General features: G+C 47.0%; 1 protein-coding gene across 1 annotated transcript; it reads left to right on the top strand.

Moving 5' to 3' along the window:
* The first annotated feature begins 37,051 nt into the window (after positions 1-37,051).
* Positions 37,052-54,909, top strand: LOC117854906 (ABC transporter C family member 4). Its single transcript, XM_034737168.2, has 13 exons — positions 37,052-38,712; positions 42,761-43,260; positions 43,373-43,640; positions 50,852-51,172; positions 51,321-51,407; positions 51,522-52,142; positions 52,256-52,420; positions 52,527-52,821; positions 52,936-53,150; positions 53,264-53,569; positions 53,651-53,714; positions 53,976-54,215; positions 54,368-54,909. The coding sequence occupies exons 1-13, from the start codon at positions 37,066-37,068 to the stop codon at positions 54,466-54,468; spliced, it is 4,830 nt and encodes a 1,609-aa protein (XP_034593059.1). The 5' UTR covers positions 37,052-37,065; the 3' UTR covers positions 54,469-54,909.
* Positions 54,910-72,089: the final 17,180 nt, after the last annotated feature.

Here is a 72,089-nt window from a genome sequence, read left to right as displayed (position 1 = left end):
AGGGAGGATGAAGTTTCTAACCTTTAGAACACTTGAATGAGTGAAATCCCCGAGAAATGGTCACAAATCTGGCAAAACCTCCCCCTATGGCGCCATGGACAGGGTGAAGCTCGAGCTGGAGGATCTGGCTCGAGCTGGAGGGTCTGGCTTAGGCTGGAGGAAGAAAGAGGGTATTTATAGAAAGAAAATTACTACCGGTTGACCGGTACTAAAGGGGTGCCCTCTAGTACCGGTTCGAGGTTAATGAAAGCAATCGGTACTGGAGGGTGTCCCCTTTAGTACCGGTTAATGCAAACAACTGGTACTAGAGGGTGTGTGGAGCATTAGTACCGGTTGCAACCACCAACCGGTAGTAATGCTCACCTTTTAGTACCGGTTGTTGCCCCCAACTGGTACTAAGGGGTCCTCGTGGCGCGCAGCAGGCAGTATCCTTTGGAATCGGTTGCTAACATTAGTACCGGTTTCAAACGTAACCGGTACTAAGGCTAGGAATGAGAGGTCAGTTTTCTAGTAGTGCATGTATCCTAATTTTTATTAGTTTTTAATACTTATGTCTCTCAAATTTACTAACCTTTGCGGAAGTACAGGTTGTATTTTTGTTATTAAAAGGGGAGCACGATGCCTGTAACATAGCTCGGTCCATGCACAAATTCATAATCAGTTATGTTCCATTATATTCCGTGGTCTTATCAGTCGCTACCGCAGCAATTACAGATCACGTACCCATTTCGCTATCCAAGCTACTGTACGTTCCCTAACCTTTTCTTTTAATTTTTGTCGTTGCTTCCTGCATGGTCACTCCACTCGCACGTGCGGCGACGACTTTCTGGGTGTGCGAAGCTGTAGTTTTGAGAGCTTCTGGTAACACAGCTTACTTAGCTCCTCCAGCATTGGCCAGCTCTGATGTCGTGCTCTGAATGTAATTCTCGGTCATCATGTGGAAGTCTAGTGCCTGAACTTTCTGTGAAACTTTGAGCCGATAATATGGTCTTGATGAATTTCATTCCCTAGAAGGGAGCTTTGTTTCGCAGTGATTGCCGCGAAGAAGCTCATCAACCTGCAGGAATGCAGAAAATTACACGCTTTAATTTCTGACACGATGTGAAGCTGATTACTACCGTTAGCAAGCACGGGGCTAATACCATTGCCTGCGGCTAAACTGCACCCATGAAAATAAGGATCTGGTTGTTATGGTAGGATAAGATTACACTAGTAGAGAATTAGCTTTCGATCCGCCCCCTTTTGTCCCGGTTTAAAGTTGGCCCGGGACAAAAGGGGGTGCGCCACGGTAGGCAAAATTGGAGGGGAGCTTTACTCCTGGTTGGTAATTGCAACCGGGACTAAAGGCCCCCCTTTAGTCCCGGTTGCAACGGCTAGTTGGGGGGTGTCGGTGGCGGGACCCTTTTATCCCGGTTGGAGGATCCAACCGGGACTAAACTTCCAACCGGGACAAAAGGTGTTCCTTTTTGTCTCGGTTGGAGTTTTTAACCGGGATAAAAACTCATCCCCATTATATACGGCCAAGACAGAGGACTTTCTTTCTTCTCCAGCCCGAGCCAGTCCAGCACATTGACAGAGAGAGCTGAGCTTCACCTACTCTCCAGTGGTGCCGAAGCAAGCAAGGAAGGTGCTGCCCGAAGTTTTTTCCCTCATTTTTGTGGGAATTTCACTCGGCCAACACAAGTGTTGCGAAGGTTTGCTACTTCATTCTCGTGTTATGCTTTGATTTATGCTTTGGAGATGGAAAGATTATTTGCTACAATGTGATGATGAAGTAGAAAAATGGAGAGGTATTTTGAGCTAGAATGTGAGGGAGATTGATGTGTCATATATAGTATGCATTATTGCAGTGGTTTAAAAATGATGCTACCTTGTCTAGACGGTTTATCTTATCAAATTCAATATGGTTTTTTAAATCCATATACTTGTTGAACTTGCATACCGTGTTCATTTCGGCGAGAATGTTCTCCGCCGAGCAGCAACGTATGTCAAGAAGGAGGTTCGATTCTACGAGAAAGAGTGGATACGGACATCGTGACCGTGTCTCCTTTTCCGTAGCATCTAACCTCTTTCATGACGAAGTGCGGTGCCGCCCAGCTGAGGACATCCTCGCGAAATGAACACGGTTTTCAAGTTCAACAACTTCTGTAGTGGTAAGGAAAGCATTTTTGTACATAGATGACTTCTGCTACTTGTTGAACTTGCATACCGTGTTCATTTCTGCTACGATGTTCTCCGCCGAGTAGCAACGTATGTCAACAAGGAGGTTCGATTCTACTAGAAAGAGTGGATACGGACATCGTGACCGTGTCCCCTTTTCCGTAGCATCTAACCTCTTTCATGACGAAGTGCGGTGCCGCCCAGCTGAGGACATCCTCGCGAAATGAACACGGTCTTCAAGTTCAACAACTTCTGTAGTGGTAAGGAAAGAATTTTTGTACATAGATGACTTCTGCTACTTGTTGAACTTGCATACCGTGTTCATCTCTCCGAGGATGTTTTCCGCCAAGCAGCAACGTATGTCAAGAAGGAGGTTCGATTCTACGAGAAAGAGTGGATACGGACATCGTGACCGTGTCCCCTTTTCCGTAGCATCTAACCTCTTTCATGACGAATACCGGTGCTGCCCAGTTGAGGACATCCTCGCGAGATGATCACGGTCTTCAAGTTGAACAACTTATGCAGTGTTAAGATAATAATTTTTGTACATAGATGGCTTCTGCTACTGGAGGAAGTGGCGATGGTGGGGGCGATCGTGGTTCCTATTATGGCAAGGTTCCAATCATAGTTGGCCCTCAACATAAGCCGAAGAAAAAGAGCGCGCTGGAAAACGCAATGCTTCGTTATTTGCAGCAACGTCATGAAGAAGCTGTTGCCGCGGGTCAGGAACCTCCTTTTGGTGGTCGTTATGCTCCACCCTCAGTCCCGGGTGTTTCACGTCCACTTAGTACTACCGTTTCAGGCGGCACAAATAAACCTAAGGATGAGGTTGGGTCAGCGGAACCTTCGTCTTCACCGTCCAAGGATGCTTAAAGTCCTCCTTGATAATAACTAGTGGATGGCTTGTTGTATTGTATCATGTTGTTTGGGACTTTAATTTAAATATGTGTATTTGGATCTTCATGTTGTTGTATTGTACCATGTTGTTTGTATCTTTAATCGATTTTCACGCGTAATCCATTGTCAAGTGTAATCCATTTTCATGCGTAATACGATGCAAATGGACCGGCAATGGATGTATAATGCAGACAGGCGGAGCAAGGCGTTTATTGATGGCTTGCATTATTTTCTCGAAGTGGCAAAAGCGAACAAGCCAGAGAATGGGTTCGTATGTTGTCCATGCTTCCAATGCAATAACAGGAAGGAGTATTCAAAGGATTCCTGGGGGACTATTCACAGCCACTTGTTTAAATACGGTTTCATGCCTAACTATTTGGTTTGGACCAAGCACGGTGAACTAGGGGTTGTAATGGAAGATGGCGAGGAGGAGGAAGATGACACCATTCCGGACTGGGTTGCAGGCCAAGCTTTTGCAGGTACTACAATGGGCGAGGCTGATGAAGATGAGTTTGCAGAAAATGACCCTACTGATGACCTTGGTCAGGTGATACGAGATGCATACAGAGATTGCAAAACTGAGAAGGAAGCAGCAATGTTGCAGCGCATGATAGATGATCACCAAAAATTGTTGTACCCAGGTTGCCAGCAGGGTCATAAAAAACTAGGTACGACACTAGAATTTGTGCAATGGAAGGCAAAAAATGGTGTGTCCGATAAGGCATTTCAGGGGATGTTGAACATTGTCAAGAAGATTCTCCTCGAGAATAATGAATTACCGTCCACAACATATGAAGCTAAACAGATTATTTGCCCTCTCGGATTGGATGTTCAGAAGATACACGCATGCCCTAATGACTGTATCCTCTATCGTGGTGATGAATACGAGAAATTGGATGCTTGTCCCGTCTGCGAAGCCCTGTGGTATAAGATCAGGTGAGATGATCCTGGTGATGTCGAGGGGCAGTCTCCCAAGAAGAGAGTTCCCGCGAAGGTGATGTGGTATTTCCCTATAATACCACGCTTGAAGCGCTTGTTCAGGAACAAGGCGAATGCTAAGTTGATGCGATGGCACAAAGAAGACCGTAAGGAAGATGAGATGCTGAGACACCCCGCAGATGGGGCACAGTGGAGATCAATTGATAGAACATTCCCAGACTTTGAAAGTGAAGCAAGGAACATAAGGTTTGGTTTAAGCACTGATGGATTCAATCCATTCGGTGAGTTGAGTAGTGGCCATAGTACTTGGCCTGTGACCCTTTGTATGTTCAACCTTTCTCCTTGGCTGTGCATGAAGCGGAAGTTCATTATGATGCCGGCGCTTATCCAAGGCCCAAAACAACCCGGCAACGACATTGACGTGTACCTAAGGCCGTTGGTTGATGACCTTTTACAGCTCTGGAAGGAAGAAGGTGTACGTGTGTGGGATGAGGATAGACAAGAGATCTTTAATCTACGAGCACTGTTGTTCGTAACCATCAACGATTGGCCTGCATTGAGTAACCTTTCAGGACAGACAAATAAGGGATATTGGGCATGCACCCACTGTTTAGACGACACAGACAGCATGTACTTGAAGCACTGTAAGAAGGTCGTCTATATGGGTCATCGTCGATTTCTCCCTGCTCACCACCAGCTGAGAAAGAGCGGGATGCATTTCAAAGGGGCGCCAGACCATCGTAAAAAACCTGCACACCGTAATGGAAAGCGTGTGTTCGAGATGATGAAGGATGTAAATGTAGTCTTCGGAAAGGGACTTGGTAGCCAACCTGTTCCGAACGACGATAACGGACATGCACCCATGTGGAAGAAAAAGTCAATATTTTGGGAGCTACCTTATTGGGAAATCCTAGAGGTTCGCAACGCAATAGACGTGATGCACCTGACGAAGAATCTTTGCGTGAACGTGCTAGGCTTCATGGGTGTTTATGGAACTTCAAAAGATACATTGGAAGCACGACAGGACTTGAAAGCCATGGGGCAACGAGATGACCTACATCCTGAAAAGAGAGATAATGGACAGCACTACTTACATCCTGTCAGTTACACTCTCAGCAAGGAAGAGAAGGATAGCATGTTTGAATGCTTGAACAGTATGAAGGTCCCGTCTGGGTACTCCTCGAATATAAAGGGAATAATAAATATGGAACAAAAGAAGTTTTCAAATCTCAAGGCTCATGACTGCCACATGTTGATGACCCAGTTGCTTCCGGTTGCACTAAGGGGTGTTCTACCAGAAAATGTCCGGTTGCCACTCGTAAAGCTATGCGCGTTTCTCAATGCGATTTCGCAGAAGGCAATCGATCCATCCAAGCTATCAAAGCTACAGAACGATGTGGTGCAATGTCTTGTCAGTTTTGAGTTGTTATTTCCACCATCCTTCTTCAATATTATGACGCACTTACTGGTTCACCTAGTAAAAGAGATTGGTATTCTCGGACCTGTATACCTGCACAATATGTGGCCTTTCGAGAGGTTCATGGCAGTCTTAAAAAACTATGTTCTTAATCGTGCCCGTCCAGAAGGAAGCATCGCCAAGGGATATGGAACAGAGGAGGTGATCGAGTTTTGTGTTGATTTTATTGATTCAATTGACTCGATTGGGGTTCCAATTTCACGCCACGAGGGGAGGCTCCGAGGAATGGGCACCCTTGGAAGGAAATCAAGTTTGAGCAATGATATTGATTTGTTCGACAAGGCACACTACATTGTTCTACAACAGTCATCCTTTGTGTCTCCGTATATCGAGCAGCACAGGCAGATGGTAACTTCCAAAAACCCGACCAAATCCGATGCTTGGCTTACCCGTCATCACATGGAAACTTTTCCCTCCTAGTTGCGCCAACAACTTATGGGTAACTCTGAGATTCACCCACAGCTTGTCTGGTTAGCCAAGAGACCTGCTACCACAATCGTCAAATTCCAAGGCTATGAGATAAATGGTTACACATTTTACACGAGAGCCCAGGACCAGAAAAGCACGAACCAGAATAGTGGTGTCCGCATAGATGCCATGGACAGAAATAATAGCAAGGAGTCGTATTATGGTTTCATACAGGAGATATGGGAACTCGAATACGGACCGCTGTACATCCCTCTATTTCTTTGCAATTGGGTGAAGCTAACTGCCGTCACCAAAGATCAGTACGGAATGACAATAGTAGATCTGAGCAAGACTGGATACAGTGATGACCCATTCGTACTTGCCAATGATGTGCATCAGGTGTTCTATGTGAAGGACATGTGCAGCAAACCCAAGAGGAATCCAGAAGAGACATGGGAGCCAAAGTGCCACATAGTTCTTCCAGGTAAAAGAAAAATCGTGGGAGTCGAGGATAAAACAGACCAATCAGATGATTATGATCAGTTTGATGGCATGCCTCCATTCGCCGTTGAAGTTGATCCAAGCATCCTGCTATCCAAAGAAGAGGCTCCGTACTTATGCCGCGATCATGATCAAGGAAATTTCGTGAAGAAGAAATTTTACAACGTTGTATTGTAATGCGTTAAATGTACATGACCTTTGTGTATTAATTGATACAATTTGTAATTTACCCTATGTATGATTTCATGTGTTATTAAATTTGTTCGGTGAAGATTTTTTAGATAAACATGAACATTGTTAACCACATACTAACATGGATTTTTCTGCGCATTGAAATAATTTAATTGAATAATTTCTTGATCACAGCAATGCAGTAAAATAAATATTTTACAGGCTAAATGAACTGGTATAGAATTAATGATTAATTCATACTTATTGTCAATTTACTCGTTAATTAAATATATTTTTGCATGTACAAAATCTGTGAAGGTTTTGTTTTTCATCCTGAAATGTAGTGAAAAGGTAAAATAAAATCCATTTCCAAAAAACACGCGGGAGAAGAAAAATAGGAAAAAGGACCTTTTGTCTCGGGAGTTAACAGAAACCGGGACAAAAGGCCCCCCTTTTATCCCGGTTGCAAACGGCAACCGGGATAAAAGGGTATGTTTCGTCTTCCGCCCGAACGTACCCTTTTATCCCGGTTGCCAACTGCAACCGGGATAAAAGGCCCACCCCTTTTATCCCGGTTGGTGACGGGACCCGGGATAAAAGGGTACGCTCCCAGCCCCACCTGGCGGGGGCACCCTTTTGTCCCGGGTCCCGTCACCAACCGGGATAAAAGCCCCCCCCCCCCTTTTATCCCGGTTGGTGACGGGACCCGGGATAAAATGGTGCGCTCCCAGCCCCACCTGGCGGAGCACCCTTTTGTCCCGGGTCCCGTCACCAACCGAGATAAAAGGGGGGGCCTTTTATCCCGGTTGGTGACGGGACCCGGGACAAAAAGCCCTTTTGTCCCGGGTGCCATTACGAACCGGGATAAAGGGGGGGGTTAAAAGGCACTGTACTCCCTTCTACCCCCCGCCAGTTACACACTTAGCCAAATTTTCGCCAAGTCCCGCGCGTTCTCCGCCGTCGCCGCCCGTCCACCTCCCTCGCCGGCCGCCGCCGTCGTCGTCCCCCTTTGCGCCGTCGACGTCCCCCATTGCGCCGTCGTCGTCCCCCGGCCGGCCCGCCTCGATCCCCTCCTCATCCGTCGACGCGCCCGGCCCCCGGCCACCTCGTCGCCTCCGGCCACCGGCTCCACATCCTCATCGCCGGCTCCATCCTCGTCGCCCCTCGTCGCCGTCTCGTCGCCGTCCCGCCTACGTCGCCGTCGTCATCATCGCCTCGGCCGCCGTCGTCCTCGTCGCCTCGGCAGCTGCCGTCCTCGCCGCCCCGGCCGCCGCCGTCCCGCCGCCCCGGCCGCCGCCGTCCCGCCGCCCCGGCCGCCGGCCCGCGCGCGAGAGGTCCACTGCCGCGCCGGCCGGCAGCGCCGGGAGGGTTTTTTTTTTAAGTTAGAAAATTAAGTTTTATTTTTAGATAGATTTCTAATTTTGTTAAGTTAGATTTTTAGATTTCTAGTTAGTTTGTTAAGTTAGATTTCTAGTTGGTTTGTTAAGTTAGATTTTTAAGTTAGAAAATGAAGTTAGAAATTCGTAGGATGCACCGCCGTTCCCTCCGTCGTCCCGCCGCCGTGATCGCCGCCGTCCCGCCGCCCGTCACAACGTAGTAGGCACCGCCCGTGGTTCCGGTGAACCGTCCCCGCCTCCGCCGTACCGCCGCCCTGACCGCCGTCGTCACAACCTAGTAGGCACCGCCCGTGGTTCCGGTGAACCGTCCCTGCCTCCGCCGTACCGCCGCCCTGACCGCCGCCGTCCCGCCTCCGCCGCCCCTATCGCCGCCGTCACAACCTAGGCACCGCACATACAAATTCGTAGAAATTCGTAGAAATTCGTAGAAATTCATAGAAATTCATAGAAATTTGTAGAAATTCGTCAAAATTCATAGAAATTTGTATAAATATTCCGGACTTTGTACGATTCATGTTATTTTATGATTTCATTATATACATGTATGATTTCGGACTTTGTAGGACTTTGTACAAATTTGTAGTAAGACAATTTCTATGACTGTCATGTATGATTCCATGTATGTTTCCATCAATAGTTGAAATGGCAGACGATGAGACCGCAAGGTATATCATGGAGCAGATAATCGCTGGTGATGGTAGTGGCGACAACGTTCCACTATCATACACGGATGAAGAGGGCACCCAGGCGGACATGTTCCTCAACATGTCCGCCGATGGGAATGAAGAGCAACAGCCGCAGCAACAACTTGCCGTGGCGGAAGGTTCCAGCGAGGTATATACAACCATTCTTGTATTGTTTCACGCCACCGTTACTACTACGTACTAATTAACGAATCTTGAACTATTAGCCCTCCAGATCGACACAAGGGCAGAAGACCCGAGGTCGTACAAAGGTGATGGAAGGGAGGCTTGTCATCACCGAAGTTACAGAAGAGGGCAGGCCGGTTGCTCCCGAGAAAGTAGCAAAGAAGTACGTGAGTCAAATCGGGGCAATCGTCCGGGACAACGTGCCTATCAGCATCAGAGAATGGAAGGGCAGAAGCACTAATCCGTACGCCCTTCCAGAGACAGAAAAGAATATGCTGTGGGAAGACGTGAAGAGACATTTCACATTCCCCGAAGGATATAGTGAGAAGGATGTCAAAGCGTAGACGCTTAAGAAGATGGCTACTGAATTCCAGACATTCAAGAAGATGCTGGATACCCACTACATCAAGAAGGGCAAAACTCCAGACTTCAACGCGTGGCCAAAGTTGAGGGACCACTGGGATGCATTTGTTGAATACAAGAGGAGTGAAGAAGGTGTGAAAAAGATCATGACCAACACAGCAAATGCTAGTCAGAAGGGCTACCACCATCATTTGGGGCGAGGTGGGTATGGCTCAGCAATTCCCAAGTGGAGGAAGATGGAACAAGATCTGATCGAACGGGGAATCGTACCTGCAACTATTGAATGGCCCGAACGATCAAAAAATTGGTACTACGCTCATGGAGGCTCCCTAAGCCAAGAGGATGGGACGTTGATTTTCAATGACACAATACGTGAGAAGGCCGAACATCTCATGAAGAACATTGAAGATTCCAAGGCTGGGAGGTTGAAGGTGGACCGAAAAAATGATGAGCTCACATTGGCCCTCGGTAATCCAGAGCACCCAGGACGTTGCCGAGGGTTCGGGGTGGTTCTGTGGAAGTTCGCTTTCCGAGGCGACAGCGCCTCTTACAGAAGCCGGAAGCGAAGAAAGGAACAGATCGAGGAGAGCTGGCGGCAGATGCTAGAACAACGAATGATGGATGAAATCAATCGGCGGGTGGCCCACGCAGTTGCGGAGTTGGCCCAATCTGGAGCAATGCCGAATCCTAACACCGCCAGCCCTTTTCAACGCCTCTTGAGCAGTTGTGCTTCTACAGGGGTCCCCGATGCGCAGACGCCCAGGTTACCCGTGGAGGAGCAACGGTTCCCCGTGGATGCCATCACGCAACGGACCTCATGTGAGCTGCATGCACCGGTCGGCAACCTCACTATTAAGGTATACTTATACATAATATTTATGCAATCTTGTCAATTGATCCAGGCCTCGAGATCGGAGTTCAACTTGTTTACTTCTGCTATATTTACAGGTAGCGTACGGGAGTGCGTTAGCAACCCTGGCAGGGCAGAGCAGTCATGGCATGGACATTCCAACAGGCTATGCCAGCGTCTGCGTAGAGCAAATAGTTGATCCCCAGTATGAAGGTCTAGAGCTCGACTTCCCGGGAGGCGACGGGGAAAAGACATTGGCAGATGCGCTTCATGGGATCATTCTATGGAAGAAACGCTACATCATTATTCCCGGCACGGAGCCATCTCCTCAGACCTCAAGACCGCTCCCCGTAGATCCCCAGCAGCGACCTTCTCCTCATACCTGGAGACCGGCATCTCCTGCTCCAGGACCGTCCCTTCCATCTATATCAAGGTCTCCATCTCCACCACATCCTGGTGCTGGGAGCGACGACGACAATAACAACACCCCTCCCCGATCACCGTCGCCGGCACCAAGAGCGGCCCCCTTGAAGGAACCTGCAGCACCACTAAAGAAGTCACGAGCACCGCCTCCCAAGCAAAGACAGAGAAAGAAGAAAACAAAGGAGCCTGAAGTGACTCGTAAGGAACGCTGGGAGGCAATGTCTCATGAAGAACAGTGGGCAGAAATCCAACGAGAGGCCAGTGAGTGGTTCAAGAAACAAGCTGAAGAAAAAAAGGCAAGAGAGATGGAGCCACCGCCAGTAAGTCGGCGAGATTTAAACTTTTTTATCAGGATGGAAGAAGGAGCCAAGAAAAGGATACCACTCTTGTCAAACTATGAACGGGCTCTAGTAAAGGCTGATGAAAAGGATAAAAGGAAAGGAAAGTCATCTTCCAGCGGTCCAGTCCCCTACCTCAGCCATTTATCAAAAAAAGATGCTCAACGGGTAAAATCAATGCCCTTGGATCAACAAGCAAATGTATTGAAGTTCATGGAAGAAACAGGTCTGGGACTTGATGAATGCATAGGGCAAGTTGAGACGCCAACTGCACCGCCCCCTGAGCCGAAGTGGCCTTATGAGCTAGGCAAACCTCTAGTAAAGCCTTCATTGGTACGGAAGCTATCAACAAAGATGTACGAATTCCATCAATGGTACATGATGGCATCCGCCGACTCGAGGGAGATGATTGGCATGAAGGTAAAACCGATAGATTTTCACGGTGAAGGGGAGAAAGTGCTGTGGCTAGACTTCAGGGACATATACGAAGTGTACCATCATGATGCCCTGGACGTCTCTCTGATCAGCGCTTGGATCCTGTAAGTGTCCGTTTATCTCTACATGTAAATTTTGGCGTGCGTCACCGTACTAACTTCATCTTCCATTTCATGTAGGATGCTAATTCAGACATGCCGCCGAGATGCGTACCTACATATAGGCTTCATGGATCCATCTGTAGTTAACCAACAACAGATACAATTAGCGCCGGAAAAAACCTTTGCGGAAATATACAATTTCCTACACAAACAAACATTCAAGGATTTCATACTACTTCCATACAACTTCAAGTAAGTGTGTGTATACCGTCTACTTTCGATGTCTTTTTCCTTATCTCTACATGTTAGTTAGCTCTAATATGCATGAACATTTTACGCACGCAGCTTCCACTGGATCCTTATTATAATTGAGCCTGAAAGAAGCCACGTCACTGTCTTTGATTCGTTAAGGAAAGATCCGGTGGACTACCAAGAATTGCAAGACATGCTAGGCTTGTAATAATTCTGGACCTTTATCTCTATGCAAAAATTTATTTCCTAAATTTTATCCCTGTTACACTATGTCATTCATTATTCTAATCCGCAGCGCATGGAAACAATTTATAAGGACACACAAAGGTCCATTCAAAGAAAAACTTACATGGAACACAGACTTCCCGGTACGTATGCAGTCTGCACTTTTATTACATTGTATAACACGAATATTTCATAACTTATTTTTTTCCGCACTGAAGTGCTTAAGACAGGAACCCGGGAATAATCTATGTGGCTACTACATCTTGTGAGCACATGCACAGTTTTTTGGGACCCAAGGGACCGAAGATGACGCCGCACAACTTTAAAGTACGTAAAATAAATATATTACTAGTTAATTATTTTCTAGCTCCTTATATGTATTTGTTCATGTAACATTCACAAATTTCCAAATTATAGATGTTAAATATTCAACAAGGACTCTTGAAGGAAGAAAGAGTAGCGGCAATATGTGAAGGTCTCATTGGATTCATAATGGACGAGGTGGTAAATCCAAAAGGAGAATTTTATTACGATGGACGACAATTAGACACTCAGATCAGCAACACCACGACGGGAAGATTGTAGGAAGATACTTTGATTTATTTGTATATATAATACGCGCTAATTATGATCGATTTGTACTAAGCTAGTTGAATTGTGTATATGAATTGTGTATAAGGATTGTGTATATATATAGTAATTGTATAATTACAAATCCCATTCGTTTAAATACTAGTTGATTTCGTTCTAAAAAAATCTCAACTACAAGGTTACAAATTGAAAGGGCCGCGGTACTATGTATACGTGATGCATGCATGAAAAATTCAGGCGTCACGGCAGTGCCATGCAAGCGCCATTTAGTCCCGGTTGGAATCGAGCCGGGACTAAAGGGGACCCCTTTAGTCCCGGTTGGGAAATCCAACCGGGACTAAAGGGCCTGTCCCGCGCCTGGCGTGGCAGGCCCTTTAGTCCCGGTTGGTAACACCAACCGGGACTAAAGGGGGACCTTTACTCCCGGTTAAAAGACCCGGGACTAAAGACCCCCCCCTTTTGTCCCGGTTGGTTTATTCCGGATGGATTTTCGAGAGATATGTACCCTACCAACCGGGACTAAAGGCCAATTCTCTACCGGTGTTAGTTTCTATCCCTAACTCTAAACCTGCTTTAATAAGATCCAAACCACAATGTACCCACGCGGCTGAATACAAATAAACCATTCACACTATGTTTATATTTTCAATAGCTCTATCTCTTTCTCACCAACTGTTCAGCAAGGACAGCTATTGAATTCGTTTCTGCAGCTAGCATACCGACGGACCACTTTAACGGGATCAATCATGCAAAAGGGTTAAATAGGAGATTTGTGCATTATGTCGTATCATGCATGCATCTGCAAACGTGCGAGTTCCATGTCAAGATGCCAGGGTTGACATTACAATATTTATTGGGAGATCTTCAGTTCATCAGCTTCTTGCTAGTACACGCTCTACTTTGCATATCTAGCTGTGCTCCCTCCGTATCAAATTATTATTCATTTAGCTTTTCTAAGTATATAACTTTTGATATACACATAGATATATAGTAGATATATAGTAGTTTGGGGACGAAGGGAGTACTAAACTTTTTTATCAAATCATATACCTGAAGTCATATGTGCTAGTATTATTGAATAATATAGGTGCGAGTCATGCAAATGCACTTGAATAATATAGCTTTTGAATAAGGAATGCGCTGTACTCCAGCTGATCGGTGAACTCTCACATCATAGACATCGAAGCACTAGTTGACTAGGAGGTAGCAACGACCAAATTTAAAACTGCGGCGTGGTACTCGTGGTGTGTCAACCTCTGAAAGATACAAAGACACGAGTGAAAAGTTGTACTCCCTTCATTCCAAATTATATGTCGTTTTAGCTTTTCTAGGTTCATAGCATTTGCTATGCATCTAGACATATTGTATATGTAGGTGCATAGTAAAATTATCGATTTAGAAAAGTCAAACGATCTATAATTTAGGACGGAGGGAGTAATATAGATACTATATTATATAAGATTATTGTTGGAACTGATCTTCTTTCCCTAAAGATATACTGTACTTCGAGCCGAACTAGATAGTATTTGGATCGATGCCCATTTTGGATTTACTTGTGCATGTACACAGCCATCACCGAACTGCTACACAATAGATTTATTTCTGAAGTCAGAGGCCGGATTTCTCCAAACATTCCGTAAATGTGACACGACCAGTTTGTTAAAGAACAATATCATACCTCCCCCAACAGCTAATATTATACATATCGTTTTTAAGGCAATTTAATAGTGTGCATGGCTCCTGTGGCGCAGATCTTGATCGTCATCTCTTGATCAAATTATTTCTGTTTCTAAGTGTTAAATGTAATTTTCAGTATTCTGATTGGAGAACCACCACGATGCCTTGTGTTACTCTATCGTTTCATATATATATCGTTTGCTACATGTATAGTTTATGATGTTAATATGTGATAGTTCACCAATCAGAGCTTAATTCACTACGTACCTACAACACGGGGGCGATTACTATAGTATCCAGCTCGCTCCTAAAGAACCATTTGCAGGGAGCGGGCCACAGGGTGACCCGCCCCCGGAAATGCTCTTTTCAGCCTGAAAATGGGCGACAAAAACAGCCAGCTAGGACTTATTCCTCCTAACGACAGCACAGTCACTGGTCGGGGAAGGTGCTGCTCGAAAATTGAAAGGGCAAAAAAGGTGGAGGGGAGGTTTTCAACTTGGTTTTCTTGGAGTTGGAGATTATAGGAGCTAAGATGATGCTAATTTCTTATCTTTTTGAAGCTTATTGCATAGGTTTTTGGCTCAAATGGAGTTCCATATACCTCTGGATAGATCTAGATCTCCAAGGTGTGAATTAGCCATTTGTTGCTCCATTTACCTCAAACTTTTGGATGAAGTTAGGTTATTTAGGTAGGAGAACAATATTATCTAATAATTTGGACTCAACTTTGATGTTGTAGCCTCATTCATATAATGAATTTCTAAGATCCATGGAGTAGAGAGAAGAAGATTTGGTTTTTTCTATATTGACACATGCATGATATAATTTTCATTTTTTTCAAGATTTGTGGGACAAAACAACTTGACATGGATGATGAATAATTTTTTTCATTTTTTTCCAAGATTTCTATATTTTCATTTATTTATTAGGAAATACTACATGTGTAATTATATATTTAGTACTTGTTCGTTTAACATTTATGATAGTTTTAATCAAGTTGACATGGATGATATTTTCATTAGGAAATAATACATGTGTGTAATTATATATATATATATATAGTGTTTTTGTTAGGATAAAACAAAGTTGACATGGATGATATTTTCATTTTGTGTAATTTTCTTTGTTGTTCAGAGAGATGGATAGGATATGGATGTACCAAGCACAAAGAACGGACACCTATTTCCATGGAGAACTTAACAATTTCATTAAAACTGCGGAGAATAATGCAATGGTCGAGAAGACAAAGATGGTGGCTTGTCCATGCAAAACCTGCAAGAACATGAGAGTATTCAGGGAGACAACTACAACAAAATTGCATGTGATGGTTCGAGGTTTCATTAAAGACTACATGATCTGGACATATCATGGTGAGAAAGCACCCCCTCAGAATCCACTCGATGAAATCATGGAAGATGTCGAGTTTGATAGAATGTTTGATGAGGGTGGCGGCGATGATGATGGTGGTGGCTCCAATGGTGATGATGGTGTTGACGAGGGTGGCGATGGTGGTGGTGATGACAATGGCAGTTATGATAGTAGTGGCAACGACGAATTTGATGACAGTGATTTCTTGAGCCAGTTGTTGCGTCACACCAAAGCGGAACTATTGGTTGGTAGTGCAAAGGGGTTAGCAAACTTCGAGATGGTGAAGAAATCAGTGGAGGAGAATGTGTACGAGCGTTCAAAGGGATGTCCAAAACACTAGACCGTGCTTCATTTGATACTTGAGCTGTTGATTCTAAAGGCTAAGCATGGCTGGTCTGATGGTAGCTTCAATGATCTATTGCGTATCTTGGCTTGGTTGCTTCCAAAGCCAAATAGAGTGCCCGCCAACACATCCAGCAAAGAAGCTTGTCAGTCCGTTCGCGATGGGTGTGGAAAGAATTCATGCATATTCAAACCATTTTATCTTGTACTGCGGGGATACTTTCAAAGGCTTGAACTAATGTCTTGTATGTTCTGCAAGTCGATACAAAAACAAATCCAGTTATTGTGATGATGACATGCAAGGTCCAACCGATGGGAATAAAAAGAAGAGGAAGGGTGCAAGGAATAGTGTTGCCACTGTTGACCAGAAGACACTACTTTAGGCATTTCTGAGAAGCAGAGTAGAATTACTACCATGGTCATGTGGTACCTCCCTGTTGCCTATCGCCTTAGGCATTTCTTCTCAAACCCAAAGGACGTTGAACTGATGCGATGGTGGGATTCAGATCAGCACATGAAAGGTGATGGAAAGTTTTGACATCCATCCGATGCTCGCTAGTGGAAGAAGTTCGATTAGTGGTATCCACAATTTGGAAACGATCCAAGAAATGTTTGATTTGCACTAAGTACGGATGGAGAATTCGTTCGTTGAATGGACCAGCACTCACAGCACATGGCCAGTGATCTTGATGATGTACAACCTGCCAACATAGTTGTGCCAAAAGAGAAAGTACATTTTGCTATCCATCCTTATACAAGGACTAAAGCATCATGGTATCGATATAGATGTTTTTCTTAAGCCTTTGATGCAAGAGATGGAAATTTTATGGAAGGATGGTATAGACATCAATGACGGTTTTACATGGTGGGAATTTAATCTAAGAGTCATTATCTTCGTCACAATCAATGATTACCAAGCATTGTTTGTCTTGTTAGGAAAGGTGAAAGGTAAGACAGGATGCACGGTGTGCATTGGTGACACCGTATGGTCTTTCCTTGAAGGTTCTAGAAAAGGTAGTTTACCTTGGGGACAGGTGCTTCTTGGTGGAAGGACACAGGTACCGAAGTAAGAAGTTCTATAATTTTTTTTTGGCAAGCCCAAACTAGAATCTGCTCCAGAAGAACAAGATGGGCACTATATTTTCAACATGGTCAGGACCATCCAGATTCCTTATGGGAAGATGGCAAGAGATGGGAAGAAGAGAAATAGAGATAAGCCACCTATCGATGGCGTGCCATTCAAGAAGCTGTCAATCTTTTACAAGTACTTTCCTATTAGCCGGACCTTGAGGTCCGCAATGCCATCGATAGTATGCACCTAAAGAAGAATGTATTTGGTAACACAATTGGTCTCTTCCTAGAGATAAAAGATATCTTGAAGTCACGACAAGACTTGGTAGCCATGAAGATAAGACAAGATCTTCACCCTATCGATAAGGGGAATGGAAAATATGAACTACCCCCGGCTAACTACAACTTGACACTAGATGAGAAGAAGGCAGTGTGTCAATCGTTACGAGGGATTAGAGTACCAAGTCGATTCTTATCCAACATCAGGAAACTAGTCTCAATTAAAGATCTCTCGCCATCCTACTAGAACTGTCCTGATTGTCATGTGATGCTAATGTTGTTCCTTCCAATTGCAGCTGTATATGTGAAGATGGTTATCACTCAGTTGTGTTACTTCTTCAACAAAATTTCTCAAAATGTTATCGATAAAGATGAATTGAAACACCTCCAATAATTTATTAGGGTGCAGCTGGAGATGTGCTTCCCTCCGAAATTTTTTGATAAAATGGAACATCTCATGATTCACATGGTCAAACAGATACGGGCACTGGGTCCACTTTACCTACACGAAATGTGGACGTATGAGCATTTCATGTCAGTTCTCAACCGGTACATTCTGAATCGTGCTTATCCCAAGGGATTCATGATAGAGGGATACAATACAGAGGAAATCATCAAGTCTTGCCTAGGTTACCTAGAGGATAAAGTACGCATTGGTTTACCTGTTCCACGATTTATGGGGAAGTTGGAAGGGATCGGCACAGTAGGGAGGAAAACCTTCATTGACAAGGACTTCCAATATGTGCAACAAGCCCATTATAGCATCATGCAACACCTCACAATAATGTCACCTTTAGTCGGTCAACACTTGAGTGTGATTTGTGCTCAAAGTAACGGCCGCTCGAAAGATTGGGTCATGAGGGAACACAAGCGTCGTTTAGCTGCATGGTTGAAGGACCTAAATCTATCAAATGGGAAACCATGGAAGATCAAAAGATTGGCAGTTGGCCCGTCTAGCCAGGGCACATCATGGCAAGGGTATGATATTAATGGATATCTATTGTATACTATCACGAAGGATAAGAAGGCTATGTCTCAGAACAATGGTGTTCGTCTTGAGACCTTAGATGAGAGAACAGGCTAAACTACCACATATTATGGCGTCATACATGATATGTGGGAAGTCCACTATGATTCCAATATACAAATCCCGATCTTTCAGTGCCATTGGGTCAAACACCCAAAGTGGACGGCTATGGGCTCACAATTGTTGACCTCCACAATATTGGTTACAAAGATGACCCTTGGGTACTTGCTTCATAGGTCGCACAGGTTATGTATATGTATGTTGTTGATCCTGCAAAAAAGAGCACATTGTAGTCCCTCGAAAACAAGAAATCTTAGGAGTTGATGGTGTCGAAGACGTTAAAGAATATAATCAGTACAATGAAATGAATCTCTTCACATACCTACCACAGAAGATGATGATTTTAGAAGCAAGCATAAAGAAAGATGAAATGCCCTTGGCATGCAAAGATGGAGAATCAAGAATTGTTACCGCATAATATATAACTAGTAATATCTCATGTAGTGTCAATTATCTCATGTAATATGTAGTTTGAATAAATTATCTCATGTAGTTTGAATCAATTATGTCATGTAACTGAAGCCATACTTTAAGGTTTCTACATTCTTAACCCTTGTATGTACTGAATACTCTTGGCTTATTTTTTCCATGATCTATAGCTCATTAAAACCTTAGCGTGGGACGGTTAATGGCGTCACCCGCCCCTAGAAATCATTACCAAGGGTGGGTGATGCTGTCACCTACCCCTGTTAATGCCCTCCTATATAGGCATTTGGCACCGGGGACTTAGCCAATTTTTTGGAGAAGCGCACGGGACGCTGTCTGGCTGCCGAAATTCCGCCTTCCTTCCCCGCTCCGGCATCGCTCCCCTCCCCCGCGGGCTTCGCCGCTGCAGCTCCTCCCCTTTCCCATCGGGCTGTCGCGCCGCGCCTCCTCCCCTCCCTAGCGTCGCCTTTCCCGTCGAGGCACCTCCCCATGCCGCCTCTCCACTGCCAGGCTGTAGCGCCGGTCGCGCCTCCTCCCGCGGCTCCTGTCGCGGCACCTGATAATTGCAATATGATAATAAATATATTATGATTAGTTATAACAATGTACATGAGATCTAAACCAATAATAGTAAATTTATTCCATTATTTTGCATAATCTTTTATTCTGAGCATTTCATGAATTATGATGTTTTATGACCTAATTATCATTAAAGTTGATGTTTGTGGAATAATCTATCTTATTACAATTGAATTTGGATATTTTTGGCTAACTATGGCAAGTGAAAGTTTTTTTACCCATGGTGGTGGCGGTCGTGATGGTAGCGGCCATGGAGGTGGCAGGGGACACTACATGTTTGAGGAGCCACCGTTGTCTCGTCCTCCAGGAATTCACTTCCCTAATGGCATTATTGACTTGCCAGAAGGTGATCAAAGCAAAGAATCAATTCTTAATATAGTAATATTCTTTCCTTCTTGTAATTGATTTTTTACTACACATGAATAATTTCTAAATTTACTTACATACAATGTAGCTTATTGACCCTATTAGATGGCTCAAAGATGCTGTCGAAACTATAGGTGGTACTTCTCCTTTAGTGCAAACCAAGGTTGTTGGTGAACCTCACTTTAAAAGAGTACATATCTCTTTTCAAGTATAAGTTCGAGAAACACAGTTCACCTCGATGTCACCAGGAGAGGCCATCCCAATGGTTTCAATTGCCACATGGGGTCAAGTAGCACCAAATAGGATAACTTTTAATAGGACCGCTGTGGAGGCCTGCCTACAACAGCTTAATGATCATGGTACTTTGTGCCAGACTTGTCATATTTTCGAACAAAGCATCTTGAGGAGAGAGAAAGCAATGTGATTGTGACTACTAAGAGGCTTTGTCAGCTGAATCAACATGACATGTTATGGAACATTCTTTTAATTCTTTTATCTTTAGTTATGTTACATATTTTAACTTTCATCACATTATTATCATCTTTTAGGATCTCTTTCAAAATACCAATGCAGTAACGATCTTTCGTGCGATTCTGGCTCAAGTCTTAGATGTGTTGGATTTGAGTTACATGGGTGGAAACTCAATACTTACCAAAGATTTTAAGCTCCAGACACATCTCACTTTCTATAGGCCACATCAGTTTACCTTTTCATTGTTTGAGATTTATGGTAGTGTATGTGACCATCCATGTGAAGTGAAGGAGAGTGCACTCATTCGTGCTCTAACTTTTTTGATGAAGTTCTAGGCTTTACGATTGGAGACCTTAACTATGTTCCATATCTAAGGAAGCGAAGCGGAGTAGTATGAAATATGTAACATGCATGGATGTACCCCTACCCTTTTCTTATGGATTTGAACTTGTTCTCTCTAAAACCTTAAGTATTCATGTACGAACTTGCATTATTGTCAGAACTAGTTATATTGTATTGTGGCATGGATGTACTCCTACCCTTTTCTTATTCATGTACGAACCGGTTATATATATTTTATTGCATATACAATGTTCTTTAAGTGTTGGATTGTTGGTATAACTAACGAATGTGAATGAATCCTCAAGTGCACGAATACCATTGTAGTTTTCACCTTAGAGTATTCCAAGGGTATTAAATCCAGGGGAATGTGTGTGTGTATCCATGACTCTAGTAACCAAGGACAACCAACCAATAGTAGACGAAGGGTAGAGAGGATTCCTATGGATAGCACTAGATAGGTTAAAGGTCGATCTCTTGGGTCAAGGAACTCTCTTCGGGCACCGGCTTACCCTGAATTAGTCAAGCACCTCCAGTCAACAGCTCTACGCTATATCCGAACATGGAGGATTACAAAGGACGGATAGGGTCATCCTGTTGCCTATCTCTTGCAACCCGTGGGATATAATGCAAATGAAAGATAACCCTTAGCCTAGACACCACGTCTGTCGACCCATAGAAGACATACAGCACTCCATATGAATACGGAGCGACGAACCCGTGAGGAAGAGAACTTATCTTACTTGTAAATAAGTACTAAACCAGATAAGGAATCACGAACACTCACTTAACTCAGAAGGAAGCCAGCATCCGTAGAGTTACATGATCTCAATACAGTGCTGAGGAACTCAACACTCCTCTGAGCTACTCTCCCTCACTCTCTCCCTATCCTAAGCACTAGCCTAAGCAAGGTTTCGCCATGGAGCTCTTCTCTTGACAGGAATGGTGGCACTTCTCTAAGTGGAGGTGGAGTTGTGTTGGAAGTTGTTGTGTCTTGAAATGAAATGCCTTCCCTTGTATTTATAGGCTCCAAGGGTCGGTTCTGAGCAAGAATATTCAAGGAATCTTCCACAACCATCATAGGGAAACCGTCAACCGCTGCCATGCATCGACTGGACACGAGAGGAGGCAAGAAGGGTTCGGTCGACCCCCCACAATAGCCTTTCGCACCTCCTTTGCTCTGGGTCGCTACCCTGTGGGTCTTCATGTGGGTACAGGGTGCTTGGCAGTGAATGTACTCGATTTCCTTCCAGTTGTGGGTCCATGTATCTGCGTGCTTGCTCACGATTGGTTGAGAGTGTGTTTCCTTGCTCTTGTGGTGTGTTTTGTCTCATAATGGACCTGCATATAAATATTCACCAACACTTGTGGAATTCATTAGTAATAACTCCTACCACTACTGTTGATGTTCATCTTTTCTATGTTTATGCAAGAGTTGACAGCTTAGATTTAGTACTTAATAGCCGTCAATAACACCCGTACACTTAGACTTTGCTCGTCTCGGGTGAAGGAGGAAGGACTAAGGTGAAACATAACTTTCAAGGTGTGAAGTGAGCATAAGAGATATTCCAAGCATTACCATGTACTTGTGAACTTTGAAGTGTCTATCATGCCACCTTGGGTAGTTAAGGAATGGAACGGTTTGAATCAAGTCACCTCAACTCCTTATGTGACCTCAACTCCTTATGTCAATTAGCTTGGGATTTTTCAATAAGTTTTCAAAAACAAGCCTTGCTTAGCTCCTCATCTGATTCTCTTATATCACTCAATGTGTATATGTCCTTCCCAAGGTATTAGGCTTGCTTTTCTTCATCCTACTTCTAATGATGGCTATATGTGGAGCTCAAGGTAGGGTATGAAGGATAAGGCATACTTGTATCACATATATTGCAAAGTCAAAAACCGGATCCAAAGAAAAAAAATAAGTCATACAATCAGATCAAGATGTGCACATGTATGGATATGGTGGATGGTACTTGAGATGGAAACTCTTTTTTGTATGATCTCTCTCCCTTTTTAAATCTTTTTAAGAACATGGATGTCTTTCTTTTTCTTTTTCTTGGACCTTCATGTGTCCAACTCTTTTTTTTTAATTTTTGGACCTTCATGTGTCCATTTCTCTTTGATAGCCCATGTCTCTTTTGTAGCAACAACTAGAGAGAGAGAGACCAACACATATGGTGGAGCATTTATTTTATGGAATGAATGGATGGTACAATGCTAACTTCTCATGGAAGCATAGCAAGGGGGTATATGGTGTGCACATGAATCTTGATCATGAAAGTATGAAAAGAATTCTTCCAAAGGTCACAACAATTTGGCAAAGCTAAATGTAAAGACAAGCAGCATATGCATAATGTTTTCAAGGTAACTCATCATATGGCTTTGGTAGCACTTTGGCATATCAAAGAGGAGCTTGCAAAAGGATTTTTAAATTTTCAAATAAATTTTCCCAAGCACTTAAGCATTAAGAGCAAAGATTGTATCATCAAACCATATCTCAAACATCAACTGCTTAGGTGAGCATGCTTTCCTAAAGATATTTCTTCACAAGCTTCAAAATGTCAAGCATGGAATAAAACATATGCAACCAACCATAGAAAGCATGTAGAGCAGGTGGAACATATTGCTTCATTTGATTTGAGTTTGATTTAGTTGACCAGATTTAAAATTCATTCAAACTCATTATTCAGAGAGATCAGGGATAAAGAGACACACACCGATGTAGTGGACAAAGATGGACCTGAGTGGGCCACCCACTGGGTTGGCCGAACCACGGGTTCGGCCGAACTCCTGTGGGTCCAGCTCTAGCTCCCCTTTCGCGTATGTACTGGTGCAGTGTGGTGTGCTCTATTTGTGGGTGTTTGTGCATTGTTTTAGCCCTGGAGAGTCCGTGGCTCTCCCCCACACTTATTTTGTACCTAGGTGCTTCTTCCAAAAGACAAGTAAGTGACACAAGGACTCTACCGGGTTGGATGATCGGTGAGTACAATTTTATTGAAATCAAATTGGACGTGCTTACAATTCTAAAGGGAAATAAAGTGAAAGGGAAAAATAAACCTATTCTAAAAGCGCCTAATGGGAAAGGATACAAAGAGGCACGTCTACTGAGCTACATCATAGAGATCGTTGTGCCTCGTGGCCTTGTACAAGCGCTTTATCTTAGCGCAAAGACCACAACGGAGGGTACGGAAGTCATCCTTAAGCTCTTCCATTTCTAACTTCTGCTCTGCTAATGCATCACTAAGCCTCTTATTTTCTAAACATAGGTCTACTATCATGGAGGTTAGCTACTTAACCGTGAGGGCCTTTGCAGATTTCTCATCGCTGTCCTGGTATTGGCCCCCAGGCCTTTTGATTGGCAGCGTTGAGAGGTGCCGCCTGACCTTGCCGCCTCCCGAAGGCGAACCAAAGAATCTGGCCAACCCCTTCTCCATAGGAGTGACAGCAGGCTTGACCCCCTTTCCGCTTCCACCGTTCGGGGTTTGCACCCCAAACACCTCAAAGTGACATGCTGGCGGTGGCGTCTCCACCGAGTAGGACGCTGAATCAAAGCTGTTGCATCCTCCAGTCTTCGATGGCCCTGGGATGTCAATCCCGTGGGGCAGCTGGACTCTCGCCGCCTCCCTTGGGCGAACGTCGCCCATCGTTGGCCTTCTGTAGGGGCTCGTCTCGCGCGCACGAAATTTTGGTGTCTTTCTTGGCAAAGGCGAGCACACAGTCGAGCGGGAGGCCGAGGCGGCACCAACTTGGTTCGGCTAAACCCCCAGCGGCACCTCTCGTGCCATCACTTCTCCCCTCAGGGAGGTATGACAACCAGGGGCTCGACCTCCAGTGCCTGGACCTCCTCCATCGATAGATCGCCGACAGGGACAATGACATTCGCCAAAGCGATTTCCCCGTCGAGATCAGAGGTCGACCCTGGCTTGACAAAGGGAACGAGGCCTTTGCCATCCATGGTGGTGAGAGCAGGGATTTTTTGCATGAATCTTGGTGGGTTTGATGAGGATGAAAGTCAAGTGAATGAGCAGAGGAGGTGGATGAGATTTTAAAGAAGGGGCTCCTCTCCTGCAACGTCAAACCCAATGGGATGCCAAGGGACAGGTCAAGGAACTTTGGAGGAGCGTCTACACGAAGGCTGAGAGTCAGTGGCGCTCAGACTGCTTCTAGGCTTTGTTGGGCCTCCCGTTGCTCATGTGCGTGCATGTAGCAGAGAGGGAAGCTGAGAGAGTGGGCCCAACCACTATATGTGCTAGGACTTTGGTAAAAGCTAGGTAGAGATAGAGTCAATGACATTGACCTTGGCTTAATCTCACTTTTATCTAAGATGACGTATATTTCTATAGTGATCGTGGTGGTGGACTTACCTTGACGACATACCTTGGCCATCGCAGGGTATGATTGCCCCATGTGACAATGGTATGTTGATGATGTGCATTGTTCTTGTGGTGGTGATGTCATCCCCTCGATGCATTTCCTCCCTTGCTTCTCTCCATACTTAATGTGTCTTCTCATAACCTACAAGGTTAGTGTCCCGAGAATACCCGAAGGATAAGCTTTCCTGATAAAGTCAAATCATTTAAATCAAGGAAGCTTGTGCTCTTAGGCATCTCATGGTGATCCCTTGCTCAACCACATGTACGTCCACCTTGCTCCACCATTTGGAATGGATCGGTAAAGTCTTGGCTACAAGGTTAGTGCACAAATACAACTACGAGCTTTGCATAGATATTATAATAAAGCAGAACCAAAGACGACCAACCTAAATGGTGTCTATGATGGGAAACCCTAAGGTGATCATACGACTCGTAGTGCCTTAGCACAACGGACGATAGATCTTGGAGATATCTAGGATGAGCATGATCCTTGTGATGAATCGGGACGAAACTTCATGCTCATGGAGTGAATGGCCTGATCTCTGGATAGAACGACTCAAGAGCATCCATGGCCCCGTAATGAAAGAGAATGTGTAACTCTGTGGGCCAAAGGAACGATCTGAGTTCGGGTCATGAGGGAAATGAGTTTCTTTCAACTCATCCCCTCCTTAGGTAGAGAGTTTCGCGTTTCTCAAAGATGAGTGTGGTGGCAAAGCAATCTAGCCTAAGCTTCTAATAGAAGTTCATTTGATAAGATGGGTGAACATAACTTCTATTAGGCATCAATTAAAATCAAGGAACAAGATATGAGTTTTGAATCACTTGACTTGATTGGCATCGATCGGTAATCGAGGATAGAATACGAGTTTGATTCAGTCGATTCGATCGGGATGGTCCCTACAATCCCTTGACCTGAAAGGATGAGTCCCAAGGACTATGATACAATGGTCAATGTCACAGCATATTCCTTGGTGTATACAAAACACCTTGGATGTTACTTTGACATGGAAACGAACTGGGCTTTCTTATGGTACCTCTTCCGGGAAGTTGTGGTAGAAACAGATGAGTCATTAAGAATGATCTTGGTCTTTCAACCACTCCTTCCTCAACCTCCCTCGAGACATGGTCTTGAGGAAAATTCAGAAGAAAACACTGTAAGGGAATCCGGGGGTACGATTCGCGTGTAGCGCTCTTTCCCCAAGATTCCTGCGGTTCAGGAGAGGTATCTTCAGTAGAAGTTTAGATATAGTCGAGATGAAAGCTCAAACTCTAATAATGATAGTCCTCAGTTGCTCAATGTGCTGTCCTCTTGACAAGGCATCATCATGCAGATCGACCGGGGCAGTAGTTTCTCAGATATGCTCCAAGATTTCCTTCCTTTGTGTTGGATCCTTAAGCAAAAATGAGCCTTTGGAGAGGGCATCAAGTTGCAGGCCAGTGTCCTCCAATAATCTTAACCAAAAGTGTTGAAGCAACATGTGGTCAGGTATGGATAAGATTGGGCAAACCTCCATAAGAGTAGAGAAATGAGCCCATGCTGCGCCTAGCGATTCCTCCTCTCGCTGCTTGAAGCAGAGGACCTTAACTTGCAAATAAGCGATGTAGGATAGAGGAAAGATGGAGAAGCAAAATCTAGCCCTCAGCTTTTCCCAATTATCGATCACACTCTCCTCTAAGCGAAGGTACAACTTTCTCGCTCTCCCTGAGAGGGAGAACGGGAAAACCTTCCCCTTAAAAGCGTCTTGTGTCAAGCTGGATATTCTCTAGCAAGAACACAAGTGCTCAAACTCTCGCAGGTGATGGTAGGGGTTCTCATAGCTTAACCCCGAGAAGGAATTTTCCTAAACTAGCTCTATGAGTGAGGGATGAATCTCGTAGCTGGATGAGGAATTGAGTTTCTAAAAGGATGGAACTAAAGACTCACCCCAAAGGGTTGAAAGGTGTATAAGGATAACCTTCCATGGATAGTGAGGGTAGAGGTAGAAACAAAGAAAAGCAAAAGGTTTATAGATAAACAACAACCATTCCTCGGCAACGACGCTAGAAAGCTTGTTGGTATAATTAACGAATGCGAATGAATCCGCAACCGCACAGATTCCGTTGTAGCTTTCACCTCAGAGTATTCCAAGGGTATCGAATCCAGGGAAATGTGTGTGTATATCTATGACTCTAGTATCCAAGGACAACCAACCAATGGTAGGCGAAGGGTAGAGAGGATTCCTATGGATAACACTCAATAAGTTAAAGGTCAATCTCTTGGGTCAAGGAACTCGCTTCCAGCTAACGGCTCTACCCTATATCCGAACGTGGAGGATTACAAAGGACGGACATGGCTATCACCACCTGCCACCTACCTCTAGCAACTCGTGGGATATAAGGTAAATGAAGGATAACCCTTAGCCTAGATATACACCATGTCTACGTTACTGATTACTACTGTAGCTAACTACATCTGTCAACTTGTAGTAGACATACAACACTCCATATGAATATGGAGCGGCGAACCTGCGAGTAAGAGAACTGATCTCACTTATAAATAAGTACTAAACCAGATAAGGAATCACAAACAGTCACTTACTTAACTTAGAAGGAAGCCAGCATCCGTAGAGGTACATGATCGGAGTAGAGTGCTGAAGAAAGCAGGGCTTCGCCATGGAGCTCTTCTTTTGATAGGAGTGGTGGCACTTCTCCAAATGGAGGTGGAGTTGTGTTGGAAGTTGTTGTTTCTTGAAATGGGACCCTTCCCCTTGTATTTATAGGCTCCAATGGTCGGTTTCGAGCAAGAATATTTGGGGAATCTTCCACAACCACCATAGGGAAACCGTCAACCGCTGCAACGCATCGGCTGGAGACGAGAGGAGGCAAGAAGGATTCGGCCAAACTAGGGGTTCGGCTAACCTCCCACAACCGCCTTTCACACCACCTTTCTCTTGGTCGCTGCCTTGTGGGTCCTCATGTGGGTACAGAGTGCTTGGTAGTGAATGTAGTCGATTTCCTTCCAGCTGTGGTCCCATGGATCCATGTGCTTGCTCCCGATTGGTTGAGAGTGTCTTTCCTTACCTTTGAGGTGTGTTTTCTGTCCTAATGGACCTGCATACAAATATTCACCAACACTTGTGGAATTCATTAGTAATAACTCCTACCACTACATCTTTTCTATGTTTAAGTAGGAGTTGACGGACTAGATTTGGTACTTAAGAGCCGTCAACATGGATCTAAATGGGTTGATTGAGAACCACATTTTAAAAATTTGACAGAAAATGTTACTAAATTTTGGCAGGAACGACATTTTCAGGGGCGGGTGACGCATCACCCGCCCTGGAAAACTGTTTGCAGGGGCGGGTCATGGCGTCACCCACCCCTGATCATGGCGTCACCCGCCTCTAAAGATAACATTTCTAGGGGTGGGCCTATTACCCGCTCCTGCAAACAGCTATTTGTAGCTGTGAAAACCACGAGCAGGTAGCGCACCCACCCCTGAAGAATGTTGTTTCAACCGCCTGTGGTGGAACTGCCCTAATTAACTTAGCTAAAGCACAATTAAGTCACCTGACACGCGATCATATGTTTTAATCAAGTTAACTCGGCAGTCCATCGGATTTTGTCTGATAAACCACTACACAGGACCAAGAAAAGCAAAGCTCACACGAAGGTGAATGGTTCCAGAGAATACAACAGATCATCCAAAATTAAACAAGTACATTAATTTCTTACAATCTCAGGTTTGAAATTCAACATAATTTGCAGAGTTCTTAAGCAGCGGAAAAAGACAAACGGAAGCTAGCACCGAAGTCGGACGTCACGACGAGGCTGATCATTACATCAATGAGTCCCGTCCTCGCTGTCTGAGGAGGGATCCCACTCGACCGTCCACCCAGGAGGAAGCTGGGGAGGCCAAGTGCCACAAACAGCAAACTCAGGGGCCTCAACATCACTTGAAAGATGTGCCACAAGCAAGGCTGAGCAACTATGCTCAACAAGACTTAACCGATGGGTGGTAACTACTCCACCAACTTCTAGACATGCAAGGCTTTCTGGCTGAGGGGTTTGTTTTTCCAAAAGCGACTACAGTAGGTCCTTACTTTCAATATTTTAGCCACAAGTTCTATGTTCATTTACCAATCTAAGTTAGTAGTTATACTAAACAAGCAAAAGTTTCCAAGCAATTTATGACAAGCATTCATATTAACATCACCATCAAGTTCCATTCTTACTCAGTGTAGCATAGCGATCAAGCAGTCCCAAACTGTGGAGGCAAATGAATCGATTCGAATTTCTTAACCATGCATGGCGAACCTAATCTCACGACATCCACGCACCACAAAGGGTTGCTTCATTTGTCGGTCATCCCCATCAATCCCCAGACCCGTGTCGGGCCCACTTCCCTTGGTACAAGGCTCCACAGACCCAGCCTCTGCCGTTCTATGACCGCACTCGTCACCACATGCGGCTGCAAGGGAATTTCATTCCAGAGATAGTGGATCAAACCGCTCACATCCTGGTTCAATCAGGTACTAGGCTTCCCCATACCATACTAGGTATGAGATTAGTACTTTCAAACACTTGATCACGAACACCATCACCTTATAGTTGTAACAAAAAGGAGAACAAGCAACTCCTATAACTCGCGAGTGATAGGAAATCACTCGACTTTTACCGAGTCCTGTTTAAGCATTGCAACTACTCGGCCTATCATACTAGTGTTCAGATCAAAGGAAACTAAGTCATGCATCTACGGTTGCAAACAACTCCGGGAACGTAACTACACACACATAATAACAGAAGGCATACACAAGTTTAGAAAGACTGGGTGATGCTCCGGGACTTGCCTTCAAGCGGGGCGGTAGCGAACTGGTCCTCAGCGTGCTCGGGCTCAGCTCCTGCAGGCTGCGGCTCAGCTATGACTTCATCTTTGGGCACCGGGTGCAGCTCGTACATGTCGTTTGTGAGGTTCAGCTCTATACGAAATGCAATGCAAGGGTGAGACACTTAGACGGTGATTTCAACAACATTTGCAAAGATTTAACCCAAAAACTATAGCAAAACTACAGCAAAAGGTGCGAAACCCACTTTGTTGGATTCTACTCAGAACGAGGATTCCAACCCAAGTGATTTCACATTTTTCTGATTTTTCCTCGATTTAAGATGTAATTTCCAAGCTTCTGTCGATTTAGAACAAGCTAAAAGAGTCGGATTGGGGAAAACTTACGATCTGACCCTTAGACCTAAGGAATAACTGTACCGGGGTCCTCAGATTTAACACAGAGAAGTCCTCGGAATTTTACACAGATACCCTCGGTCAAAAAAAAAGACACAACCGAGCCCTCGGGCAAGGCGGACAACACTCGGGCGAGGCGGGCGAGGCGGATAGCACTCGGGCAAGTCGGGCGAGGCGGACAGTACTAAAGGCGGACAGGGTCGGGCGAGACGGACAGCACTCGGGCAAGGCGGACAGGGTCGGGCAAGGCGGACAGCACTCGGGCGAAGCGGACAGGGTCGGGCAAGATGGACAGGGGTCGGCAGCTTACCTCCGGTCCTACGGGCAAGGTCTTGGGGTCGGGAAGAAACAAGCCGAAGCGGAACGGCGTAAGGTGGTAAGTTTCGGGCGGCGGCGAGGTCCGGCGGTGCTCCAGCGGCGGTGGTGCTTCTTGTGGACAACAAGCAAGCTCTAGAGCTGCATGAAAGGAAGGCGAAGCGGCTGGTGAGGTCGGCAAGGCGTGGTGTTGGGCGGAAGGGGGGAGCTCCACGACGAGCCCAGGCGGCAGCGCTTGAGCGTGAAGCAGAGGAGTGTGCGGCGGTGAGTGCGATGGAAAAGAACAAGCAAGCAGTGCGGCAAAGGTGGTGGTGGCGAAGGGAACTCCGGTAAGAGGCTTCAGTACCCCTTTTATAGATGTGCGGAAATGTTCGGAGGAAGGAAACGAGCTCGAGCGGCGAGAGGATAAGATCGAGGGAGAAAAGGAGTGCTCTGCCGCGGCGGCGATTGGTCGACGTCTCCATTGGCGAGCTCGGACGCAATCTTGCCCTGGTTGGGCAGCAAGGATTTGGGGCTGGGGCAAAGCGGGTTTGTTGGGCACGCGGATCTGCTAGGTCTGAGCACGTGTGTGGTCGCGGCCATCCATGGTGGCGGTGCCATTGGCGGACAGGAGGAAGGGAAGGGCACTGCAGGCAAGGGCACTGCAGGCGAGGTGACAGGGCAAGCGGTGTGACGCGAGCATGCGCGGGACTAGCGGCTCTACCGGGGCACGCCACTGGTGAGGCGGGGGAGGGAGTCATCACTGCCTACGCGGTGGTTGGCGAAGACGGCAGCGTCGCGGGGCGCGTGCGCGGGCAGCGCGACTGAGGTGTGACGGGAGGGCCGAAAGGCGTTGGGGCGCGCGGCCGGGGATCCGGGTGAGACATATGCGCGCGGGAGGCGAGGCGGTACCGACGCGGCAGCGGCCGGTCTTCGGTCGTAGAATGGCCGGGGCAACGGCGGAGCTACGGGCAGTGCGCCTGGCGCGGCCAGTGAGGCCTCGGGCGAGACGAGACGGGGCGGAGGGGTCCGCAGGGCGCTTCTGCGCGTGACTGGGAAAGAGGCGTGCTGATCTATCTTGTCGCAGTCGGCGACTGGGCGAGGCGACGCTCACCGGTGAGGTCACGCCACGCGGTAGCGGTGCTCTGAGCGCGGCGCACGCGCGCTCTGGCGCTGTCTGGCCGACGGATCCGCGAGATCCTTTGCCGGGCCCATCTTCCAGCCTCTTGATCTCCCGATTTTTAAACTGCGCCACGTTGACTTCCTTTACAAGAGTTGTAGTACACAGACCAAGATCCAACTTTTATAATTTGACGGAGTTCAAAAACGCGGTGGATTTGGAGATTCAAAGCTCCAAAGTTTGGAGGAACACTGGCTTCAGGACTTAGCGAAAAACGGCGGTTTGGCTGGTTTTCAGGGTTGTGGGCTGATTTGAGCTGCAGATTTGGGAAGTTTCAGAGGTGAATTGGACCAAGGTCCAATTAGCAAAGTTGTTGTAGGAACTTTGTTCTCCAACTTCTATAAAGTGGTTTCTTGATGTTCTGTTCAACTTTCCACAGATAAACCCGCCCTAAGGCGCCAGGTCCGGCTGAATCCAGACTTAGCCGGAATGGCTAAAGAGGATGAGTTGAACAGATTAGGGAACTTTGACCTGGATTTTGAAGGCTTTCGGGGCAGATTTCGAACTTGCTCCTTAAAGCAAAGTTGTTAAGGTCCCGAAGCTCTAAAACTTTGGTATAGGGCTCAGCTCGAGATGATATTGGAAACCTCTAAATGGAGAGCCCCAAGGCTTGGACTTTGCCTAAAAGTTGCCAAAGCTTTTCTCTAAGCACAAAGAACTTGCTCTTAAGATTAAAACACCGTTTAAGCACCCAGGTTGTTACACCGCCCCTAGAAACCGTTTTTTAGCAATGATTGTATATAGATTTATAGATCTATTATCACATCACGTATATAGATTCAATCAACTAGGGTTCCTACATAGTTTATAGTTTATGATGAAGTATCACATCATAAAGTGATCATAATTTTGTAATATATTTTTATTTTAGTGTTCTGCATGATGCAGATGACTGTGTAGGAGTATATACAATTAAAATGATCATTTTATTATTACTAGCTCATTATTTGATTCAGTTCGGTGATTAATTAAGGAGGGCATTGCAGCCGAGATAGTCATGAAAAGGAAATGACCAGTGTTAATATCTTGGCAACAAAAGAGGAAAGTTGTTTGCTCATAACTCCGCAGAAAAGCAGAGGGGCGCGCTGAGCACACCCATCACCAGGCTACACTACACGCAACTGAATCCATTGTGCTGCAAGAATAATGCAGTGTTAGCTTGTGCCCGTCCTTGTCGTATATCAAAGTATATACATATTATATAATATATCGCCGCAGCTGAAAAGGAATTTGCACTGCCTTTCTCACGGAGTCTCGGGCACGAGCGTGCGTCAGCGCGTGTAACCTCCTCCCGGCTCCTGCCGATGATCGCAATTCGCAACGGGCAAACCATCTGGGCAAATTTGCTTGTGGACATCCTAGAAATGTGAATTTGGCAAGGAGACATTGTTCATTTGTGTCTTGGCTGGAAGACACTCTTCCTTTGTGCTATTTTGCCATAGGACACTGCATTGAGTAAAATATTAATATTTTGCTTAGAGGAGAGAGAAAGGGTGTTAAAAGTCCAATTTACCTTCGGTTAAAGTGGACGCCGAACAAGATGATGAAGAACGGCGTGAATGAAGCGGGCGCGGGGAGAACGAGATGCGCTGGTGCTACTGGTGGTGAGCGGCGAGCACCTAGGTTCAGGGACTCCGAGAGCACGACAGCTTATGCGGCACGCTGCACGCCACCACGTCGCAAGGTGACGAGCTAACAGATAGTTTGCAGAACGCAAGATGCAGAAAATTAACTTTCTTTTTGCGAGGGGAAATTAACGTAAAGATAACTGATTTACTGGGTCTCCTTACACAAGTAAAACTGACTTCTCACAATGTCCACCAGTAGCACCCTCTTTCTCTCAAATCCCAACTCAAAAATGAATATTTTATTTATTACAATGTCCACCAGCAAATATGCACAAAGCGGCGGTGTCGGAATTGAACGATGTCTACTACTAGCAAATACCACGTTCCTGCGATGTCCTGTAGCAAAATTACCCAAACCATTTTGCCCTTGTTTACTTCCCTCCAAACTCCCAACTTTGACACTATGCAAAAAGAAGATTCCCCATCACATCAAACTTGCAGTACATGCATGCAGTACTAAATGTAGACGAAATCAAAAACTAATTGCACAGTTTTGTTGTACTTTGCGAGATGAATCTTTTGAGCCTAATTAGTCAATATTTTGACAATAATTCACAAATACAAACGAAACACTACAGTTGCACATTTATGACAAAATGCCAATTTTACCTATTCCAAATCGGGAAGTAAACAAGGCCTGGTTTCTTGCACTGGTCGATCGGCCTGCTTGCAGCTCCGAACTGAGACCGGCGCTTCGGTCAGAAAATTAAATGCCTTTCGACGACTGAGATGGAGGGGGGCCATGCCATCCCAGCCACGCAAGGGGTGGACACATGATTGGCCGGCCATTCCTGCGGCGCCTCTTGTTGCCTGCCCGACAATTTTGCTGGCGCTTCACTACCAGCGCCCCGAGTCGCGAGTCAATCCAGCTTGGCCTCCAAGCCATTGACAAATCTGCTCCGGTTGGTAGAATAGAATCAGAGGGTACCTAGCTGATTTAGATCTTAATTAGTAGTTATTGAGTAGTCATTCCACCGACGTCTTTGACACTTCATGATGCTCCAACCACAGTCCTTGTAGTAGTATCTTTGCTGATGGAGTACACCTAGGGGTTGCATGCAAATTTTGCATTTGAGAGGTTATTAATTGGTTAGACTCAAAACTCACTCATTCGAACTTAGTTTATGAATGGATTCATAGATGTGGGGATGGAATGAACTAAAGTGGCAAACCAGAACTACCTAGAACCACTCGCACCCTGATTTTATTACATACTAGTACTAATATTTAACATTTCCTGAGGCTTTTTCCGAAAACACCAAGGTTACTGTGTTCTTCACAATTTTCTAAAGCAGTAAAGGGTTTGTAGTGTAATTCGTACGTTCTATTAGTATGAAAACAAATTAGCAAGAAAAGAATCTCCAACCAACATCTTCCAGCTATACTTATAAATAACAATTAGCTAGAATAAAACCAATTTGGGTATTTAAGCAAATTCTAAAGACAACTGTACCCGTTGGTGATTCATAAAAAACACTTGAAAATCTTAGAAAATCTGTATTCATACATATAGTTATGCGCAGGATTTTTCTTATTACAGATGCCTTTCCTATTCAAATTGAGACGTTGATGCCTTTTGCTTATATACTTGTAATCCCGTCAAGGGATCAAGCAGCATCTTTAATTTCGTCGCTCTGAGCTTATTAAGGCGTCCATGAGAGATCTCGATTTATTCTCAAAGACGGGCAATGAGGATTAAGCTTGTCAAATAAAGATTGCGTGATAGTATTTAATTATGTGTTGAGGTCTCTGTAGTTGAATGCGCGTCCCTGTTGCTCTCGGGAATAATTATGTGGACGATAGCAAAGTTAGGGTATGTTTGGCTCTTCAGTCTCTGTCACATCGGATATTTAGATAAATTGAACATAGTCTAATTATAAAATTAATTGCATAAATGGAGGATAATTCACGAGATGAATCTATTAAGCCTAATTAGTCCATAATTTGACAATGAGGTGCTACAGTAACCATTTGCTAATGATGGATTAATTAGGCTTAATAGATTTGTCTCGCGAATTAGCCTAGGACTTCTGCAATTAGTTTTATAATTAGCTCATGTTTAGTCCTTCTAATTAGCATCCAAATATTCGATGTAACAAGGATTAAACTTTAGCTCCTAGTATCCAAACAGCCCCTAAGAACAGATATGGTGGGTTTATTTCGTGGGATATTCAGATCATGCAAGGGTGGATGATACGAGAAGACCGGGATCAAGGACAGACCAGAGCCAGCATAAACCGATAAACGTCGTCGTCTCTCTTCTGGGTGACAGGGTGAGTAGTAAACCTCACCACACCTAGAATGTTTGTTCACAGATTATCTCCTTAGTTATGATGTTGGTATATGAATTATGATGATTGTCTGAAGCAGAGCTTGAATAAGTAGGCCATCAATTGCAATTTGTATCGCATATTGCAGCAACGTGCACAGATCTCAGGAACCGTCAGAGTCACACGGTATCCTTGTCTTTTACTACTAGCATAATCACTTCTATAACTACCTTGCTAATTTCGATCAAAAAAACTACCTTACTATTACTTTCTAATTGGAAATTTCGTTTGAAGCCTCCACATTAATCCTCACGTGCTAGAAAAAATATAAATTATAGAAATTCTAAAAAAAAGTGGTCATCCATCTAGCAGACTGAATTATCTATTTTATCCTTAAAAATTAGGTACTTCTACCATTACGAAAATAGTATGGCCTTTTGCTAATTACTCTAGTAGAGTAGTCATGTGTGGTATCTCTTCTCTTCTCATCAGTGGAAAATTTGTCAGCGAAGATAGGATGCTCCAAATTTGGCTGGACATCTTCAAAGCTAACAGACATGCGTTATTGTATATGCCCGTGCTAACTACTGGGACATGATATAGCTGGTGTATTGGAGAGTTATTTATTTGTTATGCCATTTAGGGGGTGTTTGATACGAGGTACTAAACTTTAGGAGAGTCACATCGGATGTTCGAATGCTAATTAGAAGGACTAAACATGAGCTAATTATAAAACTAACTGCAGAACATCTATACTAATTCACGAGATGAATCTATTAAGCCTAATTAATCCATCATTAGCAAATGGTTACTGTAGCACCATATTGTCAAATCATGGACTAATTAGGTTTAATAGATTCGTCTCGCGAATTAGACTCTATCTGTGCAATTAGTTTTATAATTAGACTATATTTAATACTTCTAATTAGTATCCAAACATCCGATGTGACAGGTACTAAAGGGTATGTTACCAAACAGGGCCTTGTACACTTACCACGCGACATGGATAATTTAGCTAGCAGTACCTGACATATCCTAAGATATGCCCTACATGCCCTTACAATAGAGATATTCTTGAAGATACGATACCTCATGGGACACAGCATGCCCATCGTTTGCGAAAGCTGCGACGCATGTTTTGGCGACGGGCAAAGATCTCGAAGCCATTTGGTCCAGTGTAGGGTGCATCCACATCCAGAGACCGGCTCACTCCTAGACCTTGTTTAGTTGCCCAATTTTAGGGTGTCAAAATTACTGTAGCAACACTGTAGCGTTTCGTTTGTATTTGTGAATTATTATCCAAATATTGACTAATTAGGCTCAAAAGATTCGTCTGGCAAAGTACAACAAAACTGTGCAATTAGTTTTTAATTTCGTCTAAATTTAGTACTCCATGTATGTACCACAAGTTTGATGTAATGGGGAATCTTCTTTTTTCATAGTGTCAAAGTTGGGATTTGGGGTGAAATAAACAAGGCCCTATTCTCCAAATGTACGCCTCTCGCCGGGCCACGTAGTATATTGCTGGATCGGTACATAGTCGCAGAGCACTCCATCGTACGCATGCGTATGTCTCCCGTGGTGAATGACGGCACGGCAGGCCGACCACCACAAACGTCACGTTGACCGCGCCGTTTGCCGCCCCGCCCGCTGGAGAACGCCGCAGCAGGGATCGTCGATGGAGCCAGCCGCCACACATGCGCCAGCCGCTACTGGCCATAAACCCCTGTTCCCCTTCCTTCCTCCTCTCTCACCGCGACCAGACACCAAGAAACCTCCCAACTCCTCTGCTCCCCGCCCCTCCTCTTGTCTCGTCCGGTCGGGAGAGCAGAGGCCTACCAGAGACTAACCCCGGCGCGCAACCAGGCCGCACGATTCGTCTCCAGCCTCTGCATGCGTCGCCGCTGGTACTGATCATCGGAACCGGGCCACCCAGCATGGCCCTCTGGTCGTCGTCGCCGCCGTGGTGGCTCACCACGGAGGCCTGCGACCTCCCCAACTCCGGCTCCGGCGCGGGGCTCGGGGAGTGGGCCGCGTTCGTTTTCCTCTCCAGGTGCTCGCAGCGCGTGCTCCTCTCGGCCACGTCGGGCGTGTTCCTCGTCGCGCTGCTATGCCTCGGGGTAGCGAAGCTCGTCTCCACCCGCCGGCAGCGGGGACGGCATGTCGGCGCCCTCAACGGCGGAGGCGGGGCCGACAAGGAGCCGCTGCTGGACAGGGGGGATGGCCGGGCGGCGGTGGCGGTGCGGGTCGGGGCCGGGTTCGTCGTCCCGCTGGCGGTGTCCGCGGTCCTCGCCGCGTTCTACGCCGTGCTCCTCGTCCTTTCTCTCGTCACGAGGTCCGGCGGTGAAGGGGAGGCCCTGGAGGCAGCGTTCCTGGTGCTGCAGTGCGCGGCGCACGCGGCCGCCGCGGCGGTGGTGGCACATGAGAAGCGCTTCCGCGCGGCGGCGCACCCGCTGACGCTGCGGCTCTACTGGCTCGCGGCGCCCGCGCTGACGGCGCTCCTCGCCGGCACCTCCGTCGCGCGCCTCGTGCTGTCCGGGGCCGGCGCCGCGACGCTCCCCGACGACGCGCTCGCGGTGGCGGCGCTCGTCCTGTCCCTCCCGCTGCCTCTGCTCGCCGTCTCCGGCGCGACGGGCATCACAGTTGTGGCCGACGCATCCTCGCCGACGGCTGACGGCGCCCACCACGACGAGACCAACAAGAACGTGACCCCGTACGCAACGGCGTCGTGGGCGTCCCGCGCGACGTGGGCGTGGATGAACCCGCTGATCCGGCGCGGCCACCGCGCGGCGCTGGAGCTATCCGACGTCCCCTCCCTCTCCCCCGCCCACCGCCCCGAGCGCATGCACGAGCTCTTCACCCGCCACTGGCCCTCCTCCTCCTCCTCCTCCTCCACCGGTGCCGCGGCGGCGGCGGCCAGCAACCCGGTCCGGCACACGCTGTTCCGGACGTTCTGGCCGCTGTTCCTCTTGAACGCGTCGCTGGCGCTGCTCCGTCTCACCGTCATGTACGTGGGGCCGACGCTGATCCAGAGCTTCGTAGACTACACCAAGGTGGGCGCGGAGAGGCCGCTGGGGGAAGGGGCGCGGCTGGTGGCGACGCTGCTGGCGGCCAAGTGCGCAGAGGCGCTGTGCAGCCACCAGTACAACTTCCACTGCCAGAAGCTGGGGATGCAGATCCGGGGCGCCCTCATCGTGGCGCTCTACCGCAAGGGGCTCCGGCTGTCGTGCTCCGCGCGGCAGCGGCACGGGCTCGGCATGATCGTCAACTACATGGCCGTCGACGCGCAGCAGCTCTCCGACATGATGCTGCAGATCCACTACCTCTGGCTCATGCCGCTCCAGGTATGTCGTACGTGCCTTGATTTTCTTTCCTCACCGTGGTAGTAGACGATGGTTCCGGCGCGGCCGGCCATCGCACGGCGGCGGCGTCATGGTTTTTTTTTTGTTGATTGACGACGATGTCGATGGGTTGCGCGCGACGGGGCCTGCGCGCGTGGCTGGGCACCAGGTGTTTTTTTTTCCGACGGACTAACTTTAAAAAGTTAAGTTGCTGTCATATCGAATCTAAAAAGCTAAAATATAGCTAATTATAAAACTAATTGCATGACGGCTAATCCGCGAGATGAATCTATTAAGCTTAATTAGTCCATGATTTTACAATGTGATGCTACAGTAAATATGTAAAATTAGATTTGATAAATTCGTATAATTCAAAAAATTAGGTTTAATAGATTCGTATCGTGAATTAGTCTCCGTCTATACAATTAGTTTTGTAATTAACCTATATTTAATAAAATATATTTTTAATTAGTATCTAAATATTGGTTAGTCCGTGCAATGAAACGCGCGGTCGCGGACGGTGCGCGCTTGCGTTGCCTCGTGCTCCGTGTCTTGGTTGGAATCAGAACTGACGTACATTGATTTTTATCCGCGCGTTTGGATGGTTTCTGACAGAGGTCACTTTGATATTATCCGTGCGCTTGGTTGGTTTCTGACACTGAGATACCAAAAAATTGTAGAACTAGCCACCTAGGCATAAACACGGCTGCTACATTACACACGCTCACACGCATTTGCACTTTCCTTTACGGAGATCTGGATGATACGAGATGCTAAATGTCACGTCGGAGGTTCGGATGCTAATTAGAAAAAATAAATATAAATTAATTATAAAATTAATTGTAGAACTATGTGCTAATTCGCGAGACGAATCCTAATTAATCCATCATTAGCAAATGGTCACTGTAGCACCACATTACCAAATCATGGACTAATTAGATTTAATAGATTCGTCTTGCAAATTACACTCCATCTGTACAATTAATTTTATAATTAACTTATATTTAATACTTCTAATTAGGATTCAAACATGCGACGTGGTTTAACACCTGAAGCCAAACGAGTTGTGTGCCTGTGAACGGCATGCATGCCAGTGTTCGGTGTTCCCGATCTGCCACTGCCCCACTGCCGCCCACAAATGCAGTAATGCAGTTACTAGTTGGTTGTTGTGCAGGACAACCTATCGGACCACTGCAATCCGCAGGCCATGATGTCGTTTGCTCATGCATCTGATTGATACAGTAAGCTGATGGAACGGTGCCTCCGAGGCATTTCAGATCCGTCGCTATATATATAATACAATTCTGTGATTATGAACAAAAGCATGAAGCCAATATGAGCTAGCGCGCCTGCATCGATGGATCCATCTCCTTGTTCTTGCTGGCTTCGTCGGTTCCTCCCCCCTTTGTCTCCTGTCGGCCGTTTGGTCGCGTCAAGCCGTCCAGATCCATTCGCCGACGACGACCTATGCTACTTTGCGCACAGCATTTTCCAAATACAGTACCAGCAAGTAATCAGAAATAATTCCCTATTTACCACCAGAACAACAGCATTTTCCAAATACAGTACCAGCAAGTAATCAGAAATAATTCCCTATTTACCACCAGAACAACCACTAGTACCTTTCTTGACCTTTAAAAAAACTTTAGTTTTTTATTTGACACCGAGTTTAACTTTCATTCCTTACATGACACTCTGTTAGATTTTCCATGCGAGAACCGTTGAATGTTCTACGAAAAGACAATTTTACCTCTCTGGATCCCACCACCCTTCTCCCTCCTTTCCTCCTCCCCTTCTCCCTCCTCTACTCCACACCGTCGCGTCAGCTCCCAACATGCGGCCGTGGTGGCCGGTGGCGTACAAGACCATCCTGCACGGCCTATCCATGTATGACGCCGTGGACCTTGACGCCGACGTCGCACACGTCCGATTTATCCTAACGGCGGTGCTTCCCGCACGTCACCGTCGGGATCCACCAACACAAGGACCTGAGCATCGTTCCCACCGAATGGCCGGCTTACCATGCACGACTTCACCCGGTTGCTGCATGAGGTCTACACACTCCCGCATGACACGTCGGCGCGCTTGGTTCGGGAGCCGAGCAAGAGGCTGCGTCTGCTACTAGTCCACCGGGGACACAGCCATTGGATCATGAATGAGCAGGAGGTACTGCAGGCAGCAAAGGCGGTGGGGTTCGAGATCGGGGCGATGGTGATGGATCTCCAGTGGTGGTGACCGCTGGGTTTTGCTTGGGTCAGATCCAACGGCTGCACTAGCGGCACCCGCCAGCCACCTCGCCCCAGCGTCGCAGCCTCCCGCGGTGGCATGGTGGACGGTGGCGCCCGGCCTCCCGTGGGGGCACGGCAGCCGACAGGCCGGTGTGGAGCAGAGGGAGAAGGAGAAGAGAGGAGGGAGAAGGGTGATGGGATCCACAGGGCCAAAATCGTCTTTTCACAGGGCATTTAACGATTCACATATGGAAAATCCAATAGAGTATTATATAAGGAATGAAAGTTGAACTCAGTGTTAAATAGAGAACGAAAATTTTCTGAAGGTTAAAAAAGAAACGAGTAGTTTTTTTAGTGTCAAATAGGGAATTCTCTCTAATAAATGAGAATCCGGCGGCTTTAGTTAGGAGGCTTTAGTTAGGCGACGGGCACGGCGGTTTTGTCGCAGAGGCAGGCCCGTGCGCAGGCTGTGGCTGGGGTCAGATTAGGCACACGGGACGGGACGGTACAAGTCACCGGGCCATACGGTATCCAGGGCGCTTTTGGGGCGGTGCAGCCGTCGACGTATACGCTGTCCTGGAAAGAAGGTACTGCCAATGAATCCTAGGTGGATGCATTGGCTCATTCTGTTCACCACCTCTCGTTCTCTGTCTTACCGGCCTATCGTCTGAACGAACACCAGCGGCAAGATTTTCTTTTCGTCACAGGACGGTAAGGTTAGCTTATTTCCTCGTCAGTTTTTTTATTACCCATTTTTTTCTTCGTCAGTTTGGGAGTACAAAGGGTCTGTTTGCTTGAGCTTATTCAGCTGGCTTATCAGCCATCAAACAGTATTTTTCTCTTACAATAAGTGAACAGCGCAAAAGAGAGGAGAGGATGCAAAATCAGTGCTGACGTGGGAGTTGGGTGCCAGGTATGGCGGGCGTTCATGCCACGTTGCATTGCCGCCGCCACCCCAGGGCCGCATATATACCCGTACCACAATACTAGTACACTTTTGGAGCTTGGCATTGATGGCGCAGGGGATCTCATCAGTGGATTCACCAAACCGCCTCCACATTTGTTTTCTTAGAGCAAGTATAATAAAGGACTATAAGTTGGCTGAATGCTGACGTGGAAGAGAGAAGAGGTGAGAGAGGAGAAGCGGGCTGTAAGCTTACAACTGACTTGGGCACAGGAACCAAGAAACTTTATGAGAATGACTTGTGGACCATGTATTAATGGTGAAGAACTAACCATTGTACGAGTGGGTTAGGAAAAGACTGAGAGAAACCTTGCAGCCCGCTTGCTAGCTGAGTTATTAAACTTGCTCTTACCCGGTGCAGTTTGCAGTGCAGCAGCAGGAACATCTGTGCTGCTACCAGGGATCGATGAAGATGACCTTCGTCTTTTTTAAAAAAATTACGTGCATTATTTTCTATGTATTTAGTTAGTGCTCCCAGGGCACCGGTTTCTACGGGGTATTTTCTATGGGAGAAATCAACTGCTTCGTACTTGTGGTTGCCAGCCTTTGACGGGTCTCTGCTCCTGGCATCCGGACCCATCGTACTTCTTACATTACTAATTATTCATTTTGATTTTTTTTAAATATATAGTTTTATTTACGTATCTCGCATCTCGATCCCACCATCCTTGCTTACATTATCATCCAGCAGAAACACTAGCAGCAGCAGTTCATCTGCCTATCGAGAAGAGCGTGCAAACACCGTGCCAGACCAATTAAACGCACGCGCTTATTTGTTTTACATCCACGTCCTCCAACACAAATAAGCTTCTGATTTCTTTATCAATTTTATTTACTAAAAATGTTTCGTATACTACAGGTTGGCGTGGCGCTGGGGCTCCTGTACACGTACCTGGGCCCTCCGGTGACGTCGGCGCTGGTGGGCGTCGCCGGCGTGATGGTGTTCGTGCTCCTGGGCACCCGCCGCAACAACCATTACCAGTTCTCGCTGATGAAGGAGCGCGACCAGCGGATGAAGGCGACGAACGAGATGCTCAACTACATGCGCGTGATCAAGTTCCAGGCGTGGGAGGAGCACTTCAACGCGCGCATCGGCCGGTTCCGCCGCCTCGAGTTCGGCTGGCTCTCCCGCTTCATGTACTCCATCTCCGGCAACATCATCGCGCTCTGGAGCGCCCCCGTCGTCGTCTCCGCGCTCGTCTTCGCCACCTGCGTGCTCTGGGGAGGGACGCGCCTCGACGCCGGGCTCGTCTTCACCGCCACCTCCTTCTTCAAGATCCTGCAGGAGCCCATGAGGAACTTCCCACAGGCTATGATCCAGGCCTCGCAGGCCATGATCTCGCTGCAGCGACTCGACTCGTACGTTGCGTTTACGCCATAGCTATATATGTACTGTACATATATGTCAAGACATTCATACATATACATAGCATGGCAAAATGAACAATAATGGACATCGATCGGCGGCCAGGTACATGACGAGCGCGGAGCTGGACGACGGCGCCGTGGAGCGGGAGCCCGCCGCTGCGGCGTCAGGCGGCGACGGCGGGGCGGCCGTGCAGGTGAAGGACGGCGTGTTCGCGTGGGACGACGAGGTGGAGGACGGGCAGGAGGTGCTGCGCGGGATCGACCTGGACATCCGGACGGGCGCGCTGGCGGCCGTGGTGGGCATGGTAGGGTCCGGCAAGTCGTCGCTGCTCGGATGCATCCTCGGCGAGATGCGCAAGGTCTCCGGCAAGGTATGTGGAGTAACTTACTTTTTTATTTTAATGAACCACCCACGGGAGCTGCTCATTATATTAAAAAGAAAAAGATCAATTATATTAAAACACAAACTGAGAACAACAATATAGCCACAAAAGTAGCTTCCAACAAATAGCGTCAACTCAACTCAATTCAAATAAAAAAGAACTCTTTGACCGGTTGAATTGAGACATCGACACAAGCCACACAACACTAACGCCTGAGCATCGACCAGCACCACCACCCAGTAGAAAAAGCCGACAAGTAGCCCTTATCACCAGTGTCGTCATCCCTGACGATGTCCCACGCCGAACCAGCCGCTGGCACGCAGGACTGGCCGCTATAGTCCGCTGCAAGCTGTGTAGCTATCAGGGCTTCTCCACTATGCCGCCGTCGTTCTCAGGTCACACACACGGTCGTTGATCTCCCAATCCACGGCTTTGTGTCAGCAGAAGTCAAAAGAGGAGCATACTGCACCATACCAAAAAGGCCAGCGCTCTACAAGATCCAACGCCGAAGCACCACTACTGCACTGTACACACCAAACAACCAAAACACCGCACCGAATCCTGACCCTCCAAGACAACTCAAAACGTGTGGGGGCCTCACCACATCCACCGCCGTACACCACTCCTCGGACACATCACCTTAAAGCGAACGGGGGCTTTGCCACTTCCGCTCACCAAGGATCCGGATTTGCTTTACCGTCGGGGGTAACATGGTGCACCCGAGCTACTCCAATAACTTCACCTCCACCTTGCCGCTGCCGGAATTTCAGCTGTACCATGTGCGCAGACACAAAGCTTCCCGCGATAATGGCTCACCACCACCATCAGTGTAGACCTTCGCAACACCACAACGGCACCACGCGAGCGGCCTCCGCATCGCCACAGCACCACCATGGCCTCGTAGCCTTCGAGCCGCTCACCTCCTCGCTTGTGCGGCCACTAGCCGCATGTCCTTGCCAGCACCGCCGTACCTCACGGCCTCCACATGCTGCGCCAGCCGTAAACGCATCAGGGCCGCTATCGCGCGGCTTCCCTGGCCTTGGAAATGCCTGACCCGGCCTCCTGTGCGGATCTGCATCCCCTGATCCGTCGCCGCCACCGCCTGCCGCTGCACGCCTAGACTGCTCGTTGCCACCGCTCCATGTTGCCGAGCCCGCGCTCTCGAAAATCACCGGCGCACCTCCATGCCAGACCACCGCCACGAGCCGCGCCACCTCATCCACCCCTAGCCCCAGGAGGACCGGATCCGGTCGCTGGGGGACCAGTTCCGCCACCCCCGAGCCTCCACGATGGTGGCTGCAATCACATGGCCATCCTCCAGGGCTTGGAGCATAGCTCCCTAGATGAAGTCGCGCCCCTACTCGCGCTGCCGCTACCCCGAGCCGAGCTCCGTCGTATACCTCCCCCCGCGCCCAGCCACGGTGCCGCCCGGCCACCTAGCATTGCCCCTCGCGCAGATCCCGCGCTCACGACCCATAGGGCAAGGTCCCGCCGCCACTATCCTTAGGAGTCGCGCGGGCTTCCAGGGACCCCCTCTAGCAGCGGCGAGGTGGGCGAGGGAGGCGGAGGAGTTGGCAGTGGCGGCTAGGGTTAGCGGCCGTTCATGTCGCCCACGCGCGGGGGGAGGGGGGAGGGGGAAGCGACACGGGCGCCAGGGGATACCCTCACTCGATCACTTCACTTGCGTTCATTCATGCTATCTAATGCATGCCTGGCTGTTTCTATTTGCATTGCACCTGATCGATAGTGTGGGCCGACTTGGAAACATGGTCCCGTAATCTAGCTAAGGAGGTGTTTGGATCTTTAGTCCGAACTAAAATTCATGTCACATTGAATATTCGAAGGCTAATTAGGAGGATCAAATATGGGCTAATTATAAAACTAATTACACAGATGGAGACTAATTCCCGAGACGAATCTATTAAGCCTAATTAATCCATCGTTAGCACATGTTTACTGTACAACCACATTATCAAATTATGGACTAATTAGGCTTAATAGATTCGTCTAGAAAATTACCCTCCATCTGTGCAATTAGTTTTGTAATTAGTCTATGTTTAATACTCTTAATTAGTATCTAAACATTCGATGTGATAGAAATTTTAGGAGCTAAACAGACGGGACCTAAATCAATAAACATCCATTGTGTACCATAGGTAGGAAAATATAATGATTGCTCGTTTGCTCCCAATGCTTTCACGAAGGTACTACCACGCAATGATAAATGATTTGGTCCTTATGACACAGCAAGTCAGCATAAGGGGTGTTTGGATACGAGGTGCTAAACTTTAACAGTGTCACATCGGATGTTCGGATGCTAATTAGGAGAACTAAACATGAGCTAATTATAAAACTAATTGCAGAACCCTGTGCTAATTCGCGAGACGAATCTATTCACCTAATTAATCCATCATTAGCAAATGGTTACTGTAGCACCACATTGTCAAATCATGGACTAATTAGGCTTAATAGATTCGTCTCGTGAATTACACTCCATCTGTGCAATTAGTTTTGTAATTAGCCTATATTTAATACTTCTAATTAGCATCAAACATCCAATGTGATGAGCGTGAAACTTTAACGCCCTCGAGCCGAACACTGTTCGCCCTAAAGTGACAGTCCACCGACTTCGAAAAAAAAATAACGCACTGACACGCTGCCGTTACTTTATACTCGGGACAACACTACAACAGTGTGTTTCGGTGGTTGCCATTGATGCCGCATTGCCCTAGATTCGAGTGGTACACAGACTACCAGCTGTTTTCGCTTTCTTCGTTTGTTTGCCTAAACAGGAGAACGGGTCCAGCGTTCAAGTGGGCCCCGTTCGCTTTAAGACGACAGCTAGCCGGGCCCCGTCCCACCCAGGGCTGCAACAAACAGGAGATAGATCAACTTTGTCATCGATTGTTGTCACTTGTCAGCCAGGGTAGGAGCAGCTACTACGTTTATCTTCCATTAAAGATAATGATTATCCAAACGATCGAGTACACCTTAGGCCGGCTCCAATGGTAAAGACCTGTTTAGGAGGAGGTGGCTAAAGTTTAATCTTGGGTTAAAGTTTAGTTCTCTTAAATGGAGGGTTAAATTTTAGCCCTTTGGGGTGTTTGGATGGAAGCTAAATTTTAGCACTTATTTTGATAAAAGACTTATTTGTTTCTGCTTTCTCTCCTATCCTTTACCCCTCCTCTCCCCCGCTTCATCCTCCCGCTCCTTGGGTGACGACGCAGGGCCGACCTCCTCCACCTCATCTCCCCGTACCACCACAGCCACCACCGGAAGCGCCTCACTGCCGCCGCTAGCCATCATGGCGCGCCTCATGGACCTGGAGGAGTCTGCGCCGCCCTCGCCCGCTGCCGTCGCGGCACCGTGGCCGGTCGTCGTCCCGCCCCGCCCGCCTCCTCCGCCCCCAGTGCCGGAGACGGCCGCGGAGAAGCGGCGGAAGCTGTTGGGCGCGCTGGAAAGTGCGACGAGGACCTCAAGACGCTGCGGCGGATCATCGCGGCCGTCCGCGCCGCCGAGATGCGCGCGGCCGCCGCATCCGACGTCATCCCTGCTGCTGGCAGGTGGCCGCGCCGCCAGAGGAGAAGGCGGTCGGGGAGGAGGAGGGGCTGTCGGTGGGGAAATGAGGCGAGGCGGACGTGGCGGGGCCGGCGAGGCAAGGTGGAGGTGATGGCGGCGGCAAGGTCGGGCGGAGGAGGCGAGGCTAGGTGGAGGCGGAGGAGGAGGTGGCGGCACCGCGGGGTCAAGCGGAGATAAGGCGAGGTGGCGGGGCCGGTGAGGCGAGGGGGAGGCGGCGGCGGGGTCGACGAGGCGAGGCAGAGGCAACGGCGGTGGTGGGGTCGGGCGCAGGAGGGGGAAAGTGCAGAGAGAGAGAGTGCGGGGAGGAGAGAGAGGAAAGGAGTAGGGGTGGAAATTGGTCTGGGGGACCACTTTTAGTCCCCTTTAGTCCATTTTAGTACCTCTTGGAAGGGCTAATGGATTATAGGGCCTAAAGTTTTAGCCCCTCCATTTAATCTAGCTAAAATGGAGGGGCTAAATTTTAACACCCTCCCAAACACCCCCAAAGTCAACCAGCTAGCTCATGTGTTTACATGGCAGATCCACGTTAGCAAGATTCAATAAGAGATAAGAATAAAAGATGGCTTCTCCATCAGTCTAACTCATAACACCATCTCAAGATGTGAGACCCACCTAAAAAATCAATATCTTTCCATGGATCCTTCTTCTACCTTACTGCCATCCCTCCCTTCTCTCCCTGGGTGCTCCGGCCGTCCAGCGAGCCGTTTGTGGGGGATCCACGGGCTCACCCACGCGGGCCTACGCCCGGTCGCTCAGTAGCTCCGTCAGCAGCGGCACACCGCGCCACGATCTCGCCCCTGCGCGCCATCGGCTGGCTCGTGCGGCTACATGCGGGCCCTGGACTTCCGCATAACCGCGGCCTCATGCACTTGGGCCGGCGTGCCGCCGCCGGGCAGCTTCTCCGCCGGCCGGGCGCGGTGCCGCGACCTCGCGCTGTGCACCCTGTGCATCGCTACCCGCCTGCTCCTCTGCTGGCGCCGGCCGTGGTGCCACGACCTCGCGCCGTGTGTGTTGGCCCAGCCCCTCAGCTCCCTCACGCAAGGTGAACACGCGCACACGAGCACTAGCTCTCGGAGATACTCTGAACTCTCACCAGAAGAAACACGCACGCACAGGGCACTTGAAAAGGGCACTTAGAGCTTTTCTGGCACTGCACAACACTTGTGCCTTTTTTTATATTTTTTCACGCACAAACTGATTATATGATCTCGTATTTAAACACACACTAGCAGGCTTGGCCTCTGTTTAGCGACGTGCTCAACCACTAGCCGCAAGAACCGGTCAAGAAGCTAGCTAATCCTTACACTAACACTAATGCATCGAACATGCAAAGCAGCATCCAAGGTAACAGCTCGTACGCGTTCAACTCCAACGGCCGTCAGAGTGCGCACATACCGCTTCCAGCTCCTGGACGTGCACCACCACTAGGCTAAGCACCTGTCCGAGAAAAACCTGCACAGCTGACTCTGCGTCACATTTGGCACTGCCACCTGGTTGCCGATCTGCTCACTTTGCATCGCCGATCCGGCCACTGCACCATGCAGCACACGTACACCACTAACTAGCCAACGACACGTAACGCTAACACACACGACACGATTAACAACTCCCACAAATCAACAAGATTAAGTCTAACAGTGCGGCCTGCGCATCGCTTCCCGCCTGCTCCTCCGACGGCCGCTCGCGGTGCCGCGCCCTGGCACCGTGGGCTCTCCCCTCCGCCGGCAGTTAGCGAGTAGGAGGCGCTCGTCCACTCTTTTCAGTCCGGCCACGGGAGAGCGAGAAGGAGCAGTGGACCCAGCAGCGCATCGGGACACGTGAATGAGCTTATCTCTAGTTCCCACGCTAGCGAAGGAGCTTATCTTTATCTCTAGTTTCCACGCTAGCGTTGAGTTTTTGGTGCTCTGACGTGCCCCCGTTGGAGGAGGCCCTTAGGTGCGCTACTCCTCCTTGCTTGTTTACCTTTGATGTGACGGAAATGTTTTTCTAAACACGGTTACAGTACATTGGACGACGACGTTAATTATGTACGGAGTATGTTTTTAAGATATATCTTTTTAATACGGAAGAAGCTAGGCTACAATCCAGCCAGTAGATAAGACACGACGCAGGTCAAAAGTCACTCCAAAATAAAAGGATCAAACAAGGACCCGTCCAGGGATCTCGATGGATCCAGTGCACAGTGCCACATCACCACCAGACGGCTTGTCTAGAAAAAAAAATCGCACCGTCCGTGATCTCCCTGATGGAAGCATCCAATCAAAATGTTTTGTCCGGAGCGCCGGAGTTCATGTTTCTTGTCAAGTTTTGCGACGATGCCGCGCACATAAGCGAATCATATATAAGTCTAAAAGAACAGCAGATGATAGATTATTAAGTGTGGGTGGCACGTACAGGAGATCAAATCAGACAAATACTACAAATTTAAAATAGTATTATACTCCCTAGATTTGTAGTTCTTGCTATACACCTAGATATAGAATGTGTCTAGATACTTAGATATATAAAAGCTATAAATATAGAAATGCTAAAACAATTTGCAATTTTTGAAACGGAGGGAATAGTACAGTCATAGGATCCAGGTCTTAAAAAAGTATTATAGTACAGAGACCAGATCGATTCTCTGGTGATAGGAGCAGGATACGTACTGGGATGGGCCGGGATAGCAGATCTTTTGTCGTTTCTACTCCTCTAGTTTGTTCATTTAGGATCAAACCTTTAGTTTGTTCATTTAGGTTTGGTTTTCAATTTTTCTTTTTTTGGTTATTTCATTTTCCAACTTTCAAAACAAAGAAAGAAAAAAAATCCATAATTGATGTTGACATGAGTAAAAAGTAAAAAAGTTAACTGATAGTGTCAAAATTTGAGCAAATGCAGAAGTCCTGTAATATGCAAGTTACATTATTCCAGTCAGAACAATAACCGATTGTAGAACCGACAAAGTAAATAAAGTGTTTCTCTTATGAGCAACTCCAGCAATAGTCCTCAAACAAAAGCTCCTAAAATGATCAAATGTGGTTTTGTCTATTTTTTATGGGCCACAAAATTGTTTCCAACTCCAGCAATAGTCCCTATGGATAGAGGGCTCCCTCTAGAAATGAAGGGTGGAGGGGGGAATTTGAAGGCCTCTCCAAGATTGGGAGCCAAGTAAAGGGTCTGCTGGAGTGCGGTTTTCTGACTTAGCCCTCTAAACTTAGAGTAGGGGACTTTTAGAGCATTGATATGCAAGGTAGATAACTGAACCTGATGTTTGATATAGTTTAACAACCTATAATGCTTAAAGATTCAGTCATTCTGCTAATTACATTGAGATGGAAGTTAATGTAAGAGATTTACAGTAACTACTGCTTTGGGTGCCAAACTTGTTGTTTTTTACAGTTCTTTTTTCCTCTAATTAATATAACATCGGTTTAAAAAAAAGATTTACAGCAACCGAACCCAATGTACTAGACTGCTAACTGTAACTTCCATTACATAACCATTAAATGGTGTTCCTCTACTCTCTGGAAAACTTTGACAAGCTGAAGAAAAGAATCTTTGAGTTCAATCTTTGAGAGAGTAACCTTATGTTTTCATAGAAAATAAACAGAAACCTCATCTAGTATTGCTTACTATTGCAGGTGAAGGTGTGTGGCAGCACAGCATACGTTGCTCAGACAGCATGGATTCAGAACGGCACCATCGAGGAGAACATTCTCTTCGGGAAGCCCATGCACCGGGAGAGGTACAAGGAGGTGATCAGGGTATGCTGCCTGGAGAAAGACTTGGAGATGATGGAGTTTGGCGACCAGACAGAGATTGGTGAGCGTGGCATCAACCTTAGCGGCGGGCAGAAGCAGCGCATCCAGCTCGCCCGCGCCGTATACCAGGACTGCGATATCTACCTCCTCGACGATGTCTTCAGCGCAGTCGATGCACACACCGGCACAGAAATCTTCAAGGTACTCGCTCAATTTAACTTTAGTTTCTAGTAGTTTGACAGTTGCAGTCCTAAAATTGCTGAACTTGATCAGATATAAAATGCGCTTCAGATTCCCAACCGAATAAATAGCAGTAGACTGACCTCGACCGTTGCTTATGTTTGTGCAGGAATGTGTGAGAGGTGCTCTGAAGAACAAGACCGTAGTGCTTGTGACCCACCAAGTTGATTTCTTGCACAATGCCGATATCATATACGTAAGAACATAGTGTTTTTGGTAGCTGTTAAATGTTAATGTTATCAATTGATCTCGGTCGCATGGGCATCTCTGAATCAGCTCAACCACTGCATGCACATCCCTTCTGATCCAGGTGATGAAGGACGGCATGATCGTGCAATCGGGCAAGTACGACGAGCTCCTCCAGCTCGGCTCCGACTTCGCGGCGCTGGTCGCGGCCCACGACAGCTCCATGGAGCTCGTAGAGAGCGCGGCGCCGGCGAGCGAGGGCGAGCTCCCCCTCTCCCGGCAGCCGTCGAGCAAGCGGAACGCCGACTCGCCGTCGTCGTCCTCCATCGTGGCGCCCAAGGCCGAGAAGGCGTCGGCGCGGCTGATTAAGGACGAGGAGCGCGCGAGCGGGCACGTGAGCCTCGCCGTGTACAAGCAGTACATGACGGAGGCGTGGGGCTGGTGGGGCCCGCTCGTGGTGGTGGCGGTCTCCATCGCGTGGCAGTGCTCGCTGGTGGCCAGCGACTACTGGCTCGCCGACGAGACCTCCGCGGAGAACGCCGCTTCGTTCCGGCCGTCCCTGTTCATCAGCGTGTACTCCATCATCGCCGCCGTCTCGGTGGTGCTCGTCGCGGCGCGCTCCTTCCTCGTGGCCTTCATCGGCCTCCAGACTGCGGACAAGTTTTTCAAGCAGATCCTCAACAGCATCCTGCACGCGCCCATGTCCTTCTTCGACACCACGCCGTCCGGCAGGATCCTCAGCAGGGTACGACGTCCTTATTTTCTTTCTTGGTCTGATTTGCTTGATCCTGTCCATGAGTGTGTATATATATATGTATAGCTCTGAGTGTCTGAGATGGCTTATATGATTTTCCGCAGGCGTCATCGGATCAGACGAACGTCGATCTCTTCCTGCCGTTCTTCGTCTGGATGAGCGTGTCCATGTACATCACCGTGATCAGTGTGCTGATCGTCACGTGCCAGGTGGCCTGGCCGTCTGTCGTCGCCATCATCCCTCTGGTGATACTGAACCTCTGGTACCGGGTGAGTTTCTGCTGCCACCATGCATGGCAACAACTCTCTGATGATTTCACTTAGATGTCTTCTGCATTTGCTGCATGCCTTGACAATCTGGTATTGTTCACCGCAGGGCTACTATTTGGCAACGTCAAGGGAGCTGACCCGCCTCGAGTCGATCACAAAGGCTCCGGTGATCCACCACTTCTCGGAGACGGTTCAGGGTGTCATGACCATCAGGTGCTTCAGGAAGGAGGACAGCTTCTTGCAGGAGAACCTGAACCGGGTGAACGCAAGCCTGAAGATGGACTTCCACAACAATGGCGCCAACGAGTGGCTCGGTTTCCGGCTCGAGCTGATCGGAAGCTTCGTTCTCTGCTTCACAGCCTTGCTCATGGTCACATTGCCAAGTAGCTTCGTGCAGCCAGGTGGGCTTTCTACCATCTGATTGACCGTACAGTATCACCATCATGAGTTCTGTGTCGAAATACTGTGACGTTCTCTAATGGTTTCGAACTCTGAATACCCTTCTCACGATGCAGAGTACGTTGGTCTATCACTATCGTATGGTCTATCGCTCAACCAGGTGTTGTTTTGGGCCATCTGGATCAGTTGCTTCATAGAAAACAAAATGGTCTCAGTTGAGAGGATAAAGCAGTTCACAAACATTCCTTCAGAGGCCGCATGGAGGATCAAGGAGTGCCTACCAGATGCTAACTGGCCAACAAAAGGTGACATCGATGTCATTGATCTCAAGGTACATCACTAACTGATAGTCTGTTACATTTTTATTAAAAAATATTCGATATGTTAGCGGTCAAGAATTTGAGAAGCATCAAGTAACACGAGTTTGTCTCTGTGCTTCTGCAGTTTAGGTATAGGCACAACACTCCGCTAGTGTTGAAGGGCATTACAATAAGTATACATGGAGGAGAAAAGATTGGAGTTGTTGGTCGAACTGGTAGCGGCAAATCAACGCTGATCCAGGCATTGTTCAGAATAGTAGAGCCTTCTGAGGGGAAAATAATTATTGATGGAGTTGACATCTGCACTTTAGGACTCCATGACCTTAGATCTCGGTTTGGTATCATTCCTCAGGAGCCTGTTCTCTTTGAGGGGACTATTCGGAGCAACATTGATCCACTTGAGCAATATTCTGATGATGAAATCTGGCAGGTACATATTTCAACAAATATTTTTTCATCTATTTATTTTCTGTTATCATCTTATTAGAAGCTAAACTTATTTCCCTTTTAGGCTTTGGAACGGTGTCAATTGAGAGAAGCCGTGACTTCAAAATCCGAAAAGCTTGATGCTTCAGGTCAGTTAACTGTTATGTGTTTAATATGTTTTGAAAATAATATGAATTTCATCTTTCCTACTTCAGCGGTACATATTGTTTTCTCCATTAAACGTGTGTGTAAAAATAGTGATTTAAGAGTACTGTGTCAGTAACTGCACGAAGGACTTCATTGAAAAAGCCTAAGTTTTTCCTCATAACATTATTTTGAACCGAAGGAATTCCTTGAAACATTTGTTGCAGCTCCATACTGATAATGAACATTGCCTTTTCTCCACCTAGTTGTCGACAACGGTGAGAACTGGAGTGTAGGACAGAGGCAACTGCTATGCCTAGGCCGGGTGATGCTCAAACGCAGCAGGATACTGTTCATGGATGAGGCTACTGCTTCGGTGGATTCCCAAACCGATGCTGTGATTCAGAAGATCATTCGGGAAGACTTTTCAGCTTGTACAATCATCAGCATTGCCCACAGAATACCAACAGTTATGGATTGCGACAGAGTCCTAGTTATCGATGCAGGTAACCATCTAAAGCTTAACGCTCTGTTCACAATAACGCTATAAGGCACTGGACTCCATAGCTTCTTAGTAATATTAGTAGCATTTTAGAACTCTAGCTCATGCTGCACAATATCATCATAATTATCAATCTAAAACCTGAATTACTAACAGGACTAGCAAAGGAGTTTGACCGGCCTGCGAATTTGATCGAGAGGCCATCTCTCTTTGGAGCGTTAGTTCAAGAGTATGCAAACCGGTCATCCGACGTGTAACCTTGGAGATGACATATTTTTGACTCAAGATTCTGGAGGAAATAGGGAATGGAAATTTCTTGGTGTGGTGTGGTGAACAAGCAAGCTGCATTCAAGCTCTGAATAAAACTGCGAGCCCTCAAAAGTTCAGGAGCGGTAACCAGGTGTTGGGGCTTGGGGGAATGGAAGGTCAGAGAATAGCCACAATGTGATAAGGCATCAAGTTGACTAAGACGAGGACACGAAGTAGATTTCAGGATGTGTTCCGGCCGTTTAAGCTGAATTTTTCATTTTTTTCCTAAAACTGTGAGCTGAAGATGATGAATGAAACTAATTTCACGGAAATTGCAAAATATTTGCTTCTCCAGAGAACTTGTGTGGGTTGTTTATTTGTACTCGATCCATTAAGATTTACTTGTCCTCTGTAGCATCGATGCGGTTTTTAATAAACATATTTAGCCAGTGTTCTTTCTAATAACGTATATCCAAAAATAACAATGAAATGTAATAGTTGGAATTACTTTTTTTTTGAATGGTCATGGGAGAGCGTCCCCATCTGAATTATATTCAAAAGTGTGGCAAACCACATATCAACTACTTCGTTTTTTCGGGGAACGAGGTAAAAATCCTACAATGCTTGGTTAATTTGGGAAAACCGAAGACCACAACGATCTACCTAGCTAAACTAGGTCTCAGCAAACTCCAGCACAAGGATGGAATTGTGACATGACCACGAATAAGAAAACACCATACTTGAGCATAAAGGTGAAATTGTGGCACAACCACATAAAGCAACACCGCGCCCAACACAAGGGTGAAAATAAGGCATTACCACCAATCACAACTAAATTGCGCATCGTCAAGCTTAGCAGCCACAACAAGGATTCCCACAGCGACGCCATCATCGCTGGCCTAGGAAGTGGGCTGGCTTTTCACCCAACGAATCCATCACGGTAGCGCGGGAAGGCACATCGTAGATGCCTCCAGGAAGGAAACGGTACCCATGGGCAAATATGTAATAAATAAATAAATCGGTATAAAGCAGGATGTGGTCTACCCATGGGAATTACTTCGATGAGGCAAATATATAATAAATAAATAAATCGGTATAAAGCAGGATGTGGTCTGTAGGGGCCTCTCTAATCAGACATTTTTTTTGCCGTTATCTAATTTTTAGCTGTTGGCCAAGGCATCATGATATCCCTCTTCCTATCAGACGAGTCATGAGGAGGAAACAAAAATTTACATTAGCGTTATAAATATGGACCACGCCCATTAGCGTCCATTAGTGTAATAGAGGTACACTATCTATTAGTCCCGTATTGCTAATAGAAGAGAGTGTGGGGGGTTTTCCTCTCTATAAATATGGACCACGCCCTTATGAAAAAGATGCACCATAAACTATTATACGGGGAGTTCCTTAGGTTTGGGAATCCCTGAGGTGGTCTACATGAGTTAGGTTTTGCCTCTTCTACACTATTGCGCTACCATTCTCCATTCCGTTGCATCGGTGTGCACCGGCGAGCGAGAGAGCAGGTCTTTAGAACTAACTCATCCTTGTGATCCTGCACTGGGAGAGGGTGAATAAGGTTTTGGGAAGCACTCCACGCGACTGCTCAAGTTCGTCACCATGGCTCATCCTCCGTCCAATCTTCGTGTCGCGACGTACTGTCTTCTTCAACGCCAGCTATCGCGATCTGTCCACAACACTATCGTCATCCCATCTGCAACGCTCGTCATCACGGCTTCGTCATCTGCATCTGCTTAGTACGTGTGTCGTGTCTTGACCCAATCTTTAATCATATGTTGTTACTGTTAGTATATTGTAGAATTGCATCCTAGGATTTGCTATTGTCATGATTTATTTATTTTGGAAATTAATACTGCAATTGCCTAATTATCCAATAATCCAAAAACCTTATACTAGGCAATCTGCTGATTTTACCATGGTTAGTTTTGCTGAGTGCCAGAAAAGTTTTCTAGTGTGAACTTTAATAGATGGCAATCAAAGGTCCATCTCTGGCTTAATACGATGCACATCTGGTTCACGAGAAAAGGCAAACCAGAAGGCGAACTAACTGCTGAGCAACAGCAGAAGTTCACGGATGCTAATAATTTTTTTATGGGATGTATCATTAGCGTGCTCTCTGACTGTTTGGTTGATATCTATGTGGACTCGACATATGCGAAAGAGTTGTGGGATGCTTTGGTTACAAAGTATGGTGTGATAGATGCAGATAGTGAACTGTACCTCATGGAGAGCTTCTATGACTACAGGATGGTGAACAACTGTTCTAAGGTAGAGCAAGCGCATGAGGTGCAGTGCATTGTGAAGGACCTTGAGCAGCTCAAGTGTGAGATACCCGATAATTTTTGTGGCTGGATTAATTGCAAAATTGTCTTCCACATCGAGGAATTTCGCCACAACTCTAAAAGTATCAGTTGAAAACCTGATAGCGTCTCTTGATGTTGAGGAGAAGGCTCAAAAGAAAGAATGCTGGTGATAAAGGAGATCAAGGCCAATCTAGTGCTAACATGGTGTAGAAGTTCCCATGCAACAAGAATAAAGGGAAAAATAAGGTCGTCAAGACTACTACCTTCAAGAAGAAGAAGATGAACAAAGCCGAGTTGTCTTGCTATACATGTGGCAAGCTAGGATATTTCTCAAAGGATTGTCCAGGCCACACAGATTGCAAGGATAAAAAGGCTAATTATGGATCTAGATCCAAGGATGTCAACACGGTGACAGGTATGGTAATTTATTACCTATTGTTCTTTGAATTTTTCAATCTACCGGTTGGTGGCTTGATACAGGTGCCAATGTTCATGTGTGTGCTGACATATCTATGTTCTCTTCTTACCATGTAGCTCAGGGTTCCTCCATCCTAATGGGGAATGGGTCACATGCTTCTGTTCATGGTGTTGACATGATAGACCTTAAGTTTACTTTGGGAAAGATCGTGCAATTGAGGAACGTGCAGCATGTCCCTACTATCAACAAGTTCTTGTGAGCTGGTCGGTCTTGCGCAAGAATGGGTTTAAGGTAGTGTTAGAGTCCAATAAATTTGTCATGTGAAATATAGACAATTCATTGGTAAAGGATATGATTGCGGAGGCTTGTTCCGTTTTTCCCTTGTAGATTTTTGTAATAAGTCAGTGAACCATATTTGTAGTAATGTTAGTGATGAGGTGAGTACTTGGCATTCACGTCTATGTCACGTCGGTTTGATGTCTCGGCTTTCCAGCATGTGTTTAATTCTGAACTTCACCATTGCCAAAGGTTCTAAGTGCCATAGCTTTGTGCAATCGAAGCAACTTTGGAAGCATCACAAGGTGGCTAATAAATAGACTTGGGGGCATTTTGGTCATCTGGTCAAGTGCCTATTTGTATGGGAGGGCTGAAGTGTTCAGCTATCTCTTCTTCCCCATTCTATTTCTTAGTTTTCATCTAAAGGCTAGGGTTTGCTAAAATGAGTGAGGATTAGGCTTAACAAGTGATTACTCTAGGTTTAGTGCTCCTAATCTATAGTGGGAGGATGATGGGCGGTACCTAGCCATGAATCTTGTCAAATATTTTTGAAATCAAATAATTCATGGGTGATTGAAGGCTAATGCCTCAAATTTTTCTTTTTCTGGATTTTTGGAGCATTTTTGGGGAAATTTTTGTTCTTCCTGTTTGAGCGCAAATCCTTTCAAATCTTTTGGGGACTTTTATTGCTAGGACACTTGTGAGCAACTTTGAAGTGTCCCCCTCCCCTCAAATCTCCCTTGGATTTGGCTCGATTTGGTTTTCCCCAAAACTCTCCCTCTCTTGTGTTCTTGAGCTTTCATGCAAAATTGATGGCAAAATCTTGATCTTTTTTGCTAAGATCTTTTGGGCAAAGATTTTTCATGGCTAGGCACGGCCTTGGTTAAAATTTCGTTCGATATGGAGGTTGTTTGTTCGAGTTGTGGAGATTTCTTGGTTGGCTCGGGCTGTTTCCCGTGCAAACTGGTATCACTCATTGATTTGGTGGGAATAGTAAGGCCGCACCGAATCATTTTGTGATTGCAGTGTTTTCAGCCTTTTCCAAGGTACTGTTACCATAGTTTGATTCGATGAGGGGTTCTTGTGCTCACCAAATCAGTCGGTGACTACTGTGTGTTTCATCCTTTTTGCCGCCACATATTGATTCGGTGAGGGGTTCTTGTGCTCACCGAATCAGTTGGTGACAATAGTAAGTTTTGGGTGAGCTTGTGTTTTGGTGTTTCTTTGGCATTATTTTCCTTGGTCCTTTTAGCATCGTTCCTGGGGTCACTAGGTCCTCTATGACCACGTGATCTTGGTGAGGGCTAGTGTTGACACCAGATTTTGACACGTATTTTGAATCAGCGTTAGGGAAGGAAAAGATTGGCCGATGCGGCGGATTAGAAGCTACAGTTGGGAATTGGCCGATTGGTGCTATAGTATATCGGCCGATTGGCGAATAGAGTTGATGCAGGTCGGCCGATTGGAAGGTTGGGGCAGCTGGGCCAATATGGGCTTAAAGTGGGCCGGAGAAGAAGATAGAAAGAGATTGGCCCGTGGGAGTATGATAACCAACTCCGATACGAGTTGTGTTTGTAAATATTTGTTATCGTTTAAGATTAGAGATAGATCCTAGTCGGTTAGGAAATCAGTTGTAATAGGCTATAAATAGCCATCTCTAGAGATTTGTAAAACAACACATCAATCAATACAAACAATCTACTTTTTCATCGTACTTTACTTTCAAGTCGGCGACTTCGCCAATACATCTTTTGTTTCACAAGTTCATACGGGTTGGTAGGGCTACATCGACATGATCTCCGGCCGATTTGTAAGTTCCGTCTACCGAGTAATATCTAAGCTTTAACTTCGGGCGCATCGCTGTCATTTCATTTAGATTTATTCACCAGTTATCGATATTAACTAGAACTATAGGTTTTATCTATTATTTTAGTTTTATCACCAGTTATCCAGCTTGAGATTCGAACTGTCGGCTTCATTATTGTTGGAGGTATGCCCTAGAGGCAATCATAGAGATGATGATATTCCATTTGTATCCATGATTTATATTGTGTTCCTATATTGTATTCCATTTGTATCATAGAGATGATGATGAATTGTGTGTGAAACTCTTTACTTGTATGGTTATTCTAAAGTTGTCCCTAGTCGGAGTTCATGTGAGGACACACATGAATATTAGACTAGCACATGTATTAGTTGATGACTATGTTTCACAAGTCATGGACATGGAGATGTTGAACTAATAATGTGGGCACATGTGGAGACATGTGCTAGGACTAACCCAACACGAGAAGTAGTTCTCTCTTTAAACAACATATACACTTTGTCATTAGACCTGAGATTGTCACATGTATTCAAGATGTGGATCGACCTACTTAGGGGCTATCAAATGCTACGCCATATCAGGGTAGTTATAAAGGTAGCTTTCAGGTTTGTCAAGAAGCATGCTATGAGACATGGTCAATCAAGATGGGATTTGCCCCTCTCTGATTGAGAGTGATATCTCTGGGCCCCTCGAGTGATCGGATCCGAAAATGCATGGCTATGCTACGTACAGTTAAGTGTTAACCTACAAAGGGATTCCGAATCACAGGATCGAGAAAGAGCGGTCGGCTTGAAGCTAGACCAAATATCGTGAGGCAAAGGGAATAGCATGTATATAATATTGTGATGGTTCGTCTGATATGATCTCCGTGTGCATATAGGAGTTGGCACGTCTTGCTAGAGGCCGCTACCGACTATTGGGCCAAGTAGGAGTACTCGGGCCATGTCTATATGTATCCGAACCCATAGGGTCACACACTTAAGGGGCTAGAAGCCCAATTCAGATGTGATCCGAGTTGGATTAGGTTTAGAAGTACTAATGGGCCTTGGACCCAGAGGCCCGTTAGGAACCTCTATAAATAGAGGGGTGGGTGTGCCCTAGGGTTTACACCTTTTTGGCGAAACACATCCGCCGGGCCTCCCACGCCCTCGCCAGTTGCAACTCACGGATCTAGCAATCCGGCTTGTGACGCTTCCTCCCTGCACGTGTGGATACCTTGGAGGTGTTGTGCCTGCAGCACTTGGACAAGCCGACGACGAGCCACGCCGAGCCGCCGCCGAGCCACGACGAGCCGACGATGAGCCGCGGCACGAGGGCGATCTTGCTGCACGTGGACGAGCTGCTGAGGAGCTGCTGGACGTCGACGTGATCGACTATGTACGACTACGCTGATCGACTTCGCTGCATCGACGTGAATCTACATCTTCCGCACTAGTAGTGCGTCGAGTGGTAATCCTGTGATCCTTATACGGTAGTTTTCCTGGTTTACGCGGTAGAAATTTTTGATTTGCGCTAGTGTCGCCTACCTCGTATCCCAACAATTATTGATTTATCGCCGTATAGCCGATTAGATCTATTTCAAGTGTTGCATTTGTAGCGTTGTTTAGCCTACTCTAATAGTTTCTTCACAATTGCAACATGATTATCGGCTGCTCTATAGCCGATTATCTCCACAGTAAATCAGCCGATTCGCTGATACGCTTTTCGAGACAGATCGAAACTTTAGCTGATTGAAACCTCTGGAATTTAATATGTTTCTTTCCTTGTCAATCAACAGGTCAGATTGACTGGCACGCCGCGCGAACCGCACCAGGGCGATAACCCGAATAGGAGTTAAGCAGATTCTCCCGGGTCGTGTGTCCGACGCTGAAGATCACTGGCCAATTTTTAGCGTCAACACACTTTTGGCACGCCCGGTGGGACCACTTCAACATTCAATATGTCAAAAGCTGCCGAAATCTCCAAAGACAACGTCATCGAAGTTACGGAAGCAGATCTTAAGGACGACCAGAAAGAAGAATTAGCAAAAACACCTAGAAGAATACAGGAAGACATGCTTGCAATCTTTTAGTCATACCAGAAGCGGGGAAACCGTCAAGAAAGCTCTTCTTCCAACCCCCCGCCAGATCACCGTCGCTGAGGACTCGGGGAAGATGTCCGATATGATCCAACAGTCCGTTTACCAGGCTTTCATCGACCAATCCTTAGTGATGACCAACATGGTATACAATGCCGTCATCAGTTCCCTTGTCAGCAGAGCAGCTCAGGGGTATCATGGGCCAGCGTACGCTCCACCTATCATAGCTCCAGTCAGAGGCCTACCAGGCACATCCCACTCGGCTCCTCAGCCGATACCGACACAACATGGAGGATACAATGCCTCAATGCCCCTAGGGTATAATGGTACGCCATGCTACCAATCGCATGCGCCGCCTCACTCGACGCCTTGGGGGCACTAGCAACAGCGGCCAGACCAGATCAGCCCGGTTACAGACAATCTCCGGTCCAAGCTTCTTTCTAGTCGGCCAGTCAGCTGACAGTCCCGCAATATCAACCAGTTTCGTCAGAAATTGGTAGGGGGCAGACACTGCAGAAACACTCAGAAGTGCGGCGCCGATGATGCTATACGATGGGATGACAAATTCTCTACGCCACCAACTGTCAACTGCTCAGCCAGCCACGCAGCTGCAAAATCCGCCGCACGCTCTGATCCATCATCCAGCCATTGCACCACCGGTCCAGCAACATGTGCCGATTGCTCAACCGGTCGTTCATCAGCAGCCAATGGATTGGACCGCAAGGATAGCGGAAGTAATTCAAGATCAGTTCGGGTTGAAACCGAAGGTGCAAACCTACACGTACAAGACGCCATACCCGCCTGCTTACGACCTGCTGCCGTTTCCCCATCGGTACAAGGTTCCCAACTTTACCAAGTTTTCGGGGCTGGATGACACTTCAATCGTGGAGCACGTAAATAGATTCATCATCCAATGTGGAGAAGCCGCCACACAAGATGCTCTGCGAGTGCATTTGTGCTCGTCGTCCCTATTTGTATCGGCCTTCCAGTGGTTCACTACGCTACCGCCTAATTCCATTGTCACGTGGGCCGATCTGGAGAAGCAATTCCACAAGTACTTCTACGCTGGAGTCCACGAGATGAAACTCTCAGATCTGACCAGCCTCAAGCAAAGGAGCGATGAATCAGTGACCAACTGGTTCAGGGAGATCAGAAACAAGTGCTACACCCTAGTCCTGACCGACGCTCAGCTGGCCGATATCGCCTCCCAAGGTCTCCTGCCACACATCAAAGAAAAGTACGCCTCTCAGGAGTTCGAAAGCTTGAGTTAGATTGTCCACCGACTGTCTAATCAAGAGGTGCGCCCTTTCGACCATCGGAGGAATTTTCAGAAGAAGGTGGCATACCTAGAGGGATTTGAGTCGGAGGAAGAGGCAGAAATCGGCCTAGCAGAATGGGTAAAAGGGAAGAAGGCGATATCATGCCTGTTCGGGAAGAAAGAACCAGAAGCGTTCGGTTTTGACACGTCAAAGGCCGACAAAATCTTCGGTTTACTTCTCCAAGAGGGGCAGATCAAGCTTTCACCTTACCACACTATTCCATCGGCCAAGCAGCTCAAAAAGATGAAGTACTGCAAGTGGCACAATGCCACGTCCCACGACACAAATGAATGCAAGATCTTTCGTCAGCAGATACAATCGGCCATTGAGCAAGGCAGACTCAAGTTTGAAGTCCTGGCGAAACCAGTGAAACTGATGAAAATCGATCAGCATCCTTTCCCTACTAACATGATTGATGCGGGGAGAAACACACTCCAAACCAAGGTGCTGACATTAGAATTGGCCAAGAAAAGCGGCGCCGTGGACCCCAAAAATCAAACTACGGTTGACGATGTCAAAGGGCAAAGACGAGGTTAAGATGAGGGTGAAGGATCAGAGAGATCGCGTAGACCTGTCACCTCCCAATTCTTACTCAACAAGTACCAGCGGCAGCAAGAAAATTCCAGACACCGCGAAGAAACGATGCGCCGACACGAAAATCACTGGCGGTGCCCGTTCTTCATCCACTGCTAGGAAAACAACCTCAGGTTACCATCAGCCGACAACTGCCTTGAGTGCGGCGGTCAATATCGAAACGGTCGCCTGTTTAGGAGGTCACGCTCCAGAGATAGAGGATCAGCCGATCAGCAGAAACTGGCGCGAACAGGACGATTGGCGCCTTTCAGTGCGTGATCGGCTGGGGGGCAGAGTTGACCAGTATGATCGGCTAAGGGACAGAGTCGACCGGTATGATCGGCCGGGGGGCAGAGTTGACCAGTGCGAACGGCTGGGGGGCAGGGCCAGCGCACGGGATCGGTTAGAGGAGATGGCCGATGCCAGGGTGTTGGATGAAAACCCCCTAGGACGAGAACCAGACTGAGAGTGTGTAAAACTGCCGATCAAACCGGTGAACCCCAGATGGTGCCCCGACAGTTTGACCAAATCGCAGAAACAAAGGATTCAACGTCTGCACTAATGGGAACAACAAGAAGAAGAACAGAGGCAGATGATGGAAAAGAGGGACGACAGGTCTCGGGTTTGGCGTCCCAAGAGAAAAACTGATGAGGAAGATGACAACCAGGGATCGGCAGCTGATGTCAGCATGGTGTTCATCTTGCCGATGGAATTCATGGGCCCCGCCGATCGGGATGATGCAACAGGAATAGAGGAGCAAATGGCACAATTGGCTTTGGAGCCAATGACAACCACTTTTGAGAAACCTGAAGACAACAAACGGCAACATCTCAAAGCTCTGTTCCTCAAAGGACACGTCAACGGGCGGCCAGTCACTAGGCTTCTGGTAGATGGAGGTGCTGCAGTCAATATCATGACGTATGCTATGTTCCGAAAATTGGGCAAAAGTGATGAAGATCTGACCAAGACAGACATGATGCTCAAGGATTTCGAAGGCAACGTGCCCCTGCCTGCGGAGCACTCTGTGTCGACCTCACCATCAGCAGTACGACCCTTCCCAGTACTTTCTTTATTATTAATGGCAAAGGATCCTACAACATGTTGCTCGGACACGATTGGATACATGCAAACTGCTACATCCCATCTACAATGCATCAATGCCTTGTCCAGTGGGTCGGCGACAACATCGATATAGTCACCGCCGATTCCGCCTACAGTGCTGCTGCAGTCGATGCACAACAGTGGAGCTGTGAACACATCAAGTGCATATCCGGCAGAACCTGGGACACCGATTTCCTAAAAGTGTCTGATTTTTGCCTACAGCCGATCTGAGCAGTCGGCTCTGAAGATTCAGATTAGATGGATCAGTTCATCTAGGAAGACGGAAAGCTTGGGCACAGATTTATGTCGGCCGATTCATTGGAGATGGTGGACTTAGGAGATGGCAGCAAGCCAAGGCCGACGTATATTAGTGCTAGCTTGGATCCCGAGTACAAATGTAAATTGACAAGTTTGTTGAAAGAATTAAAGATTGTTTTGCTTGGGAATACTATGAGATGCCTGGTCTAGACCGGTCCATTGTCGAACACTGGTTGCCTATAAAACCAGGATATCGGCCATATCAACAGCCCGCACGACGGTGCAACCCCAAAATTCTACCTGATATAAAGGCCGAGATTACAAGATTGATTGAAGCAAGATTTATTCGGCAGTGCCGATATGCCGAGTGGATTTCTAATATCGTACCCGTATACAAGAAAAATGGAAAACTGCGCGTGTGCATTGACTTCAGGAACCTTAATCAGGCTACGCCGATGGATGGGTATCCGATGCCGATAGCCAATGTTTTGATAGATGCCGCCATAGGACATAAAGTCATCAGTTTTATGGACGGTAATGCTGGGTACAATCAAATATTAATGGCCAAAGAGGACATTTCGAAGACAGCTATCAGGTGTCCGGGCCACCTCGGTCTGTTCGAGTGGGTGGTGATAACTTTCGGCCTAAAAAATGCCGGGGCTACATATCAACGGGCTATGAATTACATCTTCCACAAGCTCATTGTTGTCCTGGTGGAAATCTACATCGACGACATCGTGGTCTAGTCAAAAGGACATCAGGAGCATCTGGCCGATTTGCGAGAAGTGTTGGAGTGCACAAGGAAGCATGGGTTGAAAATGAACCCGAACAAGTGTGCATTCGGTGTGTCGGGCTAACAATTTCTAGGATTCATGGTCCATGAGTGCGGGATAGAAGTCAACTGGAAGATCATAGCTGCCATCAACAAGGTCGTGGCCCCGCAGAACAAAACTGAGCTGCAGTCCCTAATCGGTAAGGTCAACTTTATTAGAAGATTCATATCCAACTTGTCCGGGCGTATTCAAGCTTTCACTCCTTTGTTGAAGTTGAAGCCCGACCAGGAATTTGTGTGGGGAGAAGAATAGCGAAAAGCGTTAGAAGACATCAAGCAATATCTGATTTCGCCACCTGTGTTAGTCCCACCATAGGCTGACAAGCTGTTTAGACTATACTTATCGGCCGATGAACGGGCTATTGGATCAGCGCTGGTGTAGGAGTTCGAAGGAAAGGAACGAGTAATATATTATATCAGCAGAATACTCCTGGACGCCAAGACAAGATATTCCCCAGTGGAAAGGCTGTGCCTGTGTCTGTATTTCTCATGTACCAAGCTCAGGCACTACCTGTTATCGGTGGAGTGCATAGTCGTATGCAAGGATGATGTGGTAAAATACATGGTGTCATTACCAATTTTGAAAGGGAGAATTGGAAAATGGATTCTAGCTCTGTCAGAGTTTGACCTAAGGTATGAGTCGGCCAAAGCTGTCAAGGGCCAAGTGATGGCCGATTTTGTGGCTCAGCATTGTGGGCCGGAAGTCACTATCGTTGAACCAGTTCCATGGACTCTATACTTGGACGGTCCTTCGTGTGGGGCCGGATCAGGAATCAGCATCATTCTCATATCGCCTCGGGGGGCAAGTTATGATTTCTCTCTGCCGATAGAGGCATCCGCGACCAATAACCAGGCAGAATACCGGGCCATCCTAAAAGGTATTCAATTATTGAGAGAGATCAAAGCCGATGTGGTGGAGATTTTTGGGGATTCCATGCTCATTGTGGATCAATTAATGGGGAGATCCGAATGCAAAGATGATGTCTTAAGGATTTACTATGAAGATTGCCTCCAGCTTTTAAAGGAATTCAAATCTTCGGTTATTGAGCATATTCCCAGAAATTACAATGAAGAAGCTAATAGGCTTGCCCAACACGTGTCCGGGTATCGGCCGATTCAAGGTGGCATGACTCTGGAGCTTGCAGCCGACGATTGGCGAAAAGAGATCGCCGATTACCTAAAAGACCTGTCCAGGAAAGTGGATCGGCGAGTGCGTTTTCAGGCCACGAAATATGTGTTACTCGAAGATGATTTGTTTTACCGGACGATTGATTGGGTTTTGCTCAAGTGTCTCGGAACGGAAGAAGCAAAGGTTCTGATGGGAGAAATTCACGAGGGCGTGTGCGGGGCTCATCAATCGGCTCACAAAATGAAGTGGATGATCAGGAACAACGGGTATTATTGGTCGACGATACTCGAAGATTGCTTTAAATATTATAAATGATGTCAAGATTGTCAGAAGTTTGGCAACGTGCAGCGTGCACTAGCCTCGGCCATGAATCCAATAATCAAGCCATGGCCCTTTAGAGGTTGGGGGATAGACCTCATCGGAAAGATTTATCCTCCATCAAGCAAGGGGCACAAGTTCATATTGGTAGCCACTGACTATTTTACCAAGTGGGTAGAGGCAGTTCCATTGAAGACCATGACATCGGCCGCTATGGTCAATTTCATGAGAGATCATATTGTTTATCGGTTCGGTATCCCTCAAACCATCACAACTGATCAGGGAACGATGTTCACTTCAGGAGAGTTTGAAGAGTTCACCAGCGATATGGGAATTAAATTGTTGAATTCTTCTCCATATTATGCTCAAGGTAACGGTCAGGCCGAACCATCCAATAAGGGGATAATCAAGTTAATTAAGAGGAAGATAGAAGAGCAACCCAAGAAGTGGCACGCATCCTTAACTGAATCTTTATGGGCCTACAGGATGGCCTGCCACGGGGCCACTAAAATATTCCCTTATTAGTTGGTGTACGGCCACGAGGCAGTATTGCCTTGGGAATTAAGGACGGGGTCCAGGCGCACATCACTTCAGGATCAGTTGACGGTCGATGACTATTCCCTCCTCATGAAGGGGGAGCTCGACGATTTGGCAGGTCAGCGATTAAGAGCCCTGATCAGCATTGAAGAAAATAAGAAAAGGGTGGCCAAGTGGTACGACAAGAAGGTCAAGGTCAAGCAATTCTTCCAAGGAGATTTGGTATGGAAGTTGGTGCTGCCAATAGGGTCTAAAGGTCCCACATTTTGTAAATGGTCACCTACTTGGGAAGGGCCATACAGAATCGGCCGATGCGCTCCGGGAAATTCATACATACTAGAAACTATCGAAGGAGAGGAATTCACAAGAGCTTTAAATGGGAGATATCTGAAGAGGTATTACCCTAGCATATGGGTAGATGCGTAGCCGACGATATTGAGTGTTGAGACGTTATGGCCGACTCCTATTGACTTGTGTTCAAATAGCCGATGCGAGGAGACATCACCTCGAGGACAGAATCTTTGACCAATATGGCCGATTCATTATTTGGTACAGTAATAGGATACATGGCCGACATGGTACAAGTCACCCTTAGACTAAAAAGTACCAATACATTCATTGACCATGTTTTTTCTTAATCTCCCTCTCGATCCGGCCTAGTTCTATTAAGAGGCGGGTGCTCTTTTCCTCTAGATCCTCCATGGCGGCTTCAACCTCAACTTGACAAGGAAGTTGGTGGCTCCTGTCGAGAGGTGGTTGGGATGTCCCTACCATGGCATCCTCAAGGGTGACCTGACGAGGAAGTGGATGACTCCTGTCAGTTGGCGGCCGCCTGGAGCAGTTGGCGTCCATATGATCCAGGATCTTCTGGACATGAGAAGGGATATGATCCTTGAGTTCTTCGTGATGAGCTCTGATCAGATCTCTGTCCGCCTACGTCAGTGGTTCGTCCGAGTACATAACCTCGATGGCTCGTTCCAAGCCAGGGCTAAGGCGTCTCGGCTAAAAAAAATAGCAAATAACTACCCATCGTCAGATTGATGGAAACGTCAAGCGAGGGAACAGAGGGGGGTTTCATACCTGATTGGTGGAGAAAGAAGAAGAAAAAGAAGAATACATCTCGGCGTCTAGCTAAGAGTGTGGAAATCAGGCCCCACTTGAGGAAAAAGGGATGGGCGAGGTGCGAATGCCTTTAGAAAGCAATACGGGGGTCTCATACTTATAGAAAGAAAAAATGAGGGGTTGGTAAGATGCGTCCCATCGGAGTAAAGGATCATTAAATGAAAAAGCTACCACAGAGGACGGTCCAAGTTTGAATCCGCACGTCAACGGCGAGAGAACATTAAATGTTTGTACAGAGCATTCAGTGTTTTTACAATTCACCCAAGGAGGGCATTAATGGCCGCAATCGCTCACTGCCTAACCTGATCGGCCGAGTCTAAAGTCCTCTGGTCATCGTGAGCCGATTCAGGGACTTCTGGCATGTGACGATGAAGTTTGATTGCTTCATGGGCTAGGTTCTACCTCTCCTGCTTCAAATCGGCGATGACAGATGGGAGGTCTTGGAGTTTCTTTTCTTCGGCGGCTATGGCCTTGATCACCTGCTCCATCTCCTTGGCGAGCTCTGCCCTTCGCCGTTTGAGGTGGTCTATGGCGCTGACGATATCTGGGCGAGAGCTGTCAAGGAAGCTGATTCTTTGGTGCACTTCTTGAGCTCGGTGCTTATAGGAGTCCTCCTCTTCGCGAGCTTTTGCTAATTTGGCATGATCGGCCATGTGTCGTAAAGCTTTGAGCACCGGGATCCGCATTGACTAGATATATGCTGCGGGTGCCAGAGCTTCTTCTGCCTCTTCTGGGACTCGGCCTCTGATTTCGCTGAAAAGCTGCCGAATTGGCGAGGCATCTTCAACCAGTCGGCCGATATCATCTTGGAGGAGGGTCCGTATGCTCTCGAGCTTGGCATAGACATCATCAGGGATTTAACTCAGTGCAACTTGGCACGAGGCAACCTCCTCATCGTCAGAAAGTGCAACTGCAAAGGAAAAGAGACTGTTGTTGGGGGTATCCTGCTCCTAAGAGAAATAAACAATAAAGAGATGGGTTAGCCGATGGTAATAGAAAATCGGCCAATTTGGACGTCAAGTATCTTACCTCCTTGAAATGGATTTCTTTTGCTTGTGCCGATGGGAGTGCTACCCTCGTCTCGGGAATTGGCGCGGCTGACCCGTCGGAGGAGGAGGATTCGATGATTATCGGCACCGTACTCGGGCCGGCCTCCTGGAAAGGTATAGGAAACGAATCTTTATAGGTACAAGGCAAATGATTAAGTCTGATGATAGGTAATGACTTCTATACCTCTGCGAGTCGTCCGGCCGACGGTTGTTGAAAGGGCACAATCGACGTACCCAGAGTAGCCTGCATCATAAATCGGTTAGATTTTGATTAAGTATTAAGAAGTTGGAGCTAAACAGATAGCCTCTACCTCAGTGGGGGGGATTGCCGGCGTCTCGGTCTCTTATTGAATTGTGGCCGATTGCTACGGAGATTGTACTGGGGTGATCTGCGCAACAGGATACTTAGAAGAGTGCGAAGTGTACAAAGTTACCTGGATGGCTTCTACCAACAATGATGCAGCAGCTGCTCTAGCTTCTGTAGCGGCCTGGGGGTCGACTTCTTCAACAATCGGCGGAGTCGGTGCAGCTAAGGATTCAGACGATGCCACCGCTGATTGATCGGCCGATTCTATACGGGCACGCACCCGGGGGCTCGTCTTCTTTGAAGAAGTTATCTTTAGCTTCTGTTTTGATCGGCCTGTGGTGATGTCCTTGATCGTTGGGGCCTGAAAGCCGATAAGTGGAAATGATGTATACGGGTACCGATTTTCTATCGGCCTGCCGCTTCGGCTACGTGTTGGAGGGAGTCGACTTCCATACTGTTAGGGAAAATAAAAGTTAGCAATAAATTCATAGTATGAAAGAAATGACATTGAAATCGGCTGAGAAGAGGGCAATACCGATGTGTTTGGGTCGATAATGTCAGGATCCAGATCATTACAATATGTTGCGGGGGATACACAGAAGAGATGCTGCTTCCATTCTCCCCACTATAATTTGAATTGCTGGACAGCAAAAGGAGCTACTACCCAGTTGTTTAGATCAATGGTACTAGAGTCGGGCACTAAACTGCACAGACGATTATAATCAAGACCCTTGGTGAGCTCATCTCGAAACTTTGCGTGGCCGGCAAAGTAAACCCGAATCGGCAACTGACCGAGGTCGAACTGCCGTGCTGCAACCGACGGATTATAAAACTCGTAAAGTGGGGAATCCTTCCCAGAGAAGAAGTTCGCTGGTAAGATTCCTGGTTTGATCAAGACATCGGTGAGCTCATTGTCGAAGGAGTTGGTTGTCGAGTCAAAGCAGAAGGGAAGCTCAAAAAGTGGCTCAGCTCTCTGGTATGCATACCAACTTGTAGTTTCTTCACTAAAGCTATTGTAGAAGCATCTGAAATATTCGGCTGTCTGGGTATGGGTGAACTGGCTGCCAGGAAAGGTCGATGCCGCCTTACCAAAAGAGGTGCACCGTCGTCGTACTGTAGGGTTTTCCTCTGATTCGATGTTGGGGAATGTTTTGGTCCCTATTTGCTGCTGGAAGACCTTACTCATGTATAAGTTGAGCCAGAGACCAGGGACCACTAGTATTACCAATCTGCTCTCTAGTTGACAGTTTGACAGCGATCTGATGCATCACGTGGTAGGCCGATCCTAACAGGTGTTTCCCTAGAGGGATAGTGGATCCTCTTGCTAGGGCCTCGGCTAGAGCTTGTGTGTTAGAGGAGGGGCTGACTGCTTTGCCACAAAAGAAGTGCTTCTCTAACCACATCGTCAAGAAGGTTGTATAGTCTCTCTCTCCAATCGTCCCGGTCTTCATGTTCTTGTTGATATATCCCTTCCACCCGCCGATTCCTTTCGTCTCCAGCCGATGGGTCAGCTTGATCAGATAATTAAAAGGTGTATCAGGGGAGGAAATGTCAAGACCGGTCAGCATCAGAACATCTGCCAGAGTCGGGGTCATGGGTCCGTGACCAAAAAGAAATGCATTAAGTGCGTCAGACCAAAAATAAGAGGCTGCTATCACTAGGGGTTCGTTCTTCTCCATCTGGGAGAAGGATAGATTTATGCACTGGCCGATTTTCAGTTCATCCCAGAGAACTCTTTTGGAGTTGGCCATTCTTTGGTACCATTCCTTCCAGCCGACAGTTTCGTTCGGCCAAGATCTAAATGCGCCTGACCATTGGTTCAAATCCATGGGCAACTGCTTAAAAGGGATCCTATGGGTTTCTAGATTAATCATATCAGTCGGGTCTGGGTTCCCCATAGGGCCTTGGCCGATAAGACCAGGTGCATCGGAAAAGCGAATGGTGATTTGCTGTCTGACCGCCTAAGGAAGGTAAAAAGGAAGAACTAAGAATAGATCTAAAAGATGCATGGAAAGTAAAAAGTAAAGAGGAAAGTTTCGGGTGTTTACCTCTAGGATGAAGCTCATGGTCGCTGATGGGGTTGCCGATGGAGCCGCCATTGCTGATGAAGTTGCCGATGGAGCCGCCATTGAGGAAAGTGAAGCGAGATGAAGACGAGGGAGAGATC

This window comes from Setaria viridis, chromosome 5, assembly GCF_005286985.2.
Source record: "Setaria viridis chromosome 5, Setaria_viridis_v4.0, whole genome shotgun sequence".
NCBI lineage: Eukaryota > Viridiplantae > Streptophyta > Magnoliopsida > Poales > Poaceae > Setaria > Setaria viridis.
Note: the sequence above shows the minus strand (reverse complement) of the source record. Positions and strands in the feature narration are given on the sequence as shown.

Coding starts and splice junctions, on each gene's coding strand:
- LOC117854906 (XM_034737168.2), top strand. CDS start 37,066: ATGCGCCAGCCGCTACTGGCCATAAACCCCTGTTCCCCTTCCTTCCTC. Junction 38,713..42,760: donor TCTGGCTCATGCCGCTCCAG/GTATGTCGTACG, acceptor CGTATACTACAG/GTTGGCGTGGCGCTGGGGCT. Junction 54,216..54,367: donor AGTCCTAGTTATCGATGCAG/GTAACCATCTAA, acceptor AATTACTAACAG/GACTAGCAAAGGAGTTTGAC.